Source organism: Phaseolus vulgaris, chromosome 1, assembly GCF_000499845.2.
Source record: "Phaseolus vulgaris cultivar G19833 chromosome 1, P. vulgaris v2.0, whole genome shotgun sequence".
Lineage (NCBI taxonomy): Eukaryota > Viridiplantae > Streptophyta > Magnoliopsida > Fabales > Fabaceae > Phaseolus > Phaseolus vulgaris.
In genome coordinates, this window is record NC_023759.2 from 10,052,159 (window position 1) to 10,124,247 (window position 72,089).

Below are 72,089 nucleotides of genomic sequence, written 5' to 3' on the forward strand. Positions count from 1 at the left end.
GGTCAACATGTCACAAAGTCTTTTTTTAACTTTAGACTCGTAGACCTTTTTAATTTGGCATTCATCATGGGGTGCCCAAGTGACTTTAGTCTGTTAAAAAGAAGAAAATAGTTACTTTGAGTCCACAAGAAAAACAAGAAAACAAGTGATTGTAGTTTGTCAAAAATTAAAATTACCTGAAAGTTAGTCCACCATTTCAGTTTGTCCTCCTCAGGCATGGCATCATAATGATGATATGGAGCTCTAAATTGAGATCGAATGCAATGTCCAATGGCCTCACTAGCAAAATGATTTGGCGTCCAACTACAAATACAAACAAATAAAATTACAAACATAGTAATATAAAGATAAAATTAAATATACATTTAGGATGACTTACCCTCTACCAAGAAGTCGGATGATGACCCTACCAGTAGGGTCACGCTGGACCTCCTCAGGGGGGAGGTCATGCTCTGAAGCAACAGTGACACCATGGTCAACATGGTCAGAGAGGCCTTGCACAGAGCCAGCAGTAGTCGGAACAGATGGAGAAGATGTGGTGTGGACAATGGGATAAGGAGTAGTATGCACAAATGTACCAGGGGTGGCCTGCACAAAAGTACCAGGGGTGGGCTGCACAAATGTACCAGGGGTGGGCTGCACAAATGTACCACGGGTAGGCTGGAGTGGAAAACTCCAAGTCTGGTGAAGTGGTGTAGAGACACTCTGATGGTAAGTCGAAACAGAGCATGATGGCCCTGGTGGTACTGGAATACTAAGAGGGTGTGAAGATGGTGAAATATGTGTGTGATGAGGTGATATAGTGGGGTGTGGATAAGCATGCCGAAATTCTTCATGCCCAGAGGACGAGGGGATGGAGGAAGACGGGCTAGAAGATGGTGTCGAGGAATGGGATGAAATATAAGGACTACCAGGATCAGACGGTGGTAAAATACCAGAATAAGGGATGTTTCCCAGGTCTATAGCTAGCTCACCGTGCATCGATGTAGAAACTCCACGTCTCGGCTGCCCACGCCTAACAATCCTACCATCCCTCCCTTTAGTCCTAACCATTTTTCCTGAAAAATTATTCGTTCATAATATTTGTATAAATATGTAATGATCACATGTTTTGTTTATAATTGATTACAAGTAATATACATTAGTCTTCATTGTTATCAAAATCTGAATCGTCATTGTGTATGTCATGTTCCAAATAATCTTCATTTAAGAGGTCAACATCTTCATCATCGTCATCATTACGTGCTTCAATATCATCATCGTCATCAACCACTTCGACATTAGATGTGTCAGCTAAACATTGTAAATGTTCAATTCCTGTAACTGGTAACACATTAGACGTCTCCTCAGCTTGATACGGCAATTCATCGTTGATGTTGTCAACTTGCACATATCCTCAAGGTTTTGTTTTAATTGGAACACACGATCCACGAAGGTTTTTACATATGTTTGGATAAGTGAGATAATAAACTTGTTTGGATTAGTGGAGTGGATCTCGCTTAGGGTTGTATTACCTAATCCTTAATGACGGATTAGCTTCACTGACCTTGGTTTGAGCGTTAACGGTAGTATGGGTCGGTCGTGATGATTCCACTCGTCTCGACCAAGCTTCCATGGTCTCGTCCAAGTCTCTCAGGTCTCGGTCGCCTCGGTCAAGTCTCTCAGGTCTCGGCTAGGTTCCCTTTGGTCTCGGTCAGGTACACCGGGTCTCAAACAATCAGGTGGGTCTCGGTCAGGTAGACCAAGTGTCGATCTCGCCCATACCAATACATAACTTATAATCCAAAATGTAATCATGAGCTCTATTCCATGATTTTAAGTTCATTTTATATCACACCCAGTCGAAACTTACTTATTTATGTTACATTTATTAAGAACTAAGTCTACTAAAATTACTATGTCAAAGACCTATTATTTAGTACATTGGGAAACTATATTAACATACTTATAAGGAATATTGCATATGTATCATCTCGTTACTTACAACTTACTACATTATTATGTGCTTCAGTTGAAAAACAATAATTTCTTTTCGAGATCATACTCAGTAACTATAACAATGACATTTAGAGCATGTAGTGAAACAAAAATTATGTTTCATATAACAATGTCGATCATATTTAGTATCTTATGCTTCATTTATGAGAAATAACATCTTTAAAATTATAATGGATATCAAAACAAAAATCCTAGTTCATTCATCCATTGCACACATATAACATTTAAATTTATTTAAGTTACTAATCAAAAGTTTTATCTAACTTTTTTTTTCTTAAACCAAATAAAACATTTTTAGATAAAAATTATTCTCTATTTCTAAATACATCCATTGCATTAATTAATTACTTCATGTTGAATTTATATTCTTAAATTCATGTTGAATTTATATTCTTAAATTCATGTTGAATTTATATTCTTAAATTCATGTTGAATTTATATTCTTAAATTCATGTATATTTTATATAATATTTACAAAATTTAAATACACATTTCTTTTTACTATTTTTTAATTAATTATTATTTTTCTACATGTTTTGAAATCTTTATAAACTTTTTAAGATAACTTCTTTTAAATGATTTCAAAATTAAACACTTCATCAATCTAATAAATTTAATCTAATTAATTTATATCATAATTTCAAAAATAAAATATTTATGACAATATATAAATAAAATAAATTTAAAATAAATAATCTTTAAAATAATAAAATATTTTATATAACATTTAAATAATTTAAATACATCTTTTCTTTTACTCAATTAATTTTAAATCAAACACTTAATTAATTTAATAAATTTAATTTAACTAATTTATATTAAAAATTGATAAATTAAATAATTTATTCTAATATTAAAGAAATAATTTTAAAATAAATGCAATAAAGAATTAAATATTAAAATATTTGTTATATATTAAATAAATTTAAATAAATAATTTTAAAATGGCGGACGCATATGCGTGGGCTGTGGCGGACGCATATGCGTGGGCCGTGGCCGACGCAAGCTGACGCATATGTGTGGCCTGAGGCCGACGCAAGCCGACGCATATGTGTGGGCTGAGGCCGACGCATATGCGTGGGCCGCGACCGACGCATGCTGAACTTTAAAAAAAAATTAAATCCATAAGCGCGTCCGTTTTGCGTCGAAAGCGATTGTTGCGTGAATTTTTCGCTATTTTGACCGACGATAGTAGCGTCCGTGTATGGCCCATGCAAAAAATTGGAAGCTAATTGATAGTTTTCTTGTGGTTTGTAAAGGTTTTTCGAAAGATTGAGAATGTTGGATTCATGTTCACCACAGCTTAAATATCAAAACCTGGTCCAGAAACAAATGTTTTAATCACAATAAAAAATAAACTATATGTCTTCTAAGAAGCAACATATTTTTATTAAATGACCAACAAATTATAAAGAAACATGTGTAGGGTCTCAAAAAAGAAAAAAAACCAACACATGAAAACTTATTAAAAAATAAATAAATGTAAATAACTTTAGGAGTGGTCTAACTCTCATAGAGAGTAAAAAAGACAATCACACATCTTCCCTTACATAAACAAAAACACACAAAAAACCGTCAACTAAATACAACAAAAAGTTCAAGGATCAACCTTACCGCTCTATTAACAACTTTTAATCGAGTGTATACATACTAGAGATTCTAGGTACTAATCAGAGAATGAGAAACTCATTTATGGAACCTTTGAGAAAATCAAATACAAAACTTTAACCTGTGTCAAGAAAAAAAATTCAAATTGATCAACAACTCCTCCATTAAATAAGCAATTATTCTTATATCTCAAAATCTCGCTTACCAACGCGATAAAAACATTACTCAAAATAACTTAATTAAACACTCAATTAAAAGTTTAGGATTTTGGATTTATAATATATTATTAAATTCTAACACTTCTCCTTCATATGTTTTTTCTAACACTTCAAGTTTTGATCTTAGCTATTTGAATTTGTCTTTTGAGAGTGACTTCATTATTATATATTTGCTAATTGATCTTCATAATTGCAAGGCTCTAATATGATTTCTTCTTATTTCTCTTCTTTTCTAATTGCATTATATTTAATCTCAGTATACGCTTTGTCCTTCCATGCTAAACACAATTTTTAGTTATTACTTTAATACAATAGTTCCATAATATATATATTAAGTTGGGGATTGAGCAACAACATCTTGCTTCTTTGAGTACAGGCAGAAGACTCCACTTCCAAACAAAAGTACATATCTTATTGTACATTTTGCATCATCTAAATCTTCAGGCCAATCACTATTAGACTAGCCTTCGACATATTTACTATTCTTCTTAAGGAACCAAAAGTTAAAGTCAGTTGAACATTTAATTCATTATTTGGGTCACTCATAAAGTGACTCACATTTATTCATTGTTTATTGCTGATAAAAAAAATTCAATTGAACATTTAATATATCTAAAAACTCATTTTTTTTTCAACTATATATAAGTCGATTACGCGTAAACATGAAATTTCATCTAGTTATAAGAATAACTTTTCATTTGTCACTAATGAAGTGGTATTGGCAATTCTCTATGTGGAACTTCTTGAAGATCACCCTTGCATACTTCTTTTGGGAGATAAAGATTTCATCTGATGATTGAAATATCTCCATTTCAAAATAAAGTACCTCATAAAATCAAAATCCATCATTTCAAATTTTGTCTCATATATATTCATTTTAAACTAGTTTAGATTGTCAAACTCATCCCTCTCATCCCCAACAACCAGCAAATCATGAACAGAAAGGGACATAATGAGTTTTACTGTGTGATTTTTCCATTTGCCATACATAACTTCATTCGCACTCCATTTAAAGTCTTGCATCAATTCTATTGTACAATGCTTTTAGAGCCCATTTTAGACGGTATAAAGCTTTATGTAGCATGTAAAACTTTTCATCTTTGATCTCATATCCCTATGGTCATAAAAAAAAAATCTTCTTCAAGTAGCTCACTCGTAAAGGTTGACTTGACATCAAAATAGAAAATTTTCCAATCCAGCCTTGCAACCATAAGGCTGTCAAAAACCTTGTTGTATCATGTCTAGTCTCTAGAGTAAAAGTACTAGAATAATCTTTATCTGATCATCGGAAAGATCAAAGAATGTTGCTTAACTCGAGCTATTGAAGAATAACTCTTTGGAAACTGAGACAAATTTATAATTATTATTTTTATTAATATTTTATTATCTATATTATTAATATTATTAACATTATTATGATTCATATTATCGTTAATTTTAATATCTATATTCGATGATATTATTTACGAATATTAATAAATTTATTGTTAAAAGCAATAATATTAATGATAATAATAGTAATATTATTATTAATATTATTATTATTACTATTATTATATTATTGTTATTGTTTTTAATGTTAATATTACTAATATTCTTATTAATAACAATTTTGGTTATAGTATTATTACTATATTATTATTAATACTATTTTTATTTCAATTAACAATATTATTATTATTAGTAGTAGTGGTAGTATTTTTATCATTAATATTACTACATCATTATTATTAGTATTGTTAATAATTAAAAAAAAATTATATCAATGATAATAATAAAATTATTATTATTATTTTATTATTGTTAACATATTATTAATAATATTAATATTTTAAATACTATATTGCTAATCATAATATTATTATTATTATTATTATTATCAGTAATACCGATAATAATATTAAGGTTTAATTACCTTTTTTATTCCTATATTAAGGATCAGTAGTCAATTTGGTCTAATAGTTTTTAAAAAATCAATTTCGTCTTATGTCTAATAATTTGGTATTTCTGTTAAATTGGCATGAACGAGTTATGACAATGTGGCACAATTCTGCATATGTGGAATCCACACGTTATTTAACATAAAACATTTTCAATAAGAATCAAGAGTTTATAATTAATTATTAATTATATATATATAACTTTTCAATAAAGAGTTCGTCGTCGACCAACCCTCCTCCGCCTTTTTCGAATAGAACGACATCAACATCACGCCTCTCGTCTGGTCCAATAGCTTCGGCACATTGGTGCTTTCATTCCTACCATGCCTCCCACACCAGCCTCCAAAGACCTAGAAGAGGTCATCAACAACATTCAAGCACAACTCAAATTGATCCAAGGCCAACTAGAGGACAACTCTAGCAGACAATCCACCTTAGAAGCAAAGAACGACCACCTTCATTCTACATTCACATCACTCATGGACTAGGTAACCACCATATCTCATTCTGAGACTAAACTCCCACCATTGAGCCACCATAACAGCCACCAATCCACTCCTTTCAATAGCCACCATCAACAACCTACAACCCCTGCCATAAGACCACCAACACTTAACCTTCCTTTTTTTTATGGTATCCATCCCCTAGATTGGCTTTTTCAGGCAGACCAATATTTTTCCTTTTATCAAATACCCCCGGGCAAGCGCCTTCCCATGGTGGGATTTCATATGCAGGGAGACGCTCTATCCTGGTTTAAATGGTTGCATAATAACACTCTACTCACTGATTGGAATTCCTTCACAAGGGCCCTGGAACTGCGTTTTGGGCCATCAACTTATATCAATCATCAAGTAGAGTTGTTCAAACTCCAGCAAACCACGTTAGTCACAGAATACCAAGGCAGGTTTGAAAGATTATGCAATTGTATTGTGTGGCTCACTCCCAAAACTATACTTAATTGCTTCATTTCTGGTTTGAATACGGAAATACGTAGAGAGCTAACCATATTGAACCCATATTCTATAGCCTAGGCCATTGGTCTAGCTAAGCTTATTGAAGACAAACTTAGAGATTCCAAACCCAAACAGAACCGTTTTCCCACACAACTCTATCATCAACCTGCCACTACATCCTCTTCAACAAACCCACCCAGGCCCACTACATTCGCACCACCAGCTACTATTCTCCCTATCAAACATTTATCTTCATCTCAAATGCAAGAGATAAGAGCCTTAGGGTTATGTTACAACTATGATGAAAAATTCATTCTCGGTCACAAATGCACTACTTCTTAGTTCTTATTGCTTTTGGATGAACCAGTACCCAACATTGACCCCATAGAGGATACTTCCCCAGCTACTGAGTACACAAACACCATACACTTTCACCTCTCCCCTCAATTTCTCACTGATACCATTTCCCCCAAAACCTTTAAATTCATCTGATCGATTCACAACCTCCCAGTCACCATTTTTATTTACTCGGGCGGCTCTCACAACATTCTTCAACCTCACATTGCCCATCATTTAAACCTAGCCATATCACCCAGCCCACCCCTTTCAGTAATGGTGGGAAATGGCGCCTTCATTAAGTGCCAAGGTATTTGCCCAGTAGTGGACATCTCGCTCCAAAAATCTACATTCACTATTGCCTTTTACCTTTTTCCCATTGAGGAGGGAGTAGATGTTGTTTTGGGCATTGAATGGCTAAGCACATTGGGATCCATTCAAGCATATTTTTCAATACCAGTATAGCCTTTACACATAACAACCAGCATGTAACTTTACAAGCCTCAAGTTCAACCACCACATATCACCAATTTTGTCACTATCTATCCACTAATTCGATTGCTTCCTTACACCTCTTATTAGTGGAACCACAACCAACTCCCTTACACCCATCACAACTAAATGTGATAACCCTACTTCCCCATTATTCAATCTGCCCTCACCCATAAAATCACTTCTTCAAGAATATCAAAGCATTTTTCAAAGACCTTGTGGGTTACCTCCGCAACAACCCCATGACCACCATATTCCTTTGTTACTTAACACCTCACTTATCAGAGTGAACCATATCGCTACCCCATCTCCACAAGGAAGTTATTACCTCACTCATTTCTGAGATGTTGCATGAGGGTATTATTCAACCCAGTACCAGCCCTTTTTCATCCCCAGCGCTCTTAATAAAAACAAGATGGAACATGGCGTTGTTGTGTGGATTACAGAGCCCTAAATGCAGCCACGGTTCCCCATTCCCACCATCGATGAATTGCTAGATGAGTTAGGTTCAGCTACTATTTTTACTAAAATAGACTTGCATTCTAGTTACCACCAAATACTTCTAGTTCCTGAAGACACTCACAAAACAGCTTTTCGCACTATTGATGACCACTACGAATTCTTAGTCATTCCATTTGGTTTAACTAACGCTCCTTCTACTTTTCAGGCAACAATGAATGGTCTACTAAGACCATATCTCCACCAGTTTTGTCCTAGTTTTTTTTATGATATTTTGATTTATAGCCCAAACTTGTAGGATCATATTGTCCATTTAAAAACTATACTGGCAGCATTACAAAATCAAAAATTCTTTGTCAAGCTTTCCAAATGCAGTTTCGCAACCGCAGAAGTCAATTACTTAGGTCATATAATTTATGCTCAAGGAGTCCACCCAGACCCGGATAAAGTCAAGGTCATCCACAAATGGCATCAGCCACGCTCACTCACGGAATTACGGGGTTTCCTCGGCTTCACCATATTCTACAGAAAAATTCATTAAGCAATATGCCACCCTTGCCGCTCCTCTCACCGACTTATTACAGAACTATAAATTTACATGGTCTCAGCCCGCGCAACAAGCATTTAAAAATTTAAAATTACACATAGCAAAAGAGCCTACCCTACAGCTGCCGGACTTCAAGCTCCTTTTTGTGGTAGAAACAGACGCTTATGCGGTGACTGTAGGTGCTGTCCTCAGCCAATCAAGGCGTCCACTGGCCTTCTTCAGCAAAAAGATGAGTTCCAAACTCCAAGTTTCCTCCGTTTATGCATGCGAGATGTACACCATTACATAATCCATAAAAAAATGGCGTTAGTATCTCATAGGTCAGCATTTCAAGATCATCACAGATCAAAAGAGCCTAAACACACTACTTCCCCAAATCATACAAACCCCCGAGCAACAGAAATGGACAGCAAAATTACAAGGGTATGATTTTCAGATTGTTTACAGACTTGGGAGGGAGAATGCAGTGGTTGGCGCTCTTTCAAGACAGAGTGAGGATCACTCAACCATACTGCTCGCTCTATCATCGCCTATTCCTCAGCTTGTTCGCAACCTCCAACAGTATCTTGCAACTGCATAAGGTCTGGAAGTGATCCATGCATGCACCAGTAGTCAAACACAACCAAGCCTTTTCTCCACTAGCCAGAGGTTATTATTCTTCCGCCACCAGATTTTTGTGCCAGCAGTGAATGACTTCCGCCACCGAAACATGACCGAATTCTACGCTTCCCCTGTCAGCGGCCATTTTAGCATTAAACCCACTCTTAAGCACATAGTTGCTTCTTTTTATTGGCCGAAATGGACCAGCGACGTCCACCATTTTGTCTAACAATGCCCAACATGTCAACAAAACAAATACATGCCAATCAAAACTCATGGGTTATTACAACCACTACTGATTCCAAAACAGGTATGGGAAGAAATATCAATGGACTTTATAACTCACCTTCCAAGTTCGCGGGCATTCGGTCATTTAGGTTGTTTGCGATAGACTCACAAAATATGCTCACTTCATAGCCTTTCCTACTCATTTCACTGCCCAACCGCTAGCCAAGCGTTTTTCTATGGAGATATGTCGCCTTCATGGATTACCCAAATCCATTGTGTCAGATAGAGATCCCTTGTTCGGGAGTACCTTTTGGCAACATCTGTTCAAGGCATAGGGAACAACGTTAAATTTCAGTTCGTCTTACCACCCTTAAACTGATGGACAAACAAAGGTGTTAAACCGCGGATTAGAAGCATACCTGAGATGCTTTGTGGGTAACCAACCTAAGAAATGGTATCAATATCTGCACTTGGCATAATTGTGGCACAATACCACATACCATTCGACGATCGGAACCTCCCCATTCCATGTGTTATACGGTCGGCAACCACCCACCATCGTCGACTTCGTTAACATCCCAAACGCGGGGAACCACCATTCAAGAGACGCTGACAGAGCACACCATCATCCTCCATGACCTCCAGGAACACTTGCGCCGCACACACCAGTGCATGTGCAACCAAGCCAATCGTCATCGCATTGATCACTCCTTTGGCGCCAGTGACTGGGTGTGAGTGCTCCTCCATCCCTACCGACAACTCTCGTTAGCTCGGCGTCCAAATCAGAAGTTGGGTCCGCGTTATACAGGGCCATACAGAGTCCTCCGTCGCGTCGAATTCGTGGCTTACGAACTCCAGTTACCAGAGTTCGCTCGCGTCCACTTTATCTTCCATGTCTCACTTTTAAGACCATTCAAAGCGTTAGCTAGGGAGCCCCCTTTCCCCTATACTAAATCCACCGATTTTTCCCTTCCATTGGCACTGAACTCAACTCAAAACCCCAGTCAGAAGTATCTGAACTCACCGCACATGGAGACCAATGAGCGCATGCCAGGTGTTCCACTCACAGCTGGCACGGACTTACCTCGCCTCGAGCCTCACGCACACGCGCCCCATAAGAGCCCTTCCACGTCTCATAATGACCTGAACACGCCTCCTGCAAAAGCCACAGGTAGCGCACCACGCGTCACACTCGTAGGCGGTGCAGTTGCCCCACTCCTTGAGCCCATCGCCAACATTCAAAACGCACCAACCACTCCTAACCATAATTCTGCAACGGCTACAACTTTTCACTACCCTAATGCACCCGCGACCCGACCCATCAAGGCCCAAAATAACGTTGCTCCCTCGCCAAACCCTAATCCCACAACGGCGCCCCCTACTTGGGAAGTCTACCATTATTATTATGTATATTCAGTTTTAATTCCTTAGTATTGTAAGTCCCGTGGCCCACATGTACCCTTAAAAGGGATTAAGCAATATGAATGAAGGCAGAGAAGTTTTTGTGGTAACCCTAGTGTAGTATAGCAGTAGCAAAAGCCTAACAAGGACCCCTCCAACTTTAACTCTCGGTGAACGAGTTAACTAGTTCAATCCTTGACGAAATTGGAACCCTAATTTCCTTCTTTGCCATGTTGAATCTCTCCAGTAAGATTACAACGTCGCTGGGAAAATTACCTGCGACGATGAGCTTCGATTTTATAAACAGCAACCTCAACGATGAAATTCCATTGCATCTTTAAATTCTTCATATTTTCCCAAAATCAAATTTATGTTTCACTTGATAAACCTAAACATTTGATTTTCGTAGTGAAGTCAATATCCGATTTAAAAAATAAATGTAGTATATTATATAAGGACTAGTGAATTTACACCAGTCAGCTACAATATTTGAAATGGTTAGTAAATAAATGCAGTATATAATTATTCTTGATGTTCATCCATTTTCTTGATGTTTCATGCGTTGTTTTTCATGTTCTTGATGTTTTGTACCATTTAGTTTCTTTTTTTTCACTTTAATCAGTTTAAATTTGTTTGTTTTCAAGTTTTGTTGTTTCTTTTTGCTATACACATGATCTGCACCATAACCCACCAAGAACTTTCATGGTTTGCAGTTTTGTTTTGATTTGTTTTTTTTTTCTTGATATCTTTTGTTGTTTTGATTTAAGATAGGTGTCATATTAAGTGTTATTTTGTGTTTCTAATCTTGTTTTGTCATTAGTTTTGTCTAAATTTTTTGTTTCAATTGTCTCATAATTCTAGTTTTTCAACCCATATATATGTGTTTGATAAAATGACTCTTAGAAGAGCACACCTTGTGTTTGTGTTTGTGTTTTTGTTTGAGTAATAAAACTAGAGTATAAGCTTTTGTGCCATTTTATTTTTATAATCTTTGAGTTCTTGTGTGCTATTTGTCCATTAGTACATTCCATTACATAAATTTTTGACATTGAGTCTTGTTAGTTTGTTCTTATTTTCCATTGGCTTCCTTGGAATTTGTAAAATTTTTGTCTCGGTTTTGGAATTTTATTTTATGTTTGTTTTATGTTAGAAAACTCTAAAAACACTTACAAAAGTTTTTTGAGATGTCGTTTGTACCCAGTTAAAAATTTACATCCAAAAAAAAATAGAAAAAAAAGATATAAACATAAAAAGCCAGAACGTTTTGTGCCCAGAAAAACAAGTTTTTAGTGTTGATTACTCTCAGTATGAAATCTATTACGCCTTATTATTTGTTTTTTTTTTTACCTGAATTTTTTACCATACCTTCCCAATTATCTTTTTGAATTGTTATAAAAATTTGAGCATCAAATTCAATATAAAAAATTCTCAATAAAGTTTTGATTCTTCTGTACAGTACTGAAAGAAATGTTCATTTCTGGTGACCTGGGTTTTGTTGTGTGTCAAACTGTTGGATTTTTTTCTCACTATATTCTTATTTGTTTGACTTGATATTTGTTTCATTTTGTCACAAATTGTGTTGAGGTTCTTACATAACATGAAGAACAACCTATAACATCAAGAAACATAAAAACTATGGATGAACATAAAAAACAAAGAAAAGAAATAGTGTAAACACAAAATAAATGGTGGAAAATTACAAAACAATAAAGAACATGACAACACATGGTTCGGCCATACCCATACAATCAAGAACAACCCAAATTGTTTCTTTTAGATTAAGGCTTATTAGATGTGAAACATAGCTCTGATCCACCTGATGCAATTGTCCTTGAGTTTGGGAGGAGTTAATGGAAGGTAATGGAACACTTTTTGAAATCAATGGAGGAAAGCAATGAATGGCCATGGAGGAGAAGTGGTTTGGGCGTGAGTTATTAGGTGCAAGGGTCAAAGAAGAGGTTAGGCCAACTTCCTTGAGTTTCTAAAATCCAAAAGGGCATCATAGAAGAGAGATTTAGGGAAATATGTTGAGAAATTCATCTAATTGAATTTATTTGGGCCTTGAATATTGTTATTTAAGATATGATTCATCTAATTAGGTTTATTTGAACTTTAACTGTTATTATTATTATTATTAATATTGAACTTTTAGTGATAACAAACAATCTAGTGGTACAAAAGAGTAGATAGTCCAACAACTCATCTGCTAAGACTTAATAAAGTGATGGAAAATCATCCCGCCACCACATTATTTTGACTAAGAAGAATGGAGAAGATAAATTCTCACGGAGAAAGAACCAAAAATTCAAAGAAGAATAATAAAATATTTTCCTTATTTTTAGTCTTGTAAAATTGTATAAGAACTAATTGTTTTTGAAAAATTAGATACATAAGTGGATCCAATTTGGACCAATTGTGGGCTCGAATGGGTCTTGATTTAGATATTCTAAGGCTCAATTCAAAGTCAAGGTGCAACCCTCTCCATTAGTCCATTAGAAAAGTCAAAAATTCTAATTGGAGAAATAAAGAAAAAGTCTACACATTCACCTACCGGACCACACAATCATGTTTCAAGTAAGATATATTTTAAAGTATTGTATGAGTATTGTGTATATACATATAAATATTTATTTGACATTTGATGTATCTTATAGTTTTATAAGTGGTAAATATATGAATGAAATATTTTGTTAAAATATATAACAGGGGTGAATATAGAATCTTGTACAATTAATCTGATTAAATCAACCAAATTCGTAAGTGTTTTCTATTCAGTAATGTACTATTTGCAGGTTTGGGAATTGTGCAAAAAAAATATGTACATACAATGACGTTTGAGCAACAACTTGAAGTTCTAACGAACATCTTTGTTTCCACAACTTAAAATTTATGCTTTTTACTTCCACGAAGGTTTCGAACAAAATTATCATTTAAAAAACTATTTGATAATGACATTCAAGTCATTGATGAATTCTAGAATTACAGCGACATTTTTATTAACAATATTTAAAAAAAAATAATCAGTACTAAAAATCCTGTGTAAATTAGTGAATCATCATTTATATTTTTAAATACTAATAATTATTCGACCTTCACTATAAAGTAACTTTTGATATGATTAATCACCATTATTTACTTTCTTTTAATCATAATTATAAAATAATTACATCATTTTTAATGACAACTCATATATCACCGTGACTAAAAGATATCATAAATTAATTGCAATTTTTATCCTTGTCGAATCTTTATATAATGATTTATGTATGTTATTTTTCATCCAAGCCAAATTATGGTAACTATATATTGGGTAGCCAAATTATGGTAACTATATATTGGGTGTGGGACAACCTATTATGGATGATCCGATAACGGTCCGATAGTGAGTGACACAATAGAGCCAACAGATATTTGTTATAATGGACTTAAAATGATTCTGATATCATATTAAGAAGTGAATTTTAAGTGTAACTAAATCTCATAAAATCGACTCATGAGATTTGCATTCACTTATATATAATGAAATATTCTCATCTCTAGTCGATGTGAGATCTTCAACATACCATCGTCACGTCAAAAGTGACAGTTCGACATAAAACGAGTTAGGGTGTTGTAATACTATATCTTTTATTAATAAAGTATTTGAATTATATTGGAATAAGATGTATGTATGAAAATATGTGTTGTGGAGAGTGATGGAAGTAGAGTAAAGAGTGAGGGTGTACCTTTTTCTGAATGAGAGAATTTATGTCGCAATGAAATAAAATCTATAGCTAAGGACACATATTATTATATGTATGACAAATATGTTTGGGGATGAAAATGAATATTATAAGATATGATATGTGATGACTGCAAAACTTTTGGTATGAAAAGATCCATAGAGACCCAAAGAAAACGGTAAAGCCATAAACAGTGCGAGTTGAAAGATTAATTTGTTTTTATGTGTCAGTGAGTGTGTGGTGGTATGAGCTAAGGACATGGAGGGTGTTTCCTCTGCAACCCCATCAACACTTGTTTTCTTTCTCCTTCATGTCGCATAGCCGCCCAGATCACCGACTCAAATTCACTTTTCTAAAGCATCTTCCTCATCTTTCCCACCACCCATGTGAGAGAACCTTTTTTCGCTCTTTCTTCCATCGCACTGTCAAAACGTTTCTTCTATCTTTTCAATTTTTTAAAAATTTAACTACTAATAAATTATTTAATAAAAAATAATTTAATAATTATTATTTTATATATACTAAATTAAATAATATTTTAAAAATTAAAAAATTATTAATATTTAAAGTAATTTTTATTATCGGTAAAAAAAATTAAATTAATATTTAATTAATTATTAAGATTTTAGTTATCAATTTTAAAAGTTATTATCAATTTAAAAATTATTTATTAATAATATAAATTAATTTATTTAGTATCTAGTATCAAATTTAGTCTGTATAACAGTTAATTTTTTTATCTTTAAAATTAATTATTATTTAGTGATTTTCGTTGTTTTACCTTCTTTAAAATAACTTTGAGATTATCTTTCTTCTAACATCCTATTAAAATGTCATCTCATCAATTTTCAAAAAATTATTTTATCATTCTTTAAAATGACTATCTTTGTAAAGGTGTTCAGAACATTTCGAAATTCATAAAATATATTTTGAAAAACATATTTTTTAAAAGGGAATAGAATATCCAGAAAACTTTTTTCATAAAGGATTTTCGGAATAAACCTTCCAAAATATATCTTATACGTCCCCCAAAAGGTATTCTTTAGAATAATTTTTCTAAAATATATTCTAAAAAGAACTTCTCAAAAGGAGAACGAATTAAATAACACATTTTGATCATTTCACATATTTAATGAATTATATAAAAAATCACCCACTTTTTTTTACTTCTAATAATTTTTTATTTTATTTTCACTCAAAGCACATAGCACGATGCTTTAGGATTATAAATAAAATGAAAAAGAAAAAGTTATTGGATATTGAAAACAAAGTTATTAGAATTAAAAATATACTTAACCTATTAAATTTGAGGGTAAGACTATCACTTCTCCCACACAGTACTAAACATTTCGAATATAAAATTAGTAAGATTCAATATATATATACAATATATATCTAATGGATGTAAAATTATAATCTCTAATGTAAACTTTTATATCATTTTGGAATTTGAATTTGATCTAACTAAACATTGAAACACTAACTTAAAGAAAAATGTTAATCGTGTCATTGTGAGATTGTAATTATCATATTAATGCTTTGTTTCTATTAGAGTGAAGAAGAAAAATAAAGGGAAAGAAAGTAAATTGGACTGTAAAAGAAATTTAAAAAATAATAAATAAAAATAAATTTAAAATTTGTGATAGATATAATTGATGTTAAAATTAAAATTAATTATATAATATAATTAATTTTAAATATAATTTTAAATATATTTTAATAAAAATGAGTATAGTAAATAAATAAAATAATAATAACCAATGTCACTGTCTAACGGAATCCAATAGAGAATAAAAACAATTAAATACAGAAAAAATAAATTTTAATAAATAAATAAATAAATAAAGTTCAAAGACTTATATTAGATTGAATATGCAAGGACAATGAAATTAACAAACTATAGTTTTTGACTGCTTCAATAAGAAAAAAGGAGAAGAAAAAAGGAATTGAAGTGCGATTTTAAAATATATTAATGTATAATAAATTATAAATTATGTATGTCTAGATTCATAATTGATTCTAAATTTATCATTATATAAGCTTATCTCTTTTGCATTTTATATAAATCAGTGCAGCAATTTTATTAATATATAGTTATAATTATTTGTTATGGATTTAAACTTTTAACAAATTTTATAATTTTGTGTCAAATTGGATACAAAGTTGTAAAATATAACTCTTGTTTTTATTTTCATTGAGTATACGAGGAGAGGAGAGAACTCTCCTCCTAGTCCCTCGTTATTTATTACTCAATTTTAACGTAAAAAAAAATCTTATTTTAATAAAAATTAGGAGTGGAAAAAAGTAAGAATTAGGGTAGAAAAACGGATTAGTTAATCTGATCTATTTTCATACAATCTATCACTAGTATTAAAATTAGATAGAGTGGATTAGTCTATTAAAATTATACGTATTAAAATTGATAATTTATCTTGTTATAAGATAGATTGACGATTTTTTTAATATTTTTTTAATCTATTTATGTTTTATAATTATTTATATTATTTTTTGAATAATTAAAATATAATAAAATTGAAGAAATTTAAATATTTTAATTAAAGAATATTTAATAAAATAAATAGTAACAGTAATTCAACCTACATTAAACTATATATAAAAAATAATATAAATAAAATTTTATATAAAATGTTGATTACCATTAATTTTAATTTTAAAAATATAAGATTCATTAAAACTTTCAGGAAGAAATGGAAAGAGATCAATGTCATATTATGTGAAGTCATGAAAAAAAAAAAGGAGAATGGATGCATCCCTCAAAATATCTATTTCCCACACGTTGATCAAGAAAGTCTTGTGTATTTTTGTAATTGGCTCGAACAGAGAAAATTTTCAATTTTGGTATTTAGTTTTTAACATTTCCTTCTTTTATTCTTTTATCCTAAAACTTTTATTTATTTTACATTTATTCTTTACTATTATCTATACTAATAGGATGTTACTATATCTTAAAAAAGAGTGATAATAATAATAATAATAATAAAAAGTATTTTTAAAACAAATTAATAATAGAAAAAAAAGTATAAATATTTAAAATATATATATATATAAAATAAATAAAAAATAAAAAATATTTATATATATATATATATATAAAGTAGATTATGAGAAACGGAATATAAAGTTTGTAGAGTTTTGAATTCTTTTTTCAAAAATAACATTTCTAAGAAAATTACAAAATTAACTTTCTCAAACCATCTTTATTTACACAAATAGGCATGTTTATTCTTCATGGACTAAAATTTAACCTTCAATATTGTGTTTCGCATTGTAAACCGGTTAGAATTTGGTTATTAGAAAATTAAATTTTGACCAAGTTTCCCATTTTTTTAAATTAAAAAATAAAAAGAAGGTTTCTAAATAAATTATTAAACTTAAAAAAAATTATAAAAAAAATGTACTTGTAACATCCCCTTATTACATTTATATCATTTAACATTCATCCATAATTTTCGTCACATTTATATTTCCATTTATCATTATGAAATCATTCAAAATAAATTTTTCTCTTTATAAGAAATCAAAATACATATTCCAAGAAAAGAAAAATATATAAAGTATAATAAAATATTTTTCTAACTTCTTAATCTATCTACTGAAATTATCTTCTCATAACATACTCTACTCCACTGTAACACACGATCTTCATTGTTGATAAATAAAACACAAATCACAAAATAGGATAAGTTAGAGTTTTAAAAGAAAACTTATGCATGTATAAATTTACTTATATACACACATTTCATCCATATATTCTAATGCATAAAATTTCAATTTAATCATTAACATTTATCACTACCAAGTATCTAAATCTCAACCCAACTAGCTACATTTCATGTCATAACTCAAAGACATCAACATCATAGACACTTGATTCTATTTTTAGAAGACTCGTATGTTGAATTAGACTCAGAAATTTGCACATCTCATACTACCTTCACTAAGTTGTCATCCCAACAAAGCTACATAATATAAACTTTTGACACTCAAACAGTCTACATCTCTTAGATGGTCTGGTGACTTGTAAACCTTGTGTGAAGGTTTTGATGATAACAAAAACACTTTATATTAATCATTTCAACATTCTAACTAGTGTTTTGTACATTCGCACTACATAGTAGACGATCTAAGTAGACTACACTAAACAATCTAATACCATATTATTTTCTCCTTAACTCGTTTCAGAAGAACATAAATCACCAACGATATAAAAATAATTTCATAAGGAAATTAAAAAGCCTAATTGATTCTGATATATCTACAAATAAACTACTAAATATTTTGAGTGCATTTGAATTTTTTCCTTTGATCAATCCAAAGCAAATTCAAAAAGAAGAGAATATACAAAATTTCCTTTTAAAGTGTCTACAACATTAAAGATGAATATATGCATAGAAGAATTTGTGTAGAATCACATTTAGTTATTGATATTCCAACCGTCCAATTCATGAGGCTATATAAAGTGCTCGAAGACAAAAAAAAGACATAATATTATAACACTCTTCTTTTCTATAAAAAAAAAAATAGAGTTTCAAGAGTTCTTATAGTTTTATCAGTTTTTTAGCGTCTATCTTTCGAGTTGTGTGTCATCCTTTGTAAATTCTTCACTCTATAAAGTTATACCCTTATGAGCTTTATTTGTGCTCTCTTTAAGAGTGTTCTCTTTTCTTTTAGTGATCTCAATCTCAAGAGAAGATTGAGAATGATAACCTAGAGTGGTTTATGTACTCGTTATAACTTGGAGGAGTTTGTGTACTTGGTATAATCAAGGTGTCTTGATTAGTGAAATCTCTTAAGTGGTTTGCATAAAGGGACTAAACATAGCCCGAGTTTAGGGTGCTTTGGTATAAAATATTTGTGTTATTTCTCTCTACGCTTACTAGACGATCTTGTTTGCTTGACTAGAGGATCTAGTAGAATGTTTGTGTTTTTCTACTGTGAATTATAGTTTTAAGGTCCCTTCAACCTCTTTTGGAGCCAGTTATCCCTACAAGAACTAGTCAACTCATATGACAAGATAAATTCACTTTGCTCTTCCAAACACAATTCTTTTTAACATTGCAGACTAGGTCATAGAAACCTCTTTCGACTCTTATCACCTAAACATTTTTTTCTGTGTGAGTCCAGTATTAGTAGAGTTAGGATCATCTCATTCAGAGTCCAAAAATTAATGCACAATCTAACGATCTTAACATAGTATTCCCTTCCCATAAATAAATGTGTTCACAACATACCCCATGTTCATTTATATCACAACCAAAACATCATAAATTTTCATTTATACATATATATATCCAACTCAATTCAAATGTTAATACATTCCAAATTCATCATCCATTATAATATAAATATGTTCAAATATAATAATATAATAAAAGGTAAACATGTTTTAGCATTTAGAAATATTTAAAAACATGTTTTTTCAAAGTTTAGAAAAATTCCTCTCACTCGACCAACATCTCACTCGACCAACATTTGGCTTGTCCAGCGAATTTAGCACATGTTATAATTTGCCTAGCCAGCACACCCAACAACTTTTAGTCACCCAAATACTCTCCCAACCTTACACTACTGGAGTTTTTCATAAAAAAATCTCTTACTAACCATAAACTCTAAATCCTAATAACATAATATTTGTTTTAAGGTTATAACATTTGTAGGTAAGAACATAATCATTTGTACTTTCTATGATAGTAATTGATGGAAGAATCTCCGAGAGCCCAATGAAAGACTTAGAAAAAGTTTCCTTAAAGGAAGGATAGGAGAATATGACTCCCATTTGAAGACCTTGAAAACAAGAAGATGATAGTAATTGATGGAAGAATCTCCGAGAGCCCAATGAAAGACTTAGAAAATTGTTAAAATTTCCAAGTTTCCTTAAAGGAAGGATAGGAGAATATGACTCCCATTTGAAGACCTTGAAAACAAGAAGATGGAAAATAAGTCATTTAATTCAAGTTCAATCAGGGTTTAAATTGCAAGGGACAAAGGGCTCTAAATATAGACGTTGGAACCCTCTTACACTTCATAACGTAAAAGATGTGGGACGAAATTTCATATGCTATAACACTTGTTTCAATTTGACACTCTAACATCTTAATGTCTCACATCAAGAAAAACTTGCTTCTTTCAAGCCTTTAAAATTGTTTCTTCTTGAAGGACTAATGCATGCTGAAGTGGTGCCAGGTTATAGCGATGTATTGACCTCCTAAATTAGGGTTTTGACTTCCTAATTATAAGGATTGAATGTTAACTTGCACTTTAGGGTTTCAACTCCCAATCAAACCCTAATTGAGGCCCAACAATAGCCCACTCATTCTTCAACTATTTTACAAAGGATTATACTCATAAGTGTCAAGTTTTAGCAAAAACTCATAGTCAAAAGGCATGTAAAACAGGAAGAATGTGTTCTATATTGTTGGATAGGAATTTTTTTTTTAAACTAATCTAGTTTTTTTTTTCTTTGTAGAAAATAAAATTCAAGCTGGTGAGTGTTGGAGCATAAGAGAATGACTTTTCAGTGCCACATCACACACACTTGCAATGAAAGCTTTAACAAATAATCCACCTGAGCATCTTGCTTCAACACCATCTTTATCAACATAATCAAAACTAGCCTCACTTGCTCTTCTAAGAAGTTTGACTTGATTCCATCTGTCAGGTCCTAAATTTTTTTGAAAATATACAAAAGAAATTGATTTTTAGATTGCATAATAAAAAAGTAAAAATTTACTTAAAAAATGTGCAACAGATTGTAAATCTAGAAGACAATTTTGACTTCCAGATTTCCAAAAGTCATTCTCAAAATTACAGTCTAAAAAATTTCAAAAAAAAATTGGAACCCAAACCAAAAAGACAAAATGCAAGGAAAAGGTGAGAGGATGCAAGGACTAAGATAGAAGCTTGGCAGCGAGATGGAAGAACATATGAAGGACAAACAATAGGTTAAGTGACAATTTGGTATTTTACGGACCAGTGAGGGTGCAGTTTTGGAACTGCAAAAAAAAAAATAGCCAACATCAATCATCCTAGTATCATCCAGATGATTTGGTTAAAGGAGCTGGCATAATCTAAAGACTTAAAAATGTACAAGAGATTTTACGGTCTGAACAAACAATGAAAAGGAGTATATTAAAAACTATCCCCTATTTAACTTCTATAAACTTTTATGTTACTTGTCTAAACTAATTTTAAATGATTAAAAAACAAACTCGTTTCATTGATTTTCTTCTTTTTCTCTCTTCAATGAACTTCTGAAAAGTTATCAAACCATGCCATAAAGCCTAAAATTTATACAAGATCTTTTAAAGGTAACAAATCTTCTTGATAGGAAAAATATATTAATTCTAGCTATTTGTAACTTTGACCCTTGGGCTTATCTGGTTTTACTATGTTGACTTCAGATATAATTGATTGCAGTGTAGAGGGCTCGATTGCTTCCGGTCGCTGGATTGTTACAAGGTAAAATTGATCAACTCTCCCTGATCATCTAACATTTTAATCCTTGAAAATATAGACAAAATGGGTTAAAATTCCCGCTGAAATAGTCGCTGTAATTCTTCAAATGAAAAATAAGTATACAACCAAAGCCCGAACTGTCCTATTTCCATACAAATTTACAAGTGACAACCATTGATAAATAGCAATTTACAACCTCTTCTTCCACTTGCCTTGTGTGGTTTGAATGATGTCGTTAGCCTTCACTCACCAACATATATAATGGTGAGATTATTCATCAAGTATGGCTCGACCAAGATTTGTAGCAAGAGCCAGCCTAATAGAGCTTAGCGCATCAGGGGGTAAGCTAGGCTCAGTATAGTTGGGGCGCAGCTTCGCCAGAGATAAATCTTGAAGTTTGTTCAACAGAAGATTGGTCTCGGAGACACCTAAAAGAGGGCAATCCTTCCAATTAATCAGCTTCAACTGCTCCCAAACAAAAACAATACAATCATACAGGCATGAGTAAAATATACAGCTGGAACATATAGGGCATTTAAATATGCACGGAATACAAATATATCATGCAAAAATCAAAGATAGAGAGAATCAACCATAATACACAGGCAAAGGCGACGAAAAAAATTAATTAATAAAATATATGATTGCAAATTAGTAATAAATTTCTAATTGCTAAGTGCCAAAAACTTAGTAGAAATATAAAATAATAAGCATACAATATGAGAAGAGACCACGGAAGAATTAAAAAAACTTGCAGTTAAAGCATGCGCCAAATGGCATTTCTAAAAGGAAATATTAATAAGATTAGTGGAAACTGGGTTTGAGGACGAGCACTGGTTCAACTGAAACAGTGGTTCAAATTAGGAAATAGTATCTTTGGATATGCTGCATAAAATGACCTTTCCCCACAACTTCGCATAGCAAGGAGCCTTCTGACACTGAAGTACATTACTTTTTTTCTACAGTTCAAAACTTGGTGAGCTACACATATTTTAGAATATCAATTTTATTATTGTTGCAATCTCTCAGCACAATGATTTTCATTGGGCCTACTTGATGCATAACAACAAAAGGGTTAAATAAGTTTTTTATACCTCCAAAATTGACTCATTAAAATCGGTACCGGTATAAAATTCAGAATGTTTTATACAAACAATTAATAAACATGCAAATTCGCTAATCCTCGGTTATTTCGTTAATTTTGAATGAACAGTGTTGCCATACTAATTTTGATAGTGATATATATCAACATATCTATAAATATCTGACTAGGATGGTTACATGTCAACACTGTGAATTCAATAAAATTACCGCTAGAACCAAATTTATATATTCACGAAATGTTTGTTATCTAAAACATCAAAAAAAAATTAGAGGTACCAATTTCATTACGAACTCATTTTGGAGGTACAAAAGACTTACTTAACCTTCAATAAAACTATGAAAGGTATCTTAAAAGAGGTTACAATTTACATATTAACGCAATATAATGAACAATCTAAAATAACTAACCGAGTCATACAGAAGAGGCAGCCAAAAGCGTTGAGGAGTGGATGGATTTTTCATAAGCTGCAGAATGAGAAGAATCGTATCATATTTTGTAGTAAGCTAGCTGACTGATAGAACTTGATCAGAATTTAGTAAATGAATAGAATAGTTATTGACAAAGTTCCCTACAAATGAATCTTCGATAAGATATCAAGATGAAAATACAACGATCAATGTTTGAACAACTGAAAGTAAAAAGCTGCACAGTGTACAGCTCTCATTCTGGGCTCTTTTCCTTTCATCCTTCTAAAAAATCCAACTCCTGACTTAATGCTTTTTTATATTCCAAATAATAGGAATCAAAGAGGTGGCATAGTACAAAGGAGTATCAAACACCAGAGAGAAATTTAACCAATATACTTCCTGAGGTTAATTTTAAGTTTAAACCATGTTCTTTAGCTAGCCAATCTGATCTATATCCTATGTTGTCATGCCTTGGGACATACACGATTTATTTGGCAATAAACTGGTCAGTTACATCCCGCGATACACTTTTGTTTGGGTGTAATTAGGGGGAAAAGGAAATTCATAGGACAAACCTGCATAGTAATACCAAATTCTAATATATTTTGTTTCTATCCATCCAAACAATAATACCCTATTACTTTTTTATTTTTACCTCCTATTTCTTTCTTTTTATTCCCATTTCTAATTCAAATAGAGCATAAAAGTCCAAAAGAGAGTTATTAACAGAATTTAGCCAATCCCCCAGTCAACTTTATTACCACTTGCATTGAAGTACAGCTAACAAGAGAAAACTAAAAAAATTAGGGTATTCAATGAGTATGTGATAGCAATTTAGGCACTTACTCATTGAAATTAAACATCATTTGATGAGAGACCGTGCTCAAAAGGGAACTGTAGGCCTATAATTTGTACTTACGAAAGACACATAGTCAAACATTGTTCATGCATAATCTATATAGTGTTTAATGACTTATCATCACACCGTTTATCATACAGAAGATAACAATGCAAACAGTTGCACTGAGCTCAAGGGACACGCAGAATAGGCCAAAGCCCAAAGTTCAAATCAAACCCAAATGGCCCCTTTCCTCCAAGTAAAAAAGACGCAACTATATAATAAGGCAGTTATCCTTTTTCTAACACTGTTGCCGTGCATTAAAAGACATATTGTGATAAAGCTTCTCAAGCAAGAAATCATTCACCACTATCATGGCTATCAGCATTGTGATGATAAGCATCCTAAGGAAGATTGAAGATGGATACATTCAACTCAAGGTTGAGCTCTACATCAACATTGACAACCTTGGCACTGAGGGGACTTAATCTACATCGGCTTTTCGAAGTGGTATAAAAGACCTTGGGGACTTGATCTACACTAGCTCTAGCTCAATGTAGCATAAAGGACTTCTTCACATGACACCAGATGGTGTACCTTGAGCTTGTGAAGATGTTATGGCGAAATGTCAGATTAGTAAGGATGAGAGACATTCAGACTCAAGCGTTAGGAAGATAAGTGATCATCAACCAAGTGGCCATTTCTATTGTAAAACACATCAGAAATATTTAGTGAAAACAATGTCATGAACTGTGTTCTTTGAAAGGAAAGACACACAAACCAAGGCAAAGGAACCAAACAACCATTGATCTAGAACTGCCACCACGAGGCGACTCTGGCATTTTGCTACGAACGATGGCAGGAGGTGCCTACATGCGCCGAAAAACAGTGGCACATGAGTTCTGTCTTGGCAACATGACTCTAGCAACTGGCAGAAAGAAGGGTGGCAAACCTCCTAGCCAATGTTGTTAAACTCAAGGATTGGAAGAGGGATAAAATATCGTAACTCGAGATCGTAACTCAAGATCGTAACTCGGAAAGAGTCAATGATATATGAAAATAATATGAATATGAAAAATAATATTCAATATATAAAATAAAATAATTAAACATATATTACAATTTGCAAGAATAATGCATAAAATAATTAATAAATATTTAATATAAATAAACTTTGTCTTTATATTAGTGATGAGTGGTGCCTTGCTTACACATTAGGTCTCTGTAGTAAACAACGGTGCATTTATAAAACAAGGCAAGGAAGTAGAAAAAAGGGAAAATAAAAAACAAACAGAACAGGCCTAAGGCAGTGGAACAGGACTAAGGCAATTGAACAGGCCTAAGGCAATGGAACAGGCCTAAATATAAAAAGGCAGCGGGGAGAATGAGCAGCGCGACAGCGGAGGTGCGTGACAACGGAGGCGCGGCGGAGAGGCACGAGTTTGATATTAGGGGTTTTTAGGTTTCTTTTGGGCCTCATTCTTGGGCCTTGCTTTTAGGGTTTTTTTATTTAATGGACCGAGTCACGGATCGAAGAGACTCCTCGATCCTCTGATCTGACTACCAACTCGCTCGATCACTCTGATCCGTTTAGGTAGTGATCCATTGTGCGATCCATCACAGTTTCTTCTCAAAAAATTGCAAGATCTACGATCTTACAATCTAGATGCGATTTTAACAACATTGCTCCTAGCATTGTTACTGGTCAGAATAGAGTCTTCAATGGCAACGAGGTGGTGGATGTGGTGATAGCAGTGGTGAAGGTTGAACAAAGGTGATAGCTTGGGAGCACTTCACGCAAGCCAAAATAAAGGGGAAGGATGGGTGCACTTCAAGCGGATTTATCCTATTTTCCATGTATGCCTGCTGAAGAAGGCATTGGCAGCAGCTTCTGTGAAATAATACCAATATATATAGGAATGGGAGTTACATTTCAACCCCAAGTAGCATATATTAGTTGTTAGGTATGGGGATTCAGGAGCAAGAGAAGTCCTCGTTTGTTGGGAACATCTTCCTTCTTCTAAGGATTTGTAGGAACAATTTGTAAACATTCCACTCATTTCCCCATGAGATAAGGTCAAAGCTTTTGGGCGATGATAGCAGACCTGTGATTAAGCAAGTGTACTTTAGAAGGAAGTAATTGGGTCACAGCTGGATGCACCCATTTAGGGGTAGCTTACTATTATAAACTGTAAATCAATGGCTCACATAAAAGGGTTTAAGGAGATACACTATTAGGGAATATTTTCAGAATTAGAAAGTTGAGTTGAGGGGTGTATCAGACCTCTCAAAATATCTACAGTGTTGATTCAGATCCTTTTCAAGTTCAAGTGTGTCATTCTCGAAAGAAGATATTCCCTATTAATCAATAAAGATTTACTTTTCATCAATGTAGTCAAACTCGTAACTCGTAAGAAGATCGAAGAGGAAATAAAAGATCGTAACTCGACTCATAAGAATTACTAATAGTGTTATAATATATATTTATCGTGTTACAATATATATTTATAGATAAATTAAATAAAAGATTAGAAATCTTATGTGAATTAAAATTATTGGGAACTTATAATAATTTTAAATGGGTCAAGTAAGGCAAAATAAATTTAAGATTTTCAATTAATAGTGCTACTCACTGTCTCTTCCTACTACAAAATAAATGACTTATTTTGAATTTGGAACTTGAATCAAGCTTGCAATAGACTAGATATTAATATTGGGCATAGACCCAAATGTTTGAATTAGGTTTTAGGGTTTATTTTGGGCAACAACTGTTACACTTCTATGCGACGGCAGTGGTGTTCGCTAGCGGCGGTGATGGCGACCGCGAACAGTGGCAAACGCAAACGGTGAACACGACTGTGAACGTGGGCAGTGGCGGAGAACCTGAGCACGACAACGGCTCCGGTGAATTCTGCATTGCTTGTTTTCTCTCTTTAGGGTTTGTGACTCTTCAGTATCTTTTACTCTTCACTCTACTCTTTCCCGCTTCACTTACTCATAAATATGCTTTTGGGCCACATGGGCCACGTTGGGCCTTAAAATGGTTGCGCTAGGTCAAATAAATTTGGAGCGAAATGTGTCACGCTAGGTTACAAGGCAAATCGAGGACGCTTTCTGGTAAACAATGCATCCAGCTTCGCGGTGTCGTGGTACAATCCGCTCTGACACCATCTGTTGGCCGAGTCACGTTGGTTTGGCTTCAAAACTTGTTGCCTCGTGCGAGTTTGCAATTTTACTCACGATTTTGACTACATTGCTTTTCATGCTATCATAGTCAAGAGTTTTACCAATTGGTATCACTAAGTAGATTATTGGTGTCTCAAAAAGGGCTACCCACAAAGGATTATGACTAGTGGAGTATTCTAACCAATGAGGTAGTTGAGTGAAAAGTCAAAGAGTGAAAGTCGCTTAGATGTCGGTTAGGACAATACTATGACAGGGACTTGGTTATTATGGGTGAGTAACTCCCACATTGAGAAATATGTGTATTTAAGTCTCTAGTCCTCCACCCTTAACAACTAGCTTTTGAGGATAGGTTTCCAAATGCTTGGGTTCTAATCACAATCTGTTGCCAACTAGATCATATAATAACATGTGAAAAAGACTAGATTGTACAATCAGCACACAATTCTACCATAGCAAAAGTAATCCAGGGTGAGCAATACCAGCATAAGGGAGCCTACAGCTTGCCTGGCTATCTCAGTTGATTTTCCACCAGATGCCTTCTGAAGGGATTTCTTGAAATCCCTATACCTGACATTTATATAATATTTAATAAATGCAAGAACTAAGACGAAGACAAGGAAACAAGAAAATGCATTGAACAGCACATTCATACTTGTGCAAAAATTCAAGACCCCCAGCAGGCTTAGATTCAGAACCCAGTAGCTCAATCATGCCTTCCCATTGCTGTAAGAGAAAGGGAAAAATTATAAATCTAAATAATTATGCAGAAAACAAATTCATAAATAGGAATAAACTAATATATATGAAAATCTTTCAGTAAGTTGTTTATTGGAGTATTATGAGAACTACCTTGAAGCTTTCATCAGATATTGACTGTCCAACAGAATCAAATAACTGTTGGGCAATCCTATCAAGACAACTAGAATCTTGGGCTTGTTGAAGCCAGAATACCCCAGCACCCTTATGACCATGCTTCCAGTGGTATACTCCAGCAATCTATATATTTCTTATGCAGGTCAGTTCTTGTTTAAATAGCAGATTATTAGGATAAAAATTATTCTCTATATCTCCAGTGATTAGGAAAAAATATCTTCAAAATCAGCATATTTTTGTTTCCTTTTTTAAGGGTTTTGATTATTACAAATAGAGATTGTAATTGGTGTGATTGTTATTAATAAAATAATTATTTATTTCTTACATAGTTCAAGTGTTCTAGTGCATGTTGTTTAAAGAACCATGGAAGATTTTTTAATGCTCAAGCCAGACACAGAATCAAGAGGTGCAAGTTACCTTCATGATGTTTGAACTAATATGATCAAGCTCATACAAACGGCATATCTCAATGTTCTGCATGAGTAGCAAGTATACGTCTGTCACTCAAGTATATCAACAATATACTAAACCAAAAGGGTAAGTACACTTGTGAACAGATAGTAACAAACAGTACGAAGCTAAAACAGTTACCTTAAGCAACACATTATTGTGTTGAACAGATTGCCTATACAATAAATTCTCTAACAAGCCCATTCCTTGCTTCATGCACGATGTTAAATATATTGGAGCTATCTGCATATATGTGAACATTATACCATAAGAGCACCAAACAGATTACTTGCTCAAACATCATTATCATTTTTATCAAACTCTAATCTCAAACTTTCATTTCGCAAAGGTTGTTCTGGTCTCGTGGTATTGCTAAATCCTGTTTATTTTATGAGACATCAGTATCATCCTTACTTCAATCTATAAACCATATGTCAAAATCCAATACGTCTATTTATGTGCAACAGCAAATTATGATGTTAATTAAGACATTTATGTAATTCATGATTCATCAGTTTGAGGTCAGATTAACAAGATATTTATGCAGAAGTAGCTAGCACTTACTTGCCAGGTCAATGCATGTGATGATAGAATTTGAGCATACACAAGCCGATGTAGTTCCACTATGCTGATTCCCCCCAAGTTATAACGCTCCTCATGCAGAAGAACCTCTGCTTGCTCACTTCCTGCAGTCAACAATTCTATGGCATGTGCCACCAACCTATTTTATTGATACATAGCACATACACGGTTCATTATCATCAAACCATACTAAATGAGAAACCATGCATAATTCGTATAGAGTTTTGATGAAATGGTTATTTTGAAAGCAAAATAAGCTAATCAAAACATGCATTCAATAAATAGAGGTAGAATGAGTTAACAATATCAATGCAAGCATCTCACCAAGGGCCAAATTCTCTGGAACACTCAGCTAAAACAACCTGAGACATAGCAAAATGCTCATTCAAGTTTAAAATGTAAAGAGAATAATTGAATCAAATAACAGAATAATGGGGAAAAATATACAGCAATAGCAGGCCCAAATTTTTGAAAAAGATGAAGGGGAGGGGAATGGATAGTAAAAGTCAAATAATCACCTCAGTATTTTCCTCAAGAATTCCAACCATAAGCCCTGTCAACCTATGGGTATTAGATTGTGGCTTCAACTGGATGCATTTCTGGGCCAAATTATACATGCTTTCTATTCCCTGTTAGCAAAAGGACAAGAGAGGGGGATATAGAATATCATGTTAAGGTCCACTTAATTATCAGGTAATAGAAGAAAGGAATCATTTAAGCCAAAAGTTTAAGGAAAAATCAATTTTAAAATTAACAGTTGCATTGCATATGTAGATTGAACATACCATTGTAAATGGCCTGATGTATAGAAAATGAGAAATATATAATTCAATCCAATAACATGTAGCCATGCAGAGACTGTCAGTGTTACCCAGCAAAATTTGTAGCAAAATTCTCAGGCCCTCAACAGTTTGCTGATTATCACATTGAATCCAGAATGGACTGCAATCCAGTTTTGTAATTTGTGACCTCCATTTTTCCCAACACTATAAAATAGAAATACGCAACAGCATAAGTGTGGCAAGAAGCAAATTTTAATAGTACATCTTAAAATATGGTGGAATCTGGAAATACCTTGATAAAATCAGGCTTGGATTTATAGCATTCACCTAATTTTCCACCAGATTCAGGGCGCAACCGGGGCATTTTGGAAATAAGAGTAGCAACAGTCTCTACAAGTCCATTTTCTAACTGTACAAGAAAATGACAGAGTGAGAAAAAATAATGAAATATTGGAAAACTGATCCACTGATTTATTATTATGAAAAGGGTAAAAACAAGAGTAAAAGAACAAGATAAATGAGACACTGTTAACAAAAGACTATATACAGAGCTCAGTTACAAGTTAGTTGTAACTGTCTACAAAACAGTTAACCAGTCTACAGAAACCATTGCTGTAAGATAAAACTGTTTAGGCAAAGATGAGTTAAGCTCTCATAGGAGATAGTCTTAAACCTTAAGTCCTGCCATTAGATACTCAGGTTTTGATCATAACAAAGCACTTTTGGTGTGTTTAATATACTTTATCTAGTGTGCAAAAAGCAAAAGGCAAAATAATCATGACCAACGAGCAAGTGGTTGTTAATGGTAAAATCATGGTTAAAGTACAAGAAGCAAAGAGCAAACAAGGCTCATTAGACAAGCTACAAAGATTACGTTATTAGTAGACGTATGATACACTCAAAACACGAAGCACGTGTTATCAGTAAATGATGCTCTCTGATATACATCTCATCTGCAGACGACTATATCTTGCAAGACTTCAAGAAGTCAAGATATATGGCATGGAAATTAATCTAACACGATGAAAAGAATATAAGTTGCAAAAAGATATCAATAAAGCAATCTTCTATCAAGAAACATCAGGAGAAAATAAGACAAAAATACAAGTCGAAGTTAAAGAGAAGACACTACAGTTTCAAATATTTGTTTTACTATTAATGCTTATACTTGGCATCTTAGATTAGAACATCCCAATATTAATGTTACACTTGTAGGTCTTTAAAATTGTAATATACCCTTTTCTAATAAAAGTTATATGCCTTTTTGTTCTTATTGTTGCATGGGCAATCTCAAATATTAGGGTAGAATAGAATTACTTTATTGTAAAGAGTACATCAGATATATATACAAGATTAGAAAACTAATGTAATCATATCCCTATTATTCAAGGATATAATTAGATCCCTATTATTCAAGGATATAATTAGATCCCTATTATTTAGGAATATAATTAGATCCGTATTATTCAGGGATATAATTAGTTCCCTATTACTCAGGGATATAATTAGATCCCTATAATTCAGGGATCTATACGTTATAGACTTTAATTATAATTTGCAAAATATTGAGTAATAAAATATGATTGTTGACACTCCCCCTCAAGCTGGTGAACATGCATTTTCCATTCCATGATTAGAAACAACCTTTTCAAAGTTATTGCAATTCAGCCACTTTGGTAGAAGGTTTGCAAGGTTGTTTTGAGAGGAGACACATGGAATGCAGATTTGACCACTATTCTAATTTTTCTTTGATAAAATGCCAATTAATTTCAATATGTTTGGTTCTATAATGTTGCACTAGATTATAATAGTAGATTTATCATCATAGTAAAGTCTCATTGGTTCATCCCACTTTATTCTCAAGTCTTCCAAGATGAATTTCAGCTGCAATAGTTCACACCATTACCCTAAACACTACTTCAACGCTGGGTCTTGCTACCACATTTTGTGTTTTACTCTTCCAAGTTACTAGATTCCCACCAAGGAAAGTACAAATATCCAACAGTTGATCTCCCATCCATAATTGACCCAGCATAGTCAACATCTATGTATACTTTGAGACTTACATTCCCATTTTATTTTAACAGAATTCCCTTGCTTGGAGTCCCTTTCAGATATTGCACAATTCTTAGTGTAGCCCGCAAGTGAATCTCCTTTGGTTGGTGCATGAACTGGCTAACTAGGCTCACTACAAATGCAACATCAGGTCTAGTGCAAGACAAATATGAGTTTGCCAACTAATCTCTGGTACACTTCCTTGCCAGCAACGAAAATCTTCTTCAGCATTTTCCAACATCAGATTAATTGGTGTACTTGCAAGCTTACATGCTAACAAATCAATAATGTATTTCTGTTGGGATATGAAAATACCCTTTTTAGAATGGGCTACTTCAATTCCCAAAAAATACTTCAATTTTCCCAAGGTCTTGATTTCAAACTCCTTAGCTAGATGTTGGCTTACTGGTTGTTGCACCTTTTCATCATCACCTGTCACTATAATATCATCCACATGCACCTGCAACATTGTTACTTCCCCTAACTCGGTGTGTTTAACAAACAGTGTGTTGTCTCTTCAACTTTGTTTGAAGCCCAAACCTATCATAACTTTAGTAAAGCTTCCAAAGCATGCTCGTGGCGATTGTTTTAGTCCATATAATGCCTTTTTCAGTTTGCAAACAGTATTGGCAACAATTTCCAACCATATCCAGGGGTCAATTCTATGTAAATATCCTCTTCAAGCTCCCCACGAAGGAAGACATTTTTTACATCAAATTGTTGTAAGTTCCATTTTTTTAAGAATATGAGCATCTCTAAAACATCAGGCTCAACTGACTGCCATAAAACAGCACATAGTTGGGAATCAATCTTTGCCACTAGGATCTATTTGCCTCAGGAATAGACTTGAGTTATGTTTCTAAGTAGTCATGGAATCCTTGACCAAGAAACCCTAATTCTAAGCAGGCAGACCAAGACAAATAACTCTTCCAATTAAGCCTTGCACTTGTAATGGTCAGAGTAACTGAGAAGAAAGGACCAGAACCAATTGAAGTCATTTCAAAGAGAAAGAACAATGACCAACCTCGAAAAAGAGAAGAGAAACCCTAAAAAAATGCGAAAGAGCATGTGTCCTAAAACAAAGCCACATCAAAACACTAAAAAAAGTCAAAACAAAGACGGTAGAGTCCAGTGAGTCAAATGGAGATGTTGCACAGAGATTCCAATGTCTGGAAGACATCACGTACAACACACACACCACAAACAAGACGTGCATGGATTGACAAGTGTTGACACGTGGATGATTGATTAGTCAAGCAACCACCAGGGTTTGTTGATGCACCACTACGGTGATGGCAACGAACTAAGGCAGTGACGGCAACAGACGAAGGCAATGACGACGGCAAACGATAATGAAGAAGATAAGACAAGATCGTACCTACTATGATACCAATTTGAATAGATGAGAGGACTGCAAAAAAAAAAACAATGTATTCAACCTACATTGTTGGACTTTTATGGATGTATATATAGGACACATAAGAGGCAAGGCACTTGCCTAAAAGCCTAACACCAGATATACACACAAGAGAAAAAATAAAAAAAATAACATTACATTCTAACATAGATGAACAATGTTGTCATCTAGGATTGTGGATTTTACTAATAGCAATGAAGGATGTCATCTAGGATGTTTGGATGCACAGTTAGAGGCGACTCTCAAGATTTACCATCTCTTTTATTAGGGTATACTAGAATTATTTTATTGCTAAGAGTACATCATATATATATACAAGATTGGAAAAGTAATTTTGGAAATATAATAACAACACTTATTGAAAACAGATCCTTATTATTCAGGGATATAATCAAATCCCCTATTATTCAAGAATATAATGAGATCCCTATGATTCAGGAATGTTATTATACCAAGGTTGTCAAACTCGCGAACCTACGTAGACTCGTGGGAGCCCAGTAAACTCGACTCATAAACTCGTAAGAGTTTACTTTAATATTAAAAAAATAGTAAATAACTACATTTAAAAGTTAAAAAAAATATCTAGGAGCCAAAGCTTTAGTTATTTCTTGCCAAATAGGCTTGGTTAAAGTAGATAAAAATAAGCTATGGGCCCCTTATAGACCACTTGACCTATTTCAAACCCTAGACGCAATTTAAGATTAAAATTATTAAAAGAATATTATTCAAGGAGATAATCTCTGCATGAAAACAGGAACATTTTACAAAAAAAGTAAAATCTATGAACAGACTCTTTACTATTATCTCTAAGACTATGGAGGTTATCAAAACATCATCCAAGTTCATTCAATCATGAACACCCAGAAGTAAAGACCCAAAACAGTGGCACTTTCAATTTGCATACAAATTCTCCAGCTAAAATGAGGCATGCTTGGAGGTACACACCTCAACTAAATAAAAATGAGATAAATTTAGATCAGAGCTATGGGTTCTAGAACCTTTTGTTGTGATAAAAAAAATACATACAGGGATTATCAAGGGCCAGCTAGTACAAATGAAGCATCTAGGATATCAATCTTTTAACAAGCATATTCAGTTTAGGTGTATTATAATCAGATAACAAAATCCCTTTAATGCTCGCATATACAAGGCCCACAATACTACAGATTGAGGTAATAGTCATCTGTTATTTATGAAGATAAGGGGATTATTTAGTGGTTAAGAAAATCTTTAATAACAAAAACCAATACAAGCACTAAAGGATCAAACTATTAAAGAGATTTGAATCTAGTTGAATATTCTTCGCACTAGGCCAACAATATAAAAACAGACTTTTACCAGGAAAGTAGCATACAAAATAAAAAACTACCGAATTCATCTTGTTCATATAATAACATTTTCATAATTGTCATGCCAACCTCTCGATTACTGAGCTGATCTAATTGGTAAGATCCATGCAACCGCAGCATTTTCACCTGCATGTAAAACCAGCTCAATATAAAAGTCATTATTTAAAAGGAAATATATGCTGCAAAAAAATGTCAGAGATACAGTAACCTTACCACAATATCAAGCCAACCAACTGACAGTGCAGATGATAATAAGTCCCAATATCTGGGATCATCCTCAATCACCTGCACAGACAGATTAAGTAATTTTATTTTCTCATTGTTGAAGAAATTGATCAAACACGATGATTATAGACATTAGCTAAACAAAAACACGTTATATAAAAAGTAATACACAATATTCTATATTTGTTGACATAAATTCTTTTGGAATACAAAGAATAGAGAAATAGCTCAATATCAGTTAAGAGCAAACATTAAAATTGCAATTATGTCTAAGGTACTGTGACAGATTGGTTAAGTTGGAAAATAAATTGATATCTCAACAACAAAAGGAGCTTCATACATTGGTGTTGCATCTGAATCCATAAATTTGCTTGAGAGAAGATGTTTTAGAGGGAACATAGCAATCAAAATTCACATAGCAAAAACCTTTGATAATACTTTAGACAGGAATTTTCGGCTTAAAGTACTAGAAAAATTTAGCTTTCATGCCATGTTTTGTAATTGGATCAAGATGATTTTAAAAACTGCAAATTTGTTGTTTTCTGCGAATGATACAGCAGTTGGTTATATGAGTTGTGCTTGGGGAGTTATGGAAGGGGTCACCTTTCCCCTCTTCTCTTTTTTTCTTAGCTCAAGAAGATCTAAGCAGAAGCCTAATCTATGATGAACGTATACGATGAGTATTGAATACGTATCCAATTTAGTGATTTGCCTCATCGTAAAAATATAGAATATAATATGTTCATATACGTTTAAAGAATATATTATGCATACATATAATTCACAAAATAAAATAAATATAATTGTAATTTTTTTTAAATCATATTCAAATTGAAAATCATAATTAAATATTATCCATATGTATATACAAATAGTTTGTGAGTTGCTTCTATCAACATTTGTTGTCACATCGCTTCTTTTTTAATTAAGTGGTACTCAAATATCAAATCTTGAAAATGATTTCATGGAATAAGTCACAATGTATGTTTAATGTTTAGAATCTTAAGAAGTGAATTTTAAGCCTCACTCAACCTTACAAAACCGACTTGTAAAGTGAAGTTTGCACTCACTTATATACTCTAAATTGGCCTTATCTATAGTCGATGTGGGATCTCCAACACACTCCCCCCATGCCGGGACCAGCCAACCTGTGGAACCCAAAATATTGGATACTCTTAGATCATTCAAGACCTAAATCTCATTCAGAAAAGGACTCAATATTTTTGCAAATGATATTCAACATCTTTATGACTCTACCAATAGATTGGACTCTCTAAAACAAACAATTGATGACATGACATCTTTTATTGTTGAAGCTCAATCTATCATTGAAGAATTGAAGATGTTCTTGGAGGTTGAGTCATTAGATGAGATTAAGAAGTTGGACAAATTGTATACGATTACAATCCTTCATGCCATGAATCCATATTTTAATCATGTTAGAAATCAACTTTTAATAGGTCACAAAGTTCCATTCATGGAAAGCTTGACAACACAACTTCTTCGAGTTCCAACTCTTCAAACTAGGAATGTTCAAGAGCCTATTGAATCTTCTATCATGGTATCTACACGTAGAAAAGGAAGCAGCAATACTAGAGGAGGATTTGGTAGTAAGGGATGTCCTTAATGGACGTATTGTAAGAGAACGAGTCATAACCAAGAGAACTACTACTCTCCGCATGGCTTTCCCAACAAGACAATCATTATCTCTAAAGCTAAAGTTGTTGAGCCCAAATTCTCTAAAGAATACCAAGAATATTTAGGATAAAATCTAAGCAATTTTTTTTATGTTTGTATCCATTCAAATGCAAAGATAGAAAAGCAATGATTCTTGGGAGAGGAATGAAATCACTCCCCCGTGTCAAGTGAAGAAAAGCTAAGAAAGCTGAAAAAATTTACATATTATTATCAAAAAGTCAATTACAATAAAAAAATGTTATATAGTTATATTACAAATAAAAATAAAATAATTAATTATAAACTTTACAACATAATCAATTACATTGTTTGATATGTAATATGTTATCAATTTTATAAGATAATCGGTTAATGGATTATGAAAATCGATGATGTTATAAAAATTTGTAACATAATATAAATTATCTATTAAACTTAATTGACTATTGATACAATCCAACTAAGTGTTATCACTTTTCCGTTATGGCAACCCCATGGCAGAAAGCGGTGGCGAAATGGCGGCCCATGGCGACCGCTTTTGGCATCTCGAGATGCTAACGGAAAACGGAAATATCGAAAAAGGCAAAGAAAAAAACAATGGAAGCAGCGCAAGGTGAGCTAATTTTGTGGCCCAGGCGGTGCACACTGTGACAGCGGCGAAAAATGAAGGGATTGTGCGCGCATGAAGAATATGAAGACCATAAACCTAATTTTGAACAAACCCTAATAAGTTTGGGCCTTTGGCCCATTCCAACTTTTAACTACTAAAACCCTAATTATTCAAATAAAATTTGAATGTATTGCAACTGCATGAGTGGTTAAAACTAATTAAGAGGTCAAAACCTACTTAAAATTAGGTTTTGTTGGGCCTATTTTTGGCCTATTTAAAACATTATATTTATTGCAATCCACTGCACATTTTTTTTTTATCTTTGCCAAAACACCTTCCCCCATAACCCGTTATATATTCTGTTATAACTTTATGGAGGATTTATAGGGTCTCTGATATGATTCGTTATCCGATATTAATAACACTGATCCATCTCGACAAGGAGATAACTAAGGACACCACAGACACTCCACAGCTAGGGCAATCATCTCAACATACAAGACCAAGCCCCACCTAACCTCAAAAGAGCCTGAGCAGAAGAAGAACCAGACATGGATCGGAATATCAGTTGTTCTACCTTCTGATCTTTTTACAAAACAAGTTTAAGTAAATAAATTAAGCTCACTTTGGGGTGCAATTAGAATAATAAGCTAGAATAGGGTATACTTAGTATAATATTGGGCTTGTGCCAAACCCACTAAAAACCTAGCTTCTAGAAACCCTTTCCAAAATTGCCCCTTAACCTAGTTTCTAGAAGATGTAGGCTAGCTTGGGAGGCACTCCACTTTGACATACATTCTAGAAGGTTTCTCACAAATGACGCCCCTACCCCTCTCACTCTTGCTCCCAAGTCACTCTCTCATATATAAAAGGCATCTTGCCGATGTGTTGGACACATTGAAATTGAATAGAAAAGAAACTCTGTCAGAGTGTTTAGTGAGTTGAGTCTCCTAGTATTTTGGGTCTTACTTGAGAGTAGTGCACATCAAGTGGCGGCTCCTCACCACTCATCTTGGAATTCCCTCACCTTCCAAGCAGTGCTATCGATATCGGATAACAGATCATATCGGAGACCCCATAAATCCTTTATAAAGTAATAATGGAAACCATAACGAGTTATGGCGGAAGGTGTTGTGGCAGAGATAAAAAAAATGTATTATAGATTGCAATAAGTATAATGATTTAAATGGCCAAAAATAGGGCAAAATAACCTAATTTTAAGTAGGTTTTGAACTCTTAATTAGGATTAACAGCTCATTTATCCTAATTATTCAAATTTTATTTGAATAATTAGGATTTTAGGGTTTTATTAGTTAAAAGTTGGAATGGGCCAAAGGCCCAAACTTAATTTAAGTAGGTTTTGAACTCATAATTAGGTTTAATAGTAGATGCACCTGCAGCACATTCAAATTTTATTTGAATAATTAGGGTTTTAGGGTTTAGGGTGGCATAGATAAAATAATGTGTTGTTGAGAATAATTATATGTTTTACATGGCCCAAAATAAGCCCAATAAGCCTAATGTTAATTAAGTTGTCATGTTTAAATTAGGGTTTCCCAGCTGCACACTACCTACACACCACACTCAGTATTTAAATTTTAGGGTTTTTATTATGTTAAAGTTGAAATGGGCCATTAGCCCAAATTTCTGTTTCCTAAAACTAGGTTTAGGTCTTCTGCGAACCTTCTTCAGCAGTCGCAACCCTTCTCCGTGTTGTCACAGCGTGCGGCGCTGCCGCTGCCACCATTTTTTTCTGATATTTTGGATATTTCCTATATTCGTTAGCACTCCGACATGGCCATAGCGGACGCCATACAAAATCCGTTTCGCCATCGCCTTGTTATGGCGGTGGTCAGGAAAACCGCCACCGAAATCCGCCATGGCGACGCCATGGCCGATAAGTGATAACACTACTTCCAAGGGACGTGATCATCCCTTTCATTTCACTTAAGCTCTCTTATCTTTTCTCTCTTTTCCTTTTCTTCATTTTGCCATCATCCTTCATCTTATGTCTTGTTATCTTCTTTTTTTCATTCGGTCTATATTGTTCTTTATCTTTTGCTTCTTAAATTCCACACCTCATCATCATTATCATCACCATATAATTGTGTTTTTCTCTTTTGCTCTCTAGAAGAGAACTTTCACACTTAACAATTTGGTTAAGTTTGTGTCTAGTGGCAATCTTCTTTGAGCTTATCACCATATCATGCTTATTTCAAAAAAAAACATAAACAAAATGCAATCCATCAGAATGTGCAATCCTAAAATCAACTAACTTCAACTCTGCTATAAATTTTATAATATATAATTATTATAATAATAATATAATATATAATAATAAAAAAAATTATATAATAATAATATAAATGTATTTATATAATAATAGTTAAAGGAAATAAATTAGTAATAAAAATATAAAAACTATAAAAGAATAATAATAATATATTTAAAATTTAAAATAGTAATAATACATAAAAAAAAGTAATAAAATTAAAATAATAATAGTAATTAAAATAAATTTTTAAAATAATCATAATAAAAATATAAATATAAATTACATATTTAATAATAATCAAAATATTTTTTTTAAATAATAATATTAACAATAATAAAAAAAATTGCTTTGATTTTATGAAAATATTTTGTATATGTATTTGTAATAAAAATAAAAATAAAATTATGTTTTTCACATCAAAATTTAGGTGAAGTTGAAATAAAAGTTTTTAAAATTTATTACATTCTTAACTTTATAATTGAAAATTTTATTTTCATGATAATTTTTCATATGTTAAGTAATTTGTAATTTGTTTGAAAATAATTATTTAACGATATTTCGAATAAAATTTATAAAATTTTAATTAACTCAAATTTAGACAAAAATATCTAATTTTATTATTTAAATATTTTTAAAGATAATGGTAAATTTATAAACTTACATTTTACACATTTAAAAAAAAATAAAAATCCCCTTACAACTATCATATCACCCACAAACTTCAATAAACTTTACTCACAAATTCACTCTAACATACCTTAATCCAAACAACCTCATTTTCTTTACACTTTTCTCTCAAATCACTACAAATTCACTCTCTCAAATCTTCTCCCCAATCCATACACAACCGGAATCTCAGCTTGTTCACAGCTTACATCTCACAATTTGAGGAAGGTCAATTTCATAGATAATTGACTCAAGTGCTTATGATCATACTTTTCGTAATATCTCTTTGTTCTTGTCCCTTTCTTTTCCCAAAAATCCTTAGCTCATAGGGGTTGGTCAAGTCCCTCTCTCCTTGCTTAAATTTAAAAAATATGCTCTTCTTGTTCCTAAATGTCCATTCAATCTTATTTCTTTAAGTCAATTAACCAAGTCTTCAAATTGTTCGGTAACCTTTAATGCCAATTCTTTTGCTATACAAAGACGCAGTATGATTTGACAAGCTGGCGAGGGACATGAATCTAAAGGCCTATACTATTTTGGAACTAGTTCATCTACCTCTCGTTTTGCATCCCCATCTCCAAAACTTTTACATGATCACTTATGTCATCCTCACTTGAAAAGTCAAAGAAAATGGTTCCTAAAGTTAGTAGACTTCCACCACTAGAATTCGAGTCATGTCAGCTAGAAAAACATGTTAGATCTTCTTTGCCTAAAAAGTTTGAATCAAGATGTAATTTTGTCTTTTCTATCATCCCCTCAAATATTTTGGGGGCCAAGTCATGTCTTGTCTTGTGATTTTAGATATTTAGTTACTCTTATTGATGAGTATTCAAATGTACTTAGGTTTATCTAACGAAAATTGACTTAAACTTTTGTCTATATTGTTCTTTTTTCCATAAAGAACATGTCTTAAAGGATCAAAGTATTCCTAAGACATCTTGTTCTATTGATTTCCATAAAACAACACATAACTAGAAGTCTAGTTTCTACCATTGAGGTTTTTCTTCATTTGGAACAATATTGACTTCCTTTTATGGTCATGGTATCCTTGACCAATGAGCCATAACTACATAGGCACAAACCAAGATAAGTAGTCTTCTAGTTGAGCTTTGTCATGGTAATAGTGTAGGAGTAGCAAAAAAAGTAGAGGTCATTCCAACAATAAAGCCACAAACAATGATGAGAGGAAAAAAGCCCTAGTTGTGAGCAAAGAAACCCTAGCCATGAGGGGAGCAAGCAAGGTGCAACAAACTAAGGACAGAGGTAGAAACATGACAAAGAGACACCAATAAGACAAAAGGCAGCAGTTAGATGCAATTTTGACAAATAAAAGTATAATGAAATCAAAAGTTATCCATCTATACATATATATATATATATATGAATATGTATATATTTAAGTATGTATAAAGATGAGTACAAGTATGTCTCAAAAAGGAAGGTTACACCCCATGTTCCTTAACCTAAAGCTAGGTACATTGAAAAAAAGTTATATATAAGTTGTACACTATTACAAACATTATGTTAACAATGATAACCAAGTAGCTATTCATATTGCTTCAATATGGTATCTCATGAGAGAATACATAAAACGATGGAGTGACATTATGCTCGAGAGAAATTATGGTCCAAAAGGAAATTTGCACTAGATTTGTCAACTCCAATTATTAGCTTGCAAATTTTTTGACTAAGTCCTTGAGGGGACCTGGAATTCAATTTATCTGTTTAAATAGGAATGCCATAAGTGTTTAACTTATTTGAATAGGTTAGCTTGTCGGAATAGGTTAACCTATTGTCACCTATCTATTTTATATTACCTATTTGTCACCTATTTGTAGGTTTCTCATATCTTTTCTAAGTATCTTCGATGTAAGGATACCCATAAATATATGAATCAGCATAGAGATGATTTATCTCTAAAGCATTTTTTCTATTTTCACTCTCAAGTGGTATTTATTTTAACTTCCAAATAGGTTGATCAAATTGGAAATGGAACCCCTGCTTAACATACAGGTTACACAAATAAGACTCACAAAAACTTACCAAGATGATAAAAAGACCAAAACCTTCTATCTAAGATAGAGAACAAACGTGCTAAACCAAGGAGATCCAAGAGAATATCCAATTTAGAGCACAATGACATTCAATCTATCAAAAAAATCAGTAGAGATTCCAAGAAAAAGTAATCTTTAAACACTGTAAATTGTAGTTATGAGAATTGTAACAGAAAGATAGAAGTAGAAGTCTAGAAAACACAAATAATAAGAGGATTCTCCTACCCAATAGACAGATCCACTAAATACCATCAAGTGAAGCAAAGACTAAAAGCAGCATAACCTTGGGTCTCAAGAAAAAAAATCCACACAACATATTTATACCGATTACCTAATGCCATATGGAATGAGGCTCTACAGGAAAATGAGATATCTATTTATCCATTTCAACACTCTTGAGTTGAGACTTAAACATTAATACTTTGAATTCAAAGACAAATAGAAGATATTTATTATTACTCATCGGAGCAGCTGACCAGACCTGTATGTTGACTAGTTCTTTCTGAAAATCCACAAGCTTGCCATGAATTGTTTCATGCGTGCTAGTAAATAGGCTGTCATAATCCTGTCATAAAATGCAGTAGTAAACTAAAATAAGCATAGTGATCAGTGTCAAAATAAAATGCAACCATTTACAAAACCCGTCAAGAAAATAAAAGTAGATTAAGATTATTACAGCTAACCAATCAACCAGCCTTTCAGGTAGCCATGCTTGAGATTGCTTGTCCACATAAAATATTTCAATTAACTCCCATGCAGCTTTCAAAGATGTTGGCTCTTCACCTCTCTACATTAAGTGTTAAAAGGAGGTGATTGACTTCTCAATATTGTAAGTCCCACAAAACAGGTCTCGGCTCAAGTAAACAAAGAAACAATTTAGAACCTAAAACAACACCTTGAAAATTGTTTTTGAGTCCTCAATTATAGGACTTGGGGGCAACTTTGAACCCCCAAGAAGAGAACCTATCTCCTTGCTATACTGAAGGACATTCTCCCACCTGACAGTTAAACATGCATGATAAGCTATTGTCAACAAGCACACTTACACAAAACTCCTAAGCAAAAAACACAATTCAAAACAACATGTAAAATTAACTGAGAAACTTCCAATGAAACCAGATTTGATAACCCTAGAAAGGAGGTGAAGTGTGTTTGGTTTCTCCAAAATCACGTTGAAATCCCCCTTAACATGGTTTTAAGTTACATTTCCATGTGTTTGGTATCACGTTGAAAAATTGACTGTGTCCAGAATTGATTCAAAGCTAAAGTAATTTAAGATAACTTTAGTTGGATAAATTTATGCTGAGTTTTACTGTTAACCTGCTTTTATAATAATAAAATCATCCAAAAAATAAATCACGTCACTTCAAATCAGTTTTACAAAATAAATTTCATTCATAATCAATTTTGCCAACGCACAGATAAAGCCAATGTAGAAAATAAAAAATTAGGATTGAAGACCATCATTGACATTTGATACAGCACATACTTACTTGGAAACACTGGAAGACTCCAATTAAAAGTAAAATATAAGGTTACAAAGAGAAATAACTTGGGCCTTCAATTTCTCAATCTTATTAAGAACCAAGACAAATAAACCGCTGAGATGAACGAATCTAACAACACTACTTTAATAGCATTGGTCCGTATAATAAATGAAGACATCTTCCAAAGGTCTTCAGAAAACAAAATTTGCCTGAGTCCAGCTTATGAAAGAAAAATTAACACTTTTATTTTACCTCACATGAAAAATTTAATTAAAAAATAACAAAAATAAGTGTTTCTCCGAAATTGAATTTAAACAAGCGAGCACTCAAAGTTGTGGTGAATTACCAATCCGAATGATACGGAGAAGGAGTCTTCATGAGAGTGGAAAGAGAGCTCCTCCGACTCTGAAGCAGCGCGAAGGGCGCAACAGAGCCGTAGGCAATTCGGCGCCAGTGAGCATCTGGAATCTCTGGATCTTCACTGGTAAGCTTAACTTCGACGACCTTGGCGGCAGCGGCGGAGAAAAGGGAGAGGCGGAGGGAGTTACCGCGGGACCAGGAGATGGAGAGGCGACAAATCGGAGGGGCAAGGCCATGGTGGAGAGGGTATAGCGCCGGCGGGTCACCGGAGAGGGGGACCAGAGCCCCGTTGCCGACGGTGTCCGACGGCATTTTCAAAAGGGGGAGTGTTTTAGGGTTTGGAGGGTTTAGGGGAAAAGCAAATGGACTACGCTCGGTTCGCCGATAAAAAATAGTTTAGGCGGGAAATATTTACAAGAGGGCAATTAGAGAATTTTATATTTTATTTAATCTTTATAATTTTAAAACTTGATAATTTAAACACCTAATACTTGTAATATTTTTAAATCTTCTTATGATTTTTCTTATATAAAAGATTAATCATCATTCCCAATGTAGACATTCCAATAACATTGACACATAAAAAAAAATTGTTTAGCTGAAAAATAATCACTTAAGACAATTAGAGAATTTTATATGTGGTGTATCCTTATATTATTATGAATTTTCATATCCCAACACATGTAATAAAAGCACCATCATCTGCGGCATAAAATTAAATGTGATGTAAATTAAAAAAATAAAATACAAATTATTATAAATAATTAAGCTATAAAAACACAACATTAATTTGGGTACATTAATTTTGTATGTACAATCCTTTGAATATAATGGTTTACTTTTTTCTTCTTACTCATTCTTTACATTTGAAGAGGATATATATTCATTTATAATCTCTTTAATCTTTTTTTTCATTAGCTTATCTTTCACAGCAACAAGCATATTTTGGTAGAGCATTTCCAACTTACTTAGCTTTGTACAATCTAATGTCTCTAAAATGTTCTTCCATTCCTTTGAAATGTCAAATGCATCTGAATTTTGCAACGAAAGAGGAATATTTTGTTCATCAAAAGGTTCTCCAAAGATAGAACCATGAAGCACACTGGCATATCTTTCCACTATGGATAACTTTGTTTGAAGTAGCTTCACTTTGTTCAATGCTGAAGATAATTTGTCATTTGTCTCACTAACTTCTTCACTCTCCGTTTTATCATGCTCACCAGAGTTATGTAATTCCTCTTGTTCGAAATCTTTCATCAGTGGAGGCCATAACACAATGGTGGGAGTGTAACTATCAATAGTCTTACCATTTCCAAGAACCCCACTCCTTCCTCTACCCCAAGACCAAAGCTTGTATCCCTCTTGTGCAACAATAACAGTGTGTGCAGCTCCGCATGCAACTTGAATTGGTTTTGGAAATTTGGGCTCATATGGATTGCATGAGATAAGATAGGGAGAAAGAGCATCACCAGAATGTATTCCACCATTACTATCATCAGGGCATAAGCCAAGACCTTTCTCCATTCCCCATGACCATACATACCCATCAAAGGAAACAACACAAGTATGAAACAAGCCACAGTCAACTGAAACAAGATGCACATTTTGTGGCAATTCTTTAACAGGTTCAGGAAGTAATTTGCTTAAAGTTGTACCATGCCCAAGTTGTCCATTATCCCCAAGGCCAAATGTCCAACATGTGCTTCCAAATGTCTCACTAGGACTCTTGTTGCGAGTGAGCAAAGCAGTGTGAAAGGCACCACATGTTACCTCATAAATTACCCAAGGGGACTCCAAATCAAATGTTTTCACCACTTCAGGTTGTGGCCTATTCTCCTTGTCCCCCAAACCTAATTGACCATGATTGTTGTTACCCCAAGTATAGCACACTAGATCATCCACACCCTTGAATGATTCTCCAGCAGTAACGAGAGCCACAACATGCTCCTTTCCACATGCTACTTGAACTACAATGTGACCATGAAAATCCCATACTGGTGTGGGAGTGAAGTTGGTTACAAGAGAGACGCCACCTTCTTTGTTTTCTCCAGGACAATTTCCCCACATCCATAGGGCACCAAGATTATCAATACACATAGACATCATTCCTCCTGCTTTGACAACAGTTATCTGTGAAATAGTTTAAAATACATATATAACTAGTGAGACACACACCTTGACTTGCTTTTTGTTTATAAATAAATGCAAAAGGGAAATTCATATTTCTTAAAGATAAATTGACACCCAGTATAGTTTCAACACTCATCCATCACCCTATTGTAAGGGACTAAAAAATAACAAAACTTAAAAATATCAATAAGCGAACACGAATAAAAAATAGTGTTTTATGTAATCACCAATCTTCATATATTTACCTTTAATGATGACTCATCTCCTGCTTCTGAAATAGTTGACGTTGATGAAGAAATAGGAGGGTGCAAGTCGAGAAACTTATTTAATAAGCAGGGCACTATAGAATAATCAACATCCTTATGTTTTTCACCATGGAAGTCCTCTCCATTGATACCAAGTTGGCCATCCATATAATAGTCAAGGATGTTGATAAACTAGATAAATCAGTTCAATATTATTATAACAAATAACAAATACACAAAGAATTTATGTGATTTAATTTCGCCAAAAGACTAAGAATATTAAGGATACATATATTGTAGCCCCAACACCAAACAGATCCATCATCTGTCAAACACAAGTAGTATAAACAATTAAATAGGAGAAAAAACATTTAAATTTCATTTTCTTTGTATTGTCCTAAGTTTGCATTACATAGCCATTCATTTTATTTTACCAGATTGCAATTTTGAATACATCATATGTCGTTTCTTATCCATTTATCAAACAAGTCGTAAAAAAAAATCACATAATGCACACAATATTCATTTTTAATTATAAATAAACATCTTAGGTATAAGTATGTGTCCCATCATCACAAAAGAAATTAACTTCTTTCTTATTAATGTTTAAAAAATATTGAATATCCCACTTTAACAAGAAATAAAATATTTTATATTATATAAATGAAATGTAGATCTCATCTTGTCTTATAAACGAGATTTATAAAATTGAATAGACTTAAAATCTACTTCTCTTTAAAATTTAAAGAAACTATAGCACATGTATCATCTTTATCAAACTTAGTTTTAAACTATGTTTTCATCAATGTATTGAAATGACACATATGAAAGAAAGATGCAAAAGAAGAACCTAAAACATTAAAAAAAAATAGTTGCAATATTCATACAACAATACTTTTTCCTTTCAATATCTCTCTCCTTTAGCCTTAGTTATATCTTCTCTCTCTTTCTTGCCTCTTTGTAATATATTCTCATAAAAATTGTTGTATAAATAATATTTTTTCTAAAAAACACCTAGAACTATTTCAAACCATAAATCATTAGTATGAAACCAACACTAACCATATATGACTTAAATGAATGTCAACTTATTCTTATAAGTTAACCTTTTATATATTTAAAGAAATAATTATGATAAAATTCACTCAATTTTACAATTGCATAGAAAACTCACCCATTAATATGATACATTATATATTTTATTTATACTACAAATTTTACAATATTATGATAGCATATGAGCATGTATTAAGAAAAACACTTAATATAGTATTATAACACATGAATTTGACTTAATATAATCATTTTTATTCAACTCTATTGGTTTGCAAATTATGTAAAATAAAATTCAGTCTATTTTAAAATTGAAATATTCAAATAGATTATATATATATGTGAATTATGTATTTTATAGTAAAAAAATAACAATATAATAATATAAAATAATTATGTTGGAACAAACTTAACTGGGTAATACAATACATAACTTTTAACTTGATAGTAATTTTGAAATTTTATTTTTTGGTTTGAGTGGTAATTTATTATTCATATTGATAGATGATGTCTTAATCTCTTTATCTACATGTGTAGATCATCTTGAGGTGTAGATCGTCTAGCTAGCTAGGTTGTCTAATGGCCAACAATATGTCTTTTTATTGTCCCTTATATATGAGCAATTAGAATTCATTAGTAAATGTAGATTATTTAGCTATAGGTAAATCCTCTAATAGCCAACAATGTACCATTTTATTATCCTCTATATATGAGTAACTTGTATTCACTCTAGTAAAGTGAAAATGAGATAAGAATTCAATTATATATATAAGTTATTTAAAATTAAAGAAAACTATTTATATAAATACTCTTTTAATTTAATAATGGATGAAAATAAGATTTACATTAAAATAATATTTTTACTTATAAGCTGTTTCTAAATTTTCGATAAAAAATAACAACAAGATAAACAAGAGAATGCAAATTCTACCCCACATTAGATCATCAAAACTTACACACGAATCTCAAATATTTTCAATGATTTTTAATGTTTTTCTTTTCCTCGTGACTTAAAAATTAGGCAAACTCTAAAAAAAGGTGTATAATTAACACATCAAGCGTGTTTAAAATAAGACGAACAAAATTTAAAGTATACACCATACATGAACTTGAAAATTTTACAAGAACAAGTTTTTTTTTTTTATTTTTCACTCTGTCTAGTAAATACTAACTAATTAAGTTTACTAATTTTTTTAACGAGTTTATCATAATTGTTAGTCCATATAAATATATCAAATTTTGACTTTACTTTCTATACTTCTTTAAAATGATATTAAATCCTTATAAATTTTAAAACTTTTAAAAAAATAATATACTTCATGATACGTTTAGCTAGGACAACATGTCTACGAAACAACTACATCATTAATGAATGATATTAAAATTCATTAAAAAAAATCTTAAGGAATTAATGCTAGATGAATTTAAGATGGATTAGCACAATTTGCTCTATTTTGACTAATCCCTCAATTAAGTTAGTGCCAAATATTGCTAGTGTCAATAATGTGACCGCTAATATTAAAGTTAATTATAAGGATTATTATTGTAAAACACTAGTTAGTAAATATTGATGTGATGTATTTTGTATAAACTTGTTACGTATATGAGTGAATCTATATCAATTTTAAAGTGTACAAATCCTCATTTCTCATTAATCTATAATTGAGATATCACATAAAACTTGATATAATGGATCAAATATCTTTTTTGCATTTCTAGTTAATTGAACAAATATTTTAATGTATTATACATGTTATATATATAAATATAATTTTAGTATATTTAAAACATGTATTATACTCTGCTAGAAATCCTAATTTTATTTATACTAAATTAGTAAATTTTGATTTTAGTTCTTACATTTTTTTTTTAACTTTTATATCTCTAAGATTTGAAATTTTGCATTTGATCCCTACTATAAATTATACTCGTTAATAACTTGGATTATTAAAAGGTCAAATTACTTATTTTCATATAATACTCGACAATATCAACATTTGGTACATTTTTTTTTTTTTTTGAAGATTCCATTTTATTTAATTAACTCAAAATAAGCTCTAGGGACCAAAAATTATAATTTCATATTTTAGAAAAATTAAAATAAAAGAAAAATATTTTAAATATCAAAATCAAAATTTGCTCAAACACAATTATATTATATTATATATTTGTTAAATATATTTTTCGTAGTATTAAGTAAAATTATTATTATTTTCATAATTTTAGATCTCTGAATAGTAGTTATAGTAAAAGAATTATTCAAATAAGTTCTTAGTATATAAGAAACGATTTTTTTAGAATATATTATATTACAATATTATGATATTTGAATCAATAAAATATTTTAATATATTAGTTTATATTAAAAATTTATTTATCACGTAAATAAAATTGATAAAAAATCATTTTAACAATTTTTTAATAAAAAGAATCAGAAAATATAAGTTTGAGAAGAAAATCAATAAATATTAAGTAACAGAACCTGCTACGGCAAGGCTATGATAAGCACCGGCGGCAATTCCCACTATTTTGACGCTGCGTTCTTCTGATCCAAACCTGAGTTGAACGGGAAGATGGTGGTCGTGCTCAGAACCTCCACCAAGCCGCCCCAGTATTCCTCTTCCCCAAGAATAAACACGTCCATCCCCTGCAAACCAAAATCATATAAATAAATTTAAATTTCCTTATCGCTCGCAAATAAGTCTGCGATAATTTCATAGAAACTGCAATATGTTACAGAAATGGTTATGCGCATGATTCGTACGGGTCGCAAGAGCAAAGGAATTGTTGAAAGAAAAGAGGTAGTTAGACGATCACCAGTAAGAATAAGAGTATGTGCTTCCCCTGCAGCAATAGAGCAAATTTTGGTGGATGAGTTGGGCAAAGTCACGGTGTTCATTGTGTTCTGTGTGAAGAGAAGCAGATGAAATGCAAAATAGATTATAACTTTATTTAAGGTATCAGCAGTGTTTGGCCAAATATTCTCTCGGTTTTCTTTTTTGACCATGTAACCAAGCCCACCAACCCATGTACACGTTTCCAATTTCATTTCCTAATTTTTTCTTATCCTTATTTTGTCATTAAATTATTAAAAAGAATACCCGTAATAATTTTTATTATTTAATAAAATTTCATTTTATTCTATACATTCAATTTTGATACACTCACATCATAACAAATATATACATTCTCAATCATCCTAATTTTTAAATATTATCACAAAATTAATGATTTTATTGACAATTTAGTGTCATTTTTCCATACTATTAGTTTATTTTATAGGATTATTAACTCTCCTTTTTAATTTTTAACTAACTCGGAGAGTCCATATGTCCAATAATTTAATTAATTAATAAATAGTAAAATTGTAGTTTATGTTCCTTCTCTCTCAAATATTTTTTTTCTCTACTTTTCTTCCTTCATATCTTATCTATTTCAAAATTTTATAACATCTTGCGGAAGTTGGGGAGTCAATGATTATTTTTATTTGGTCAGATTTTCAAATAGACTAAGTTTATGTTTATTTTAAGAACAAATCAATTTAAATTGGTAAACACTTTCCTTTTAAAAATTATTTGGTATGATGATTTCTAAAATAGTTCCTAAATCAAGATTGATTAAAAGTGACTAATTTTAAGAGTAAATATGTCAAAGATTAAGAATTCCTTCTTGAGTTTTAAGTTTGATTAAAATCTTATCAAAAACTTGAAAACATAATATGATTCAGACCACTAATGCAGATAGAAACAACAAATTCAATTATGAAACAACAAATTTATTTCATCACAAATTTTCAGATTTCAGTTTTAAAAGTAGTGATTAAGGAGAAAGGCACACACAATTTTATATATGTTCACTCAATAAGAGTTACATTCAGTCTCACCTTACACCAAGATGGATTCCACTAAAACAAAGCAATCTAATTGGGCTAATTTTATGTTTTTATGAACAAGCCCAAAGCGCAATGCAGGAAGTCACATAACCCTAGGAAATTAGGTTAAATAAGGGGCTATAGGCACAACCGTAGTGTGCCAGATTGAGAGGAAACCGCCATTGAGTGAATTTTAACCAATTGAAAGAATGAAAGGTGCTAGAAGTATGCGTGGCTAATTCTACCCTTTAGGATTGAGAGTAATATGTTCAAACCCTTATGTATTGAGGTGATATTTAATTATGATATAATATTTTGTTCTTGATTGATTATTGGTATTTTTTGTTTTTGTTTTAAATATTTGTGACATGTTTGAGGATCTTAAATCTGACTGTGAAGTATTTTTAGGGTTCTGACCTAAACAAATATACTTAACATATTTGAGTGTTAGGAATAGACTTGAAATGTTAATTGCTATTAACGTCTGAAGTTGATTCTAAGTTGTTCTTATAATTATGCAAGAGATCCATATTTAGGGAACATTTTAAAGAATTTTATATGTGAGGAATTGATCTAAATGACTTGTATACGGACATCAATTTCAATCAAAGAACATAATGTTAACATGCTAATCAAAATACATAAGAGTGAGACAAATGAAACCTAATCCATATTTTTCCAACTTGAAGCAACCAATTCTTTGTTTGTTTTCTTATTGATCATCGTCAACACAACCATTTTCAACACACTTTTAATTGTTCTATTTTATATTCCTTGTGGGAATAATTTAATGTTCCCACAACCATTTTCAACACACTTTAATTTTAGTTGTACTTGATAATTCAATGTTCCTTGTGGGATCAATATCCGTCCTTAGGGACAAATTATTACTTCTGACAACGCAGTGCAATTGTTGTAGAAAGTCATCACCAACCCTGTATACCTCTAAATCAGTTTGGAGCTTATGTAGCATGGCTTGGAGACATGTACTATTTTTTTCAAGGGGGGAGGTCCAACACATGAAGTAGGACCATCTACAACTATAAATTAGGAATTTAAAACAAAGTTGGATGAATTGTTAAGAAGAGAAGATTGATCTTAAAAGCAAAACAAAAACATGGTTTTATCATTCTAGTTATTTCTTTTCAGTTGTTTAACTTTCTTATACTTTTCAATTGTTTAGTTTGTTTATTTTGTTACTTCCTTTCACTTTTTTAATTTTCTTATATTTTTAGTTCTACTTTTATTGTTGAAGTTATTTTAAGTTTTAATTTAATTGTTGAGTTGTTTTTCTAGTTTTCTTTTTTCTTAAATAATATTTTAAGAACTACAATATTTATTTTGAATTATAGAAAAAAGTATACTCTGTGTTTAAATATTAGAACAATGAAATGAATTTGACGCGGGTTGGAAAAGAAAATGTGTTGAATCCATATTCAAATATGGTTGAAATTGTGATACATGAAAAACTTAAGAAGATGATTAATTGAAACAAATAATGACAAATAATAAGGAATTAGACTAATTAAGCCGAGTGTATGAATCTTAAACAATTTGAGATTTTCATTGATGAATTAACAGTTGTGGTTGCTTAATTTTTATTTTATGTTACATCAAAAAAGAGCGCGCATGAAAATGATTAAGACATTTGTGTTAAATAGAAACCCAAAGCCAAACAACCAACCTTTATGTAAATTGAATTCATTTTTTTGATAATCCTTTTGAGTCAAGAAGTTTTGTTATTATTATTGTACCCTGAACCTTAATTGATATATTTTCCTACCCATTGACATGTTTAAGGAAGGAGAACATAGATGCAATATGTAGAAACAAGGAATGGTTGGTTTTAGTTATTTTTAAAGTTTAAATAATTCAAAAAAATAAGAGAAAAGAAAAGAAAAGAAAAGGTTCATGTTGAAATCTTGAATAATTAAAAAGAAAATGAGGAAAAGTGTTGAATTTAAAGAAAATGGTGATTGGGTAGCACATATGTACTATAACAAGATTGTAAGTATGTTCTTCTTCTTTGAAATGCGCATTTTGTTATATGAAAAATCAATATTTTTTTAGAAACCCAATCTCATTATAACGCTATAAAAAAACTTAAGATTCATGGTTCTAATATGATTGTGATATGAAAATGAAATGAAAAACAATTGTGATTTATTAGGATTCAGAGAAAATAGAGAGAAACACTTACTTATGAGATTACGAGAACTTGATGAATTGTCATTTTCATTGTTTTAGTTCGATCCTGAAAGTTAATTGCATCTATATTTTGCTATATTTGAATTTGGAACCATCATAAGTTTATAATTTAATCCATTTTTTAGTAAATAAACTTGTTTTGATATTTGAATTCAAATGTGATTTATTTATATCCATTTACTTCGCTTGAGGACAAACAAGATTCTAGGTTGGGGGAAGTTGGTAAGTGCCATATTTTAGTAATATTTCATATTAAAAGATAGACACTTATGGATGTTTATTGATAAAATAGTTATAATTCACCCCCTAATTTAGGAATTTAAAATATTTTTACATATTTTGTGATTATAATATGAATAAGAACGATTTATCTCCAAATTTGTGTTAATTTTAGGATTCTAGGAGAAAATAGAGATGAAAGGGTTAAAGGAGAATAAAAAAGATGAAAAGGGAAAGTTGAAACATTGGAAACTCGCTCAAAACTCACCCAAACTCGCTCAAGGCTCGCCCAGGCGAGTTCACTAAAGTGAAGTTGGGTTTTTTTCTCGTCAAACTCGACCTAACAAGTAATAACTCGTATAAGCGAGATGTCACTTAGCCTAAGCCCAAATAGGTTCAATAGAAAACCCTAGAGGAGGCAACCATCAAGGAGAAACATCATTGATCTTCTTTTCTTGTTTTTCATGCTTGTAATGACCAATATGAGTGACTAATTCTTTCCTTTGGAATTGAGAGTAATCTGTTCAAATTCTTATGTATTGAGGTGATATTTGTCTAAAATATTTTAGTTTTTGATTGATGATTGGTATTTTCATTTTATTCTCAAAGCTTGAGTTATTCATGATGCTGATCCTTAGATTTGATTGCAAAATACTTATAAGAATCTAACCTAAATGATAATTCTTAACATATTTGAATGCTAGGAATAAATTTGAAATGTTAATTGCTTCATAACATCTATTCATAATGTTAAGGAGTTTTTATAAATATGTGAGAAATCGATATTTATGAGACTCTCTTAATAATTTTGTATGCGAAAAATCAATATGAATGTTTTTTATACATGCATTAATATCAATCAAGACTGAATATTATAACATTTTGTAAAAATACAGACAACTGAGAGGGATGAATCCCAATCCCAATTTTCCCAATTGAATCACACAAATATTTTACTTTACTTTATTTAAATTCTTGTAAATTCCATCATACACAACAACTTTTCCAACAAATTTTTACATATTGTTTTCTAGTTAGTGAATATTATACTTGAAAATTCAACTATTCCTTGTGGGTTTCATATCCTTCCTCAGGGGAAAATTTATTACTTCTGAAACGATACACTTGTCGTAAAGTAGTCATCAACAATCCTCTTATCATAGTTATCTAAAGATTCATATTCAAGTTCAAACAATTAACCGATTTAATTAATCAACTAAACCAGATATACAAAATTAAATCAAAATATCATTCAATCTAATATGTATTTAATCATTATATCAAGATTCTATTGGTTCTTAATCTGATTCTAAAATTAGAAATGCAATTTACAATCACAAAGAGAAAAATTGATATTAAAGAAGAGAAAAACAAATCCAGAGCGTCAAACAATAAGTGGAAAACTCAATTTGGTTTGTTTGATCTTGATTTCGTAAATTGAACCTTAAGATTTAGTTTTCCATGGATGAAGAATACCAAGAGAATTTCGAAGAAGAAGAGAGGAGAAGAGGAAAAGTTAAAAACATAATTAAAAAAAAAGAGGAAAGGAGGTGAAGATGTTAAGAAAAGACAACCAAGTTCAAAAGGGTGGTGCATTGACCAATAAAACTCTTTCAAAGTTTTTTGAAAACTTTTTCTAGTTAACTGGAAATGCTTTGTTGAATTAAAAAATTAAAAGATTCTTGTATGCCTTTTTAACATATTGATCAACTGAACTTTTAATAACAACAAACAACAACTAATATAGTAGATATTTAAGAGATCACAAGTGCATAAAAGATAGAAAATTTTATAGTAGTTCACTTTTTTCCAAGAGCTACATGCACTTGCTTAACAACACTAGTTAAACTTACACTAATAACAGTAAAAATTGTGATAACAAGTATGCCAAGAATATACTTCTTGCATCCTATAGAACTGATTCAACAAGACTTTGTAAAACCCTATTACAAATCAATAATTTGAATACCCTATTTAGAAACACAACTTACAATCTACTCAAAACCAAATACAAAGAAAGATATAACCTAATTTGTTTGATTATAACTAAACCCAGACAAAGATAAGGTTTACTTCTCCTCAAACAACTAAGATGACCTCTAAGATTTGCAAAGAAAGTTCCAACAACATTGTTTTAATTTCATAAATACAACTCTTCAAAAGTAATACATTTTGCATAATTTTTTTGATAAAAAACTCATATGTTATAAAATGATTAAAAAATGAGAGTCATATAGAATGTATTTGATAGTTTTAATGGATTGAAAGCTCAAAATAATATGTTGATTTCACTTACTAGTGAAAAGAACAAATTTAGTCATTATTTCAACCTATTAGAGATGGAATGATAAAAACCTTCTTAGAACTTAAGTGATTTCAACCTATTAAAGTATCATTTTAATAGATTAAAAAGACTTTGTTAGAACCACTTCAGGTCTTAATTAATTTCAACAGATTAACTCGACAATTTAAGCGATTAAAATATTCATTATAGTCCTTTAAAATTTTAAATACAAACATTTTAAAATATTTAGTTATCTTTTTAATCCATTAAAGTTATCTCTTAACACCTTTCTTTCGCAAAGGATCAAATCAATCACTGGAAAAAATATATACAAATAACATACACACAACTTAATAAAAACTATGTCTTCAAACTTCACAAGGATTGGATTCATCAAATACAAGTTTAGGGGTGGCAAAGCGGGCCAGCCCGCCCCGCGTTTGGCCCGCATTTGGCCCGCCCCGCAAAGTTATTGCGGGCTAGAATTCTCTACCCGCCACGCATAAGAGCTGGCCTGCGGGTTTGTGGGCCGACCCGCGTTCTTTTTTTTTTTTAAAAAAAAATTAAATATATATTTTTTTACATTTTGTTCTTAAAAAATTATTAAATTAAACCTATATATTTGTTACTGTCAAACCTAATTTTTTTTTCCTTTTCAAACATAGTCAAACATCAAAACATTAAACATTAAGATAAATATCAAATATCACTATTCTTCCACTTGCAAAACATTAAAAATATCTAATTCCAAAACATTAAGCATAAACATAAACATTAATTCAAAAACATTATTGACGCGATTGTGTTGTGTTTCTTTCTTTGAAATTTTGTGAAAACCTAATTACATTGCCATGCTGCTGCTAAGTGCCAATTTTTTTTCTTGCGGGTTAGCGGGCCAGCCCGCCCCGCCTTGCTGCTGGCCCGCGCGGGCTCCGGGCTAATGCGGGTTAGCAGGTTGAAAAGGTCAGCCCGCCCTGCTTTGCCATCCCTATACAAGTTTTAGATTTAACTTCAACAAATTCCTTTTATTTAGTGAAGACAAACTAATAAATGTTCCCTTTATTGTGGAGATTTGTATGACGTGACAATTTTATGCTAGCCTGTTACATATGAAACATAGAAAAGACAAACAAAATTTTGGCCTAAACATATGGTCCAAAATGATGTAAAACAATCATTACAGTCACCAAACATAATCATAAAAACAACACACACATTGTTCTCCCCCTTTGACTTCACCAAAAGGTGGGATAAACTAGAAACCATAGTAAGAAGTGTTCAAATAATACAAACCATAGGTAAGCATGATAAAAACATCAATAAAGAAACATATTTAATTAGAATGCTAATTTGCTAGTCTCTTCTAAAGAATCAGAAGTTGTCAAGTCTGATATGGAGATTCTCTCTTTGATCATCTAGATGTTGAACCGTGCTACACAAAACTCATAGTGATCCTTTTGGTCAACATCCATGGTGCCTATCTTGGTCAAAAGCAACTTCTGAGATGGAGATAAAGGCATTCCATGATTTACTGGTGGCACATAAGGAACAAGTGCAATGTTTTGATATTTTGTTTCTTGTTTAGGTTTTGTAGTATTATGACCAACTTCATCCTGTGTATGAGCTCCAACACCATCTTTGCTTACCCACTTATTTCTAGTTTTTACAAAACCCATCTTAAGTAGAACAACATTATTAATCTCATGAACTGATTTGATTGTTTTAGTCGTTTCACTATTAATGTTAATGGAAACTGTTCGAACACAAACAAAATACATAAACTCTAATACCAAATGATGGCATTCTTCTCCATGCTTGTGTATTTTATTGTTTATTGTTGGATGATGATGACGGGAGGTTGTGGAAATATGGAGGAAGTGAAACAATGAATCAAGAATTTATAGTGGAAAAGAGGAAGTAGCCTAGTGAAAGGTTATGCCAATTCACTAGGAACAGTTCTAAAGGAGGCTGAGAGGAAGACTACCCTAGAGAGGGCTTAGGAAAGTGTTTTAGCTACAATTTGGAAGCATAAGACTAGTCAATTGCAAGCTCATTTTATAAGAGGCTATCACACTTATTTATAGTGCTAGGGTCATCCCAAAAAGAGAAACAAAATTCAAATTCAAATTATAACCTTAGATCTATAAGAGCCAATGAGAGTGTGCCTAGTGGAGATCATGCTTTCCATGGGCCTTGATCGACTTAAATAAGAGGTTGATAAGTGTCACCTATTCATTAGTGCAAATCCTCTCCATTAAGGAAGTTCCATATGGCTAGTCACACTCTCCATGGCCTCTTCCATGTGTAACACATGTTAATTTCGTCCTCATTTTCTATGCATCTTCTCTTGGACGTCTAGGGCTTAAATTGGACATAAAGAAGCTGAAATGTAACCCTAGATGATTTATGACATCATATTTTAACCATATTCTACCATTGACCCAAATACAAGGTCCAAAATCCTATTCTACTTGGCCTAAAATACAAGGCCCGATTATTCTATGCTACTAGGTCCAATATATTGCCCATGAAATAATGTCATACTTTATACAATTAAAGAAACTAAAGCTTGGCCTCAAAATGATGTTGACTTGTCTCCCTTGAAGTTAGCTGAGACATCGTCTTCTTGCATTCTTCTGACCAATGCTCTAGTTGATGTTAGGATGACTTGGAGTCTTCTTAGATACATTTTATTCCTTTCTTAATCCTTGATTTTTCCTCCTTAGTGGACCTTCAAAAGATAAACAAAATCCCAATTAGGCCTATACATGCAAGTAAATGCTTAGACGAACTCTAGGTCTTCATCCTCCTTATTTTATGTGTGTTTATGGTTGGATATTCCATCAATTTTGGTATTTGATATATCTTCTTCTAATGTGTTGACTCTATTTTCTAACCAATTATTTAAACCCTGAAGTCTATTGTTAGAAAGGGCGAACCTTTTAGCTTGTTCGTGAGTCTCTTTAAAAGCTTCCAATAACTGTCTATTATTTAAAAAAAAAAAAATAGAAGGAACAAAACTTACACTACTACTGGATGACTCATATCTAGCCATTAGACATAAATTTACTTCTTTGCCTTCCTTTGATGATCAACCTAATGAGGTTTCATCATTTATCCTTCCATGTTATATACACTTTTTCTGGTTTTGATCTTCTCAATTTTCCTATCAAAACCTTTTTTTCCCTATTTTGTATATTTTGATATTGAATTTTCATATGTCCTTGTTTTCCACAACCACAATAGGTAAAATTAGAAGAATTAGAACCATGTTTTCTATAATTGTACCTCATTTGTGAAGAACCATTATCTTTGTTTTTTTTTCTTTAAAAGCTTACCAAATATTTTAGTTAGCATACTTAAGTCATTGTATCCATCTGACTTATCTTCATTGTAGCCCTTCTTTTGAACAGTTGATTTGAGGGCAATTCTCTTTACCTTTTTATCATTCTCTCTTGCTCATTTAGTCGATTCATCTCTAACTCATGTTCTCTTAATTTTCCAAAAAATGTTATAATAGTCATTGTTGTCAAATCTTTAGATTTTAAAATTATTATTACCTTAGTTTGGCAACTATAGTCCAAACACTTTAAGATCTTGATGGTTAGTTGTTCATCTTTATCAAACACTTTTGTTAATCCAATCATATGATTCACAATGAGATCATCTAATAGGTTAATCAGTGTGAGGCTGTTTGTCATCTTAAAATTGTAGACTTAACTGACTCTTTTGAACACAATGAGACTGTCTAACGAGTTTAACTCTGAGAAATTGTCTAACTGATGTAAGACTGCAGGATGTCTAACAAATTTAATCTCAATAGATCATTTATGTTTATATGTGTAATAAAACTTATCATCTTATAATGTTTGATATCATCAAAACCTTCAATGACGTGCTTATCTGTATAAGATCATTTAGTGGGGTATTAGACCGTCTAGCATTGATTAGACCATTCATTGTCTTAACAACTTTGCTTTAGGTCCCTAGATTTTGAATAGTTTTAGTGTTTGGATGGAAGTTGCTTTGGAGAAAGGAATTTTAGGCAAAGGAAGATGTCTATTTTTTGATAGAACCTTAGGATATATGTTGTAGATGTGAAGGTGACACGGTCATAATTTCTCGAGTTTTATGCAGGGTTGTGTATGTTTGAGTTTAATATTAATATTAACTGAGTTGAGATTTGTTTAATTTGAATGAATGAAATTTGTTGTGTGTTATTAGTTTTGTGTTATAATGCTGCATTTGAGACAAATTAGTTCAAGTTGTGATTATCTTGAAGCAAAATATTCAATGTTAGTTTATGAGTTTGATGTATGTATATATACATATATCTGTGTGTGTACCTTTTACAATTTTGTAGAGTTTAATGTTTATTAGCAAGTGTTCTTACTGAAAACGAATTAGGAGAGTTTTTGAGGTGGAGAAAAGACGATTCGATGACCCTTTTGATCTTGAGGTGTTACTTGACCGTTTGGTTCAAGTTTGCAAAAAATCTCATGATCGTTTGATTCTCGGTCATGCATTATTGGTCTGATGATTGTTTGATCTTGAAGAGTGTTGTTTGACCGTTTGGTCTTTTATAAATTCTTTGAAGATTTGATCTTGTTTGATCTAAGTAAAAGTGTCAATCATCGTTTGATATCAATTAACAACTTATAATAAGTATCATTGTAAACAGTTATGTGTAAAAGGAAACTTTTATTTTAAAAGAATAAGCCTCATTAAAACCTTACTTGGGAAAATCCCTCCTTAGGGAAAAAAATGAGTTGGGCTTTTGCCTAGTTGTTTAGGATTTGTGAACCAGGGAAAATTTTTACTCGGGCTCCATGATGGACACCAAATGTTCTTAGTGAAAATAGATTAAGAGAGTTTTGAGGTGGAGAAGAGATGACTTATGTGTGGACCAAGCTCTCGTGTTGACCGATCACAAAGAGAGAAGGGAGGTCCACCTACAAAAGACTCTTTGACGCTAATATATACTTGCATAAAGTTTCTAATTAAACAATGAAAAGTTTCAAACACTTTATTATATCCTAAACTATATAACAAACTTAGAATTTCATTTCCTGTTGTCTTATCTAACAAACTTAATAAAATTTAGATTTTGGTATGTAGCTACTTATTCAAATTTTTTTTTTCAATATGTGACTATTTTTGTGAGGTAACCTTGTTACTAGTGCCATGTATTTAGTGGCTATATATGTAAAGAGGCAAGATCCTGGTTGACTCACTATAAACATATTAGGTATGTAGGCCGACAATTATAATTGTGCAAACAGGATTCAGGAGAAAGATTTAGAGGTAATATGTCACATACGAGGCGAAAGGTCTATAGCGACACCCACGAGTATGGATGGAGTTGTGTCAGGACGACATTCAAAATTCGAAGTACATCCATAGACAAATGTTGTCTATGAGGAAACATCTCCTGACCGAGATTATGCCGACCTTAACATCTTTACTCAACATGGGAACACTGGCGAAGAAGAAGTCCACCGTCGGCATCCACCGATACCATGATAAGTACTCGATCACCCTCTTATCCACCACGAGTACCCATACCATAAAGGTAACTCACTCTTAGCCTATTTCACAACCAAATCTGACGCTCTATCAAACATATCTATGCGACATGATCTCCTTGCATAAATTTCACTACTCATTACTACTGAAGACTCCTCAGACTCTGCCGAGGTGTGCCCATAGAAGGAAGAAGAGGAACTACTAAGGGAAGACATCACTAACTTGGAGGAAAGCGAAATTCTCAGCACTTAGTTACTATTTGGGATGCAGAGAAAAGGATTGACCTACTATTTGGGAGGCGGAGAAAAGGAGTGGTCCCCCACTTTAAATGCGCTCCTATTTATAGGAAAGGAACCACAAGGAACTCAAACATCATAAAATTTTGTGACCGTTAAATTCTATCATATCCAACAACCACAAAACAAAACACTTGAATCCTAAGGTAAGTTTAAATTCAAAATTCCTCCCAAACATAGGGAACGTTTTGGAACTTACTGTAAGCTTCTTAAACAATATTCACTATTCTCATCTACCTGTTACCGAACTCTAACTTAGACATCAAAGTACGTTTTGTAGATATTCCATCCTCATCGACCAAAAATAAAAAATCTCACAATATCATTAATTATGATAGCAACAACACGACGAGACAGAAAAAGCACCAAAAGACCTTTTTGAAATTAAGACCTTCTAATACAATAATAAACTTAAAATTTCATTTCGTATTGTTCTATCTAACAAACTTAATAAAATTTAGATTTTGGTATGTAAGAATTAACTGGAGTTTATAATGAACTTAATTAATTGAACAATATAACCATTTTAGTATTTTAAACAGTCATTCCATACTTATTCAATTTTTTTTTAAATATGTGACTATTTTTGTCAAGTAACCTTGTTACTAATGCCATGTATTTATTGACTTTGTCGAGGACTAATTTTGGTCAAAAGAACTTATTGACTATTTGTAGTTGAATTTTCCCTCTTAAGTAGAATTAACAAAAATGATAGTTATTTTTGTCTTCTAACTAATTGATTCATAGTACAAATTCTAAAAATGTCACTTTAGGTATAAAAGAAAGGATGAGAAAAAAACTCATCTAATATGTGTTTGGATCTTAAAATGAGAGTGTACCAGTATAGATAAAGAGGGGTCCAGATAATACTTGAAACTGGTAACATAATTGCTGACGTGTCTCCTTCAAATCTCCTTTCCTCAATATTGATGCTCAAGTCAGGGCTCTGATTTAGGTACATTTTAGTGAATGGGAAAAATGTACCTTACTCTTTTCTCGAGAGCTCTATTTATAGTATTGCTTTATGGGTCTTTGGTCTTAATGGGTTGGAGATCAGTTGTTGACTGATGTGTAGTTGTTCCTTAATCTCAGAAAAGTGTATGTTCAGTTTAATATGTTATATTAAAGATATTTTTCGGATATTTTGAGATGTGCATTGACTCATTCAATGCTAGTGATAACTGTTATTTATTGTACTTGTTATGTTATATGTTATTTGATTCGGACGGTTGGTCACTGAGACTGACTCTATGATACATAGAGTAATTGTTAAGTTAATAAATAAAACATAAATTATAAAAAATAATTATATATATACTTATACTAAGTTTCTTATGTTAAAAGATATTTAGTGAAGTGTACGTGAGTTGTTGTAAATTTTTAATGTGTTTAATTTTTTTAATTAAAAATAATGTAAATCCTTTAACATGTTCTAGATGCTCTGAGGTGACATATAATATGTAAGATATTGATCAATATTTTTTATTATTAATTATTAATAAGAGTAAAAATTCAAAACGACAATGACGACGGAAAAGAAGGGATGGTAGAACTTGAACCGACGGAACTACCTTATGAATATTAATAAAGGAGTATTTCGTTTTCGTTTCCAACGTTATTTCAATATTCATATCTGTCGACAAATCTATTTAAAATTTACCAAAATCAATATATCTAAAATCTAAAATTAATAAAAAAAAACTACCTAATATTATCTTCATTCTTTTCTATAAAGTAAATAACTAATTTTTTAAGAAAAATGAATAAATATCTTATTCATAGAATTAAAGTAAATTTAAAAGCAACTGTGAATAATCTTTAATCTATCTATATTTTCTGTAATTTGAAATAAAAGAATGCACATTTAATATATCTTACGTGTTCTTAGATTTGTTTTAAGACTGTATCTTTAGTATATTTTATCCACATTTATTTCTCTTCAAAATACGGATAAAAAATAGCATTTCATTACAGTTTATTTATTGTGTTTAAATAAATAATTGATATTATGTTGATAAATAAATTAATATTATTTTGATAGACAATTTTAATAAAGCAGAAAAAACGTAATAAATTTTATTAGATATTAACTTAATTTTTTTTTATAGGAAAATCTTCTAATTACATACTTTTATGTCCAATGCACATTTTAATAATAATAACATATATAGTTAAAACATTTAAATTTTAAAAATATAATTTATGAGATATGTTATATTTTTAAAATGTTAGTAGATAAGAGTACTTTTTATAGATATTAACGATTAGGTCTAAGTGAAAGTTATAGTTTAAAATTAATATTAATTATTGTATTCATATGAATAAAATGTTTTTTAAATAAAAATTAATTCAATATCAATTTCTGATAATGATATGATTACTTTTTTATCATTTAATTAAAAGAGCCAATTCCATACCTAGTAATCTGATTTGAAATATAATTAATGATAATTCGTTTATGTAAATTTATTTGAAATTGTGATAATATCTAAGCTTTGTAATGAATGATAACTTATCCATTTAGCTTATTTAATTTTATAATTAAAATTATAAACAATATGAAAGCATTTGTTTTATCAATATTTAATTTCAATTGTTATCTTATTAGTTAGAAGGTTTGTTTGTTTTTATAAACTTCTCTGTAAACATTTATAGAAAAAAAAAAAGAAAAAAAAATTAATAAGCATTTTTCTTAAACTAAAATAGTAGTTAGCGTTCAACATAGGATCAAAACTTTTTTTTTTCAGGCAGTAAAATTAAAAAGATTTTGTCATAGTAACTATGATAACTTCAAATCAAAGATTTCGTATACGATGATCTATTTTCAAACAATATGATCTTATGGACTGCCTATTACTATATGTTATTGGTTATATTATCCACTTCAAAAGAAAAATAACATGTTAGTCAAAGTAAGGAAATCACAACAATACAACCTACGAAAGAGTTTTTGTGAGTTTTGTCCATCCTCGTTATAGAAAAAGAAAAACCCACTCTGCCGAAGAAGCAAAGTCAAACCTTACTCAAAAGTTGTTTTATGCTAATAAAAAGTAGGTCTTCTAGGAAAGCACGTAATGTTGTGAACAAACTTAGAGCAACTCACAAAGGTACGAAATCAGGAATATATATATATATATATATATATATATATATATATATATATATATATATATATATATAACAAACCAGATAAATTTAGTTAGAATAAGTTTTGAATAAGTTTATTATTAATGTTTTGACATTAAGTATATTAAATAATATTGTTAGGATTAATTATCACATTCGATATATTTGTTTTGAAATTCGGAGTTCCATAATTATTTTGTCTTTAAAAAGGATCTTGGAGGGTTAGTGGAGAAATGTGTATTTAAATTGTCCATGACCTCGACTCTTAAGTAATGTGGAACTATTGAGCGTACTGGAACAAGTCATCGAATCAATGTTTAAAGGGAATAAATGTTTGTCTTTGAAACCACATTTTCATTTCTCGAGTTGAGGGCTAAGGCCACAATGATTAATCTTTGAAATCACTTTTCCACCTAAGGATTAGTCTTTGGAACCTTTTTTCCATTCTCACGGAAAAAACTAATCTTCCCACCTCAAGTCCATTAAGATAACATCGTTAGGATTAATCATCACATTCAAGGTATTGTTCGCTTTGGACCTCGAAACTCCATCATGATTTTTTCCTTAAAAAGGCACATCAGAGAGTTTAGGGAGAAATGTGTATGTAAATTTATCTTGATCTTGACTCCTAATCGATGTGAAACTATTGAGCATAGCAAAATAGTTAATAAATATTTGGATATTTATTTTTCAAGTAGAGTAGAATTTTCAAGGGTAGAAATGACAAATATATTAATAAATAAAAAATGACCAAAAATTATTTTTAAAATTGAAAAAAAAGCGCCACTTTATTTTGTATCTCATGCACAAGTTTTTTAAAAATGTAGACGCTTATTGTTAAGGCAAAAATTAAACACCTTAAGATTTTGATTAAGCTAAAAATAGCTAAGTGTAAAATATTGTCATACTTCACATGTAGGATGATAGTTCTACAAAAATAACAGACTATGTAAGACATAAATGGTTTGTTTGACAAACAATATAACATTGTGTTTCCTTTTTCATTAAGTCGGATAAGGCACATAAAAGAACAAATGAAATGCGTTCAAAACATTAGATGATATGCACATAAACTAAAAAAACATTGTACTTCAATAAATATCTGTATGTTTATTCTATGTTGTAGGAAATGTCTATCTCTCAAAGATATTTGTTCAAGATAAAATATAAATCAATATTGAGATCTCTTGGGACACGAGCTAAAGTTGCTTTCTTCTTTGACTTCCTAACACAAAGAACATTTCAACTTTGACCCAAATATCTACTTTATAGAGTGTGCACTTTTATCATGAATTGATGTAAAAGACTATGCTACACATTATCAGTTAGAATGATGTTGCGTAAAGGAAAAAATAATTAAATTCAACAATCATGTTGAAGCCCTTCCAACGCAAGGTGGACATGAAAAAAGAACTGAAGTTGCTCAAGATATATAAATGGTCCCTCAATGACTATCTTTTTTCCAGCAGATGTATAAAGCCTAAAGAAAGACAAAGTCGAGATTGCACTGTGCCAAAATGTTGTGAAGATGTTGAGTAATCCTCATAGCTTCAGAAAAGAGATCCTAATGCTTAGATAAGAGAAGCTGCCATGTTTATGGATAAAAAAAATTCATTAGAATAACACTGAAAGTGTTCATTAAATCACCCAACATAATGAAATTTTATCTTGTATTCGTGGAAATACTTAACCCCTTCGTAGAGTGCCAAAAGATCTAAACTTGGAGAGAAAACCTAAACTTTGTACTCATTATTAGTGGTCATACCCAAAATGATATGTTGATCATTTAAACATTGAACCTTCAAGACCTTAGTCGGGAGTGGTTGTGATGTGAGTTGATTTTTAGATGTTTTCATTTATGGTGACACTTTTACTTAAGGTTGGGATTTTAGAAATTATGAGTGAGGACCTAAGGAAGATTCTTACTGGACACACACTTAACCAAGTGGTTAAGTAAGTGTGAAGGTTCACTTCACAAAGCCAAAAATGAAAAACAAGATATGGAGAGGATGAGATGCAATTGCAGAATTGAAATGGGCACAAGGTAAACATCAATGGTGGTCAAGGCCTCCCAAATGATGCACCATACTCGTGATTATGAGTGAAACCCAAAAGCAACAAATAAGAGACTAAGAGACAAAAACATAAATGGAATGAAGAAATGGAAGGAAAAATGGAATGAGAAAACTTATGGTGGTGGGTGAGAAATGTCACGCCACTTGGAGGGTGGTTTTGCTCCAAGATGAGTGTGTTGGCGCCACTTGAGAACCTAAGAGGATATAAGCCTCACTAAGAGCTCACACAATTTGTACAAAGTTTCTTTACCTTATTCAAATTCAATTTGTAAAAATACAATGGGTAGGCCTCCTATTTATAGGTGAAGAAGCCTTGGAAAACAAACAAGAGGAGGAGGATGGGAAAAGGGAAAAAGGGGGCATCCTTAGGGTTTGACTGTCAAACCCGCACCATAGGCTTGTCCTTCTAGAAACTAGGTCAAAACTCCTTCCTAAAGGGTCAAAAACAAGCTAAAATGATAACTACACTCCCTATTATGCTAAAGACACCTTATTCTAGCCTATCTTTGCTATTTGGACCCTTAAAGTGAGCCCAAAATTATTTACAACATATTCTATCTCTTAAGAAGACCAAAAGGAAGAACAGTTGGTGCTCTGGTTTATGCCCATCTCTTCTGGTTGGGTCCATGAGATCCTTGGTGGTCTTGAATTGTTTGCTTAGATGACTGCTCGCCATGTGCTTTGTCTTTTGCTTCTTTGGTCATCTTTATAGCTACTTGGTTTGTATCAGGTGGTTAGGCAAACAATACTCAAAGAATTAGTCAAGAGTGGCTAGATGCCGAAATAATACTTAGTTAAGCCATGAGTGACTTCGTAAAGAATACTTGGTTGATCCAAGAGTGACTTGGGAAAGAAATACTCCTTGATGGGCTCATCCAGGAGTGGCTGGGAGTTATAAGAATACGCATTAAGCCAAGAGTGGTTGGAGTCAAGAATACTCATTGAGTCAAAAGTGGTTGGAGTCAATAATACTCATCAAGCTAGGAGTGACTACGAGCCTAAAGAATATTTTGGTGTACTTCACAATGGTAGTTTACATAGTTGAACTTGACTTGTTGTCAAGAAGTGGATGTAGTTTGTTGTGAAAAATGAACCAGTATAAATTGTTGTGTGTATTTTCTCTCCTTTATCTCCTTTACTTTGTATGTTATTATCATCTAGACTAACCCATGAAGGAGAGTTATTGTGAAAGTAGAAACTTATAAGTATGCTAGAAAAATTTATTCTATGGGTTAAATTTCATTAATTATGGGATTATTTTTACATATACAATCCTAGTATTAATATCAAGATAGTGTAAGCAGACAAAATAAAAATATAGCAAGGCTAATATAAACTTCATAAATGCATCTAGAATAATCACAATTTTGACATTTACTACAGTTCTTAAGTTAAGAAACCTTACAAAAGACGAGAATTGGAATTAAGCCATGAAAGAAGAGACAAGGGTATTGTAAAACAACATATAACTTAAAAAAGATATAAACAAGAAAATTATAAAACTAGAGACATAAACATAGACCAATACTTCATCAAAGAGAAACTAAATAGTGGTACTATAACTACAATCTATATGATTCCCTTCAAGAATTCAATTGGCTAAAGTATTCATCAAAGATCTTCCCATATAGTGGTTTTGAGATCTTGAAAAACAAGAATGATTGAGATTCTTTGAGTATCTTCAAGAGGAATGAGAGATTTAGTGATGCCGTCCGGCTTTGCATCCTCGTGTGTAGATCTTCTTCTTCAATGTCTTTTATTTGAATTTCTTAACAGATGATGAATGATAGCAAAAACATGTAAAAAGTGTAGAAAATTTCAAGAGGAGATGGAAATTATAAGTTCAATCTAAGTGAAAATTTGATTTTTTTTTTCAAAGAGCATAACCAATGGAGTTTATGACAATTTTTGGGCTAAACATGACTCTAGACAAAACATTTATGATTATAAAATCAAAATAAGTCAATTATAAGAAAATTTCATTGAACAAATTTGAAGAAAACTCAAGAAAATTCAGAAGAACATATATGAACACAAGAACACATAAAAGCACATACATGAGGTTCAAGTAAGAACAATGAATTTGAACTGAACAAAAAGACAAAAAGACAATTTTAATCGGTAAATTTTTTCAAGATAATCAAGAAAATATGAACAACACGAAAATTGAAAAAAATATAAAATAAAGAAGCTAATTATATTTGAAACCTAAGCTCTGGTACCAAATGATGGAGTTCTCCTTGGCTCCATGATAAATTCTTTGGTTGAAATGAATTGAGAGTGGATTTGAATGGCAGTGGAAGGAGTAACGATTAAATGCATGGAGAATCTATGAGCAATGGAAGGAGAATGGTGGTAGGTAAGAGCTTAGGCTAACCTTCTAGCTCTTTCCCTAAGTTTATCAACTAAGAGATTGAGAGCAAGAGATAAGAGAAACTATGAATGAGTATTGAATTGTTACCAAATTTGTGTTTTTATTCCTCACTTAGTCTCTCTTATCTCTTGCTCTCACTCTCTTAGTTGAAAACCTTAGGGAAATAGTTAGAAGATTGGCCTAACCTCCTTCTTGGCAACATTTTCCTTCCATTGCTCATGGATTCTCCATGCATTTGGTCTTCACTACTTCCACTGCCATTCAAATCCACTCTCAATTTATTTAAACCAAAGAATTTATCATGGAGCCATTGATAACTTCATCATTTAGGACACTATATTTTGGAAGAAAGGGGAAAACAATAGTGAATGTAAGGGTTCTGAAGATTACTTACCAACTCAGTGAAGGTTGAGAATTAGCACAACCAATCACACCTAGAATGTAGGATTTAAGGCATCAATTTTGGAAGAAAGGGGGAAACGACAAGGAAAGTAAGGGTTGACTTACTAACTCAATAAAGATCGAGATTTAGGATTACAAATCACACTTGGAATTGGAGATTTAGGGCACCCAATTTTGGAAGAAAAGGGGGAAATGAGAGAGAAAAAGGGAAATGCGAGATAAATTAATAATTAAAGCATGGGTTAAGCCGACCCTACCATCTTAATAACTAAAACAATAGTTAAGTTGATGCTAACATAATAAATAATTTATTTTTTAGCTCATTTTTTCCACACATTTTTTTTTTCATTTCATTTAAATTATTATTTTTAAAAAAACATTTTGTGTTGGCTATAATTTAACTATTAAAAAAACAAAATCTTGGTATATGATTTTGCATCCTAAAGCTCGATGTTTTTTTTTATAATTCAGCAATTAGGGTGGGCTTGGTCGACACAAGGTTCTATATATGTATTTAGTGTCGGGTTGGAGTTAATTAAGCTGACTCAAATAACATTGACGTTATGCTGTGGTTGCTAATCCATGAAATTCTTGTAGTGAACATTCAATTTCGTTTGGATAAATAAATTTTGTTTATAAAGAAAAAAATGTATGATCAATTTGAGAAAATGAAAAAAGAAAAAAATATTTTAATAAAAATAAAATTAAATAGAAAAATTAGAAAATTAGAAACTTAAAATTATAAATATATAGGTAAGAATTTTGTTTATAAAAATATTTCAAAACTAGAAAGATAATATTTAATAAAAAATTTAGTTTTAAAAAAAAAATATTTGCATAATTTAGTTATTTTATTTTCATTTTTTCAAAGTAATAATAATAATAAGGAATAAAAAAAACATATTGACCCATCCCATTAAGTTTTCTATGAGATTAGCCTAATGCGTTTTCTTCTTGCACATCTATACCTTCTTCTTGCATTTTCATATTTTTTTTAAAAAAGTTTAATTTAGTCTTAATAAATTTATAATTTCAATTATAGAATTCAAGAGATGTTTCTTGAATTCAAAAATATCTTAGGAGAACTCTACAATTAGGATTATATTTTGAATTTTAGAGTTATCAGAAGGTATTTTCGAATCCAAAAAATACATTTCAAATTCTATAATTCAGAATCCAAAATTATATTCTAAACTTTACAGTTCAGAAGGTATTTCCAAATCTAAAAAATATCTTTCAAGTTCTAAAATTTTGGAATATAATTAATATCTTTCAAGTTCTAAAATTTTGGAATACAAAATTATATTTTGAATTGTAAAATTCAGAAGGTATTTTTGAATTCAAAACCTACAGGTATTTTTAATCCAAAAATTGTCTTCCAAATTCAAATTCTATATGTAAATTAGCAATAAATCCTCATAAGTGCCTATATTTTAATATGAAATATTACTGAAATTAGACACTTATCAGTTAGTTGTTTGAATGGGAGAAAATTGGATGTTAACAAAATCAGGGAGCACCTTCCATATGATGGGTTTCTACGGAATTATACAACTTGTAATCATTTGATTGATATTGATGCCCATATAAAAGTCATTTATATCAATTCCTCACATATAAAATTATTAAGAGAGTCTCATAAATATCGATTCCTCACATATTTATAAAACTCCTTAACATTACGATTAGACGTTGATAGCAATTAACATTTCAAATCTATTCCTAGCATTCAAATATGTGCATTGTCATTTTAGTCAGAAACTTAGAGATACTTTTCAGTCAAATCTAAGGATCTTGATCATGATAAACAAACATTACAAATAAAATGCCAATACCGATCATCATTCAAGATAAAAATCTTATATTTAAATATCACCTCAATACATAAGAGTTTGAATAGATTA

At 31.8% G+C, this 72,089-nt stretch overlaps 3 protein-coding genes across 3 annotated transcripts in view; all 3 read right to left on the bottom strand.

The window, feature by feature from the left end:
* LOC137815497 (uncharacterized) overlaps nucleotides 1-1,053 on the bottom strand; it is a 1,771-nt gene extending 718 nt beyond the window's left edge. Inside the window, exons 1-3 of the mRNA XM_068618613.1 lie at nucleotides 380-1,053; nucleotides 177-303; nucleotides 1-90 (exon numbers count right to left, since the gene is read on the bottom strand). The exon at nucleotides 1-90 is cut by the window's left edge and continues 189 nt beyond it. Coding sequence (XP_068474714.1) covers nucleotides 1-90; nucleotides 177-303; nucleotides 380-1,053 — 891 coding nt within the window. The remainder of the gene's footprint in view (nucleotides 91-176; nucleotides 304-379) is intronic.
* Nucleotides 1,054-21,971: 20,918 nt separating this feature from the next.
* Nucleotides 21,972-44,785, bottom strand: LOC137813538 (nuclear pore complex protein NUP85). Its single transcript, XM_068615862.1, has 18 exons — nucleotides 44,363-44,785; nucleotides 43,425-43,527; nucleotides 43,206-43,316; nucleotides 43,011-43,094; nucleotides 35,236-35,307; nucleotides 35,092-35,148; nucleotides 30,494-30,610; nucleotides 30,205-30,405; nucleotides 29,938-30,048; nucleotides 29,744-29,781; nucleotides 29,402-29,558; nucleotides 28,979-29,080; nucleotides 28,805-28,861; nucleotides 28,364-28,510; nucleotides 28,167-28,237; nucleotides 27,994-28,081; nucleotides 23,491-23,547; nucleotides 21,972-22,443 (listed from the first exon to the last, which is right to left on the bottom strand). The coding sequence occupies exons 1-18, from the start codon at nucleotides 44,686-44,688 to the stop codon at nucleotides 22,249-22,251; spliced, it is 2,094 nt and encodes a 697-aa protein (XP_068471963.1). The 5' UTR covers nucleotides 44,689-44,785; the 3' UTR covers nucleotides 21,972-22,248.
* A 322-nt stretch (nucleotides 44,786-45,107) lies between these two features.
* On the bottom strand, nucleotides 45,108-50,778 carry LOC137813539 (ultraviolet-B receptor UVR8-like). Its single transcript, XM_068615863.1, has 5 exons — nucleotides 50,622-50,778; nucleotides 50,287-50,451; nucleotides 47,053-47,076; nucleotides 46,752-46,891; nucleotides 45,108-46,506 (listed from the first exon to the last, which is right to left on the bottom strand). The coding sequence occupies exons 1-5, from the start codon at nucleotides 50,701-50,703 to the stop codon at nucleotides 45,226-45,228; spliced, it is 1,692 nt and encodes a 563-aa protein (XP_068471964.1). The 5' UTR covers nucleotides 50,704-50,778; the 3' UTR covers nucleotides 45,108-45,225.
* Between the last annotated feature and the right edge of the window lie 21,311 nt (nucleotides 50,779-72,089).

Bases quoted from the DNA above. Each gene is read 5' to 3' on its own strand.
- LOC137813538 (XM_068615862.1), bottom strand. From the start codon at position 44,688: ATGCCGTCGGACACCGTCGGCAACGGGGCTCTGGTCCCCCTCTCCGGT. The intron at 35,308-43,010 runs GTCTGGTCAGCT...CTGTCTGTGCAG, and splicing joins AAGAACTAGTCAACATACAG to GTGATTGAGGATGATCCCAG. The intron at 29,559-29,743 runs GTGAGATGCTTG...TCAATAAAATAG, and splicing joins TCCAGAGAATTTGGCCCTTG to GTTGGTGGCACATGCCATAG.
- LOC137813539 (XM_068615863.1), bottom strand. From the start codon at position 50,703: ATGAACACCGTGACTTTGCCCAACTCATCCACCAAAATTTGCTCTATT. The intron at 46,892-47,052 runs GCTACAATATAT...GTATCAATGGAG, and splicing joins TGGATCTGTTTGGTGTTGGG to AGGACTTCCATGGTGAAAAA. The intron at 46,507-46,751 runs GTAAATATATGA...ACTATTTCACAG, and splicing joins GAGATGAGTCATCATTAAAG to ATAACTGTTGTCAAAGCAGG.